The 72,089-nt window shown below is 36.5% G+C and overlaps 1 protein-coding gene and 1 long non-coding RNA gene across 3 annotated transcripts; one reads left to right on the top strand and one right to left on the bottom strand.

Moving 5' to 3' along the window:
- Positions 1-33,088: 33,088 nt before the first annotated feature.
- LOC129880598 (pollen receptor-like kinase 3) lies at positions 33,089-35,999 on the top strand. The gene is made up of 2 exons (XM_055954687.1): positions 33,089-34,608; positions 35,147-35,999. Exons 1-2 carry the CDS (start codon positions 33,333-33,335, stop codon positions 35,713-35,715), a joined length of 1,845 nt encoding a protein of 614 aa, XP_055810662.1. The 5' UTR covers positions 33,089-33,332; the 3' UTR covers positions 35,716-35,999.
- A 1,235-nt stretch (positions 36,000-37,234) lies between these two features.
- On the bottom strand, positions 37,235-60,691 carry LOC129880597 (uncharacterized). Of its 2 annotated transcripts, XR_008765445.1 has the most exons (4): positions 60,376-60,691; positions 58,149-60,297; positions 57,886-57,979; positions 37,235-38,720 (listed from the first exon to the last, which is right to left on the bottom strand). It is a non-coding gene; the product is annotated as an uncharacterized LOC129880597 (long non-coding RNA). The 2 variants fall into 2 exon arrangements; XR_008765444.1 differs by lacking the exon at positions 57,886-57,979.
- Between the last annotated feature and the right edge of the window lie 11,398 nt (positions 60,692-72,089).

Genomic DNA, 72,089 nt, shown 5'->3' with positions numbered 1-72,089 from the left:
CTTATCATAGATTAGAAAGCATACCATTTATTTTTCCATAGATAGGAAACATGTCAATTTTATTCACTGGTGACTAAGTCATAACAATAAAAGATAAAACATTTCCTATTTTGTAACTCCTTTTCTCATCTTCATTTTTTGAAAAAAAGTAGGTTCATTGGTTTTCTCAAATAATTATTTTCTCGGGATAATTAAAGTATTTTGGAAAGAAGATAATCCATTCCTATGCAACGACATATTAAAATTAACCATATACATACAATCAGTTTAGTCATGTTATCCCTTCTCTCAACTCAAACTTGAGAAGATTTGTATACATGTCCAGTAAATAATATTCCTACGAGAGTAGAAATCAATAAAAGTATTGTCCAATGTCTTAAGCATTCATAATTTTCAATTCTTGGACTTGTACTAAAATTCCAATAGAAAGGTTCCTAGGTTTTGGCCTTCCTGAACGAATGCTTGGTTGCTCACTTGTGACGCAACATATTTTCAAAAAAACTTTCTAGCAATATCAACTAACTCAAGGATTAAAGTCTTCGTAAGTGGGGTTGTGCAAGGGCTAATGGGATTTTCAACAACTCACTAAGCTTGAAATCCTTTGTTAGAAAGTAAGTAGGGAACATACCTAGCTTGATCAGAGAAATATAAGGTCGTCTATCGGCACAATATGCCATAAGAACAAATCACATAAACCCCTTATCAAGTTCTACACTTTCAACTGTCAAAAAAGAGAAGATAAGATCCAAAAATATTAGTGAATTTCCTCATATAATTGTGTTGACCCTGACAGCATTCTTAATAAAATGGTATCGTATTATGTATTGACCATGTCATCCTTATATAAAATTTCTAGCTCCATGAAGTTCACAATGGAATGTTCAAAAGATCATAATGCTTTTAGCATTTTCACCCAATAATATTTAACGATTCTCTTAAGCTATCAGATGTGAATTATGGTTGTTTCAACCATAGGACTCCTCAAGGATACATCCTTATTCTTGAAAATTTCAACGATAACACTCTTGTTTCTTGTACCAGTACTATTTCCACTAGTGGCTATGTTACATGCCTTCTAATGAGTGCAACTATCGTATAGTGAAACAATGGACCCTTCTATGGCCATCCGGTTACTTGTGAATTACCATTAGTTGGAAGAGACTATTATATGCCAAAGGCGACGTTTAATGTCCCCTGAACCTCTAACTTATTCCTGCTATCGCAACATGGGGTTTAAATCATATGGTAAGATGAACAAGTTAGATTTAGCTAATAGAATCATAATCGCTACACACGTATGGAGGAATAAGGAAGAAAGAAAGACACATCCTATCACATCCTCCCAGAATCATGATTATAGAAATGGCCGACAACATTACAATAATTGAGATTCTACTACTAACGTGTGCTCCATTAGTCATAGAAAATACCTAGGGCTATGATACCAACTCTTTCACGCCCCAATTTAAGACTGTGACCGGCGCTAAAGGGGAGAGTCCCAAAGCAAGCCTTACTAGAATTCTACAGAAAATAGGGCAGAGTTTCCTCTGTTTTTGGGTCTATCCAAAAAAAATTTGTCTCAGATATCAACAACACCACTAACAACATCTCTATATTAAGACAAAATATCCATCAACAATCTAACCACCACACAATAATATCAATACATCTCCAAATACGAAAACAAGTCTAAAACTAATCACATGGCTACAACACGAAAGAATACTCATGACCCTTATAAAGAAAATGACTATGGTGCAACTCTAAGAATTCAAAGAAAGGTCCAAGTAATAAATAACTTGTTTCCCGCTTGAACAAGTGCGGGGCTCACCATGGAATAAACTTGCTAGATCTAGCTAACGAAATCCATGTCAATATCACATGTATTCTCAGGAAAAAAATAGCGAGGAGTGAGACGCTAGCTCACTGAGTAATAAAACTTAACCACAACCATTTTAATGAGGGACAAGTCAGAAAATATGCTACTATGATAATAAAATTCAATAAAAAATACTCTTTTCAGGAAACAATAAACATAATCAATTTTTTTGTCTCATATACGCAATGTCAGCTTAACCATACAGAAATAAACTCAGTAAAACTACTTTTGTATCAAATCTTATACTATTCAGGGAGGTTTCCAAGGATGAATCATGTAATCAGTGCGGCTTTCTTCTTTAAATAATAGCACATAATAGTGGACCCCTCATAAAGGAGTCATATTCATATCAGTAGGTCCCTACTCGAGGGATATCAATAATGATATGCTAGTTCTACCTTCCCACCAGTAAGGGCTCTATTGGTAATCAGTAACATACAAGGTGCACCAGGTCTAACAAACCCGTCATTAGCTACGAGATCCATCAAGGTCTACTCCCATTATTACTTTTCTTTATAAATGGTAGAAGCATTTCCAAAATATTATAAGGCATCTAAGTTCTTATCAATTCATAGTATATAAGACTTTAACAGAAAACACATGTCAAAATACTATTTTTCAAGCAAATATTAAACCCTTTCCATAACGAAAATCATGTCTCAGTTTTCAATAAACATTTCTTATAATAGCAAGTTCATCTCAAATAACAATTTCAGTATCATATCAAGTAAAAGACTTGTCCCACAAGCAAATTCAAATATTTGGTAACACATTCGCTTTATATACCATGTATAAATCATGAAAGTTATAAAACACAAATTGTGGTAAGATTACTACTGACAGTACTCATGTTGAAAAGGACAATCAGCATCACCTCGAGCACTTTGTAGATTTCCTTCTAGCAATCTATAATCACATCATAATAATCTCATATCAGTTCCTTCGTTTATGCTAATTCATACTAAATTTAGATACTCAACCCTCGAGGTTTCATGATTGACTCTCCATTCATCATATCATATCTATTTATGCTACGAAGAAATTCAGTAAGTTCATATACTTAGCCATTTCAACCTACTTATTCAATTTAGTCCTCCAATTCTTTACCCAAAATCTTCTAAATTTGAGCCTACAACTAAAAAAAACTTATTGTCCAATGTCTTTCTTTAGTGTATATAGAAATATGAAAGTTTACAGTTCAATCATTAAATATGCTCACTCGGTTCATGGGAATTTAACAAATTCCTCTACCTCTTCTAACCCATGTTTCTCAAACTCCCAATACCCAATTTATAGACATAAAATATACGAATACAATCTTTAAACTATGTTAAGAAATTTACCTCCTTCTTCCACTCCTCTCTTAAATATTTATCACAGATTTAAAAAACCCTTTTTTTCCTTCGACTCCTTCGATGGAAGATGCGGTAGCAGCATGTGGTGTCTTTCAAAAACTTCAAAAGTGGTTGTAGGAGAATCTTTGTGCAAGGTAGCTATTTGAAGCCAACCCTTCTGTACGTGAAAATGGGCTAAAGCTCAATCCCTTTTGGTAAAAAAAACATTTTCCTTCTCTCTTTTTGAAAAAAATAATACTAAATGACATATATGCCCTAATATATGTATAGGATATTACAGGTAAATAATTATTTGATATTTTGCAATAAAAGCCCAAACTCGGCTTAGCGAAAATGCACCAAAATTTTCAGATCAGTACTATAATTCATGCTCAAAATTGCAGAAGTTTTGGAATAATTTTTTAATTTTTAAAACTAATAATGAACCTTTTAGTTGTCAGAATTTGCTGAAATAGCGTCAAAGCACCCCAAGAAGCTTAAAACTCACCAAAAACTCATCCGGAACTTTTCGAACACAAACCAAATATGCTTCTAGCTTGGAAATGACATTTCGGACTCAATGGAATCGCCGAAATTTGAATTCGAGGTACCCTTGACCCAAAATCCAATTAATCGCAACTAATCTAATCTTAAGCCTAAAAATACCAAATTGATCTCGGGACCTCTAAAAATTAGATCAAGACCATGTCTATGCCTAAAATCATCCTCCAAATGCAATGGAGTTTTTGAAATTTCATTTCGAGCATCGCAGGTCCAAATATTGACCAAAGTCAACTCTATGATAAAATAATTAAGAATTTCCAACTTAGGACCTTAAATCCACGTTATTACTCCAAATATAATTCCTACAACTCTCCTAAACAAAATTCCACATTTCGGAGTTGATGGAATTGACAAAATTCTATTTTGAGACTCGTAGTTCTGATAAGTACCAAAAACTACTTTTGAACACTTTAAGCCTTGAAAATCTCAAAACTTCCAAAAACTCAATTTTTCAAAGAATTTTCCAAAACCAATTTTGAGAACTGATCGATCATGACTTGGGAAAACTACGGAGAGAGGTAAATGGTCATTTTGCAAAAATTACCAAAAATGACCTTTAGGTCATTACAGTTCTATAACTTTCTAGGCTTGATAGGGTATTACCTTAAGTATGTGGAGCGATTTTGTTTTATCTTTGCACCATTGATGAAGCTAACAGATAAGGCTTACTACGATGCCTATCTTGACTCTTTCAAATGGAATCGAGGAACTATGTTGTTTATTATGATTCTTCTAGAATTAACCTAGGTTGTGTTCTTATGAAGCATGGCAAGGTTATCACATATGCCTCTAGACAACTATGAAAACATGAACAAAATTATCTTACTCACAATGTTGAGTTGGTTGCAATTGTCTTTACCTTAAAGATTTGGTGGCATTATTTATACAAGGTTCATATTTATGTTTTTACCGATCATTAGAGCCTTATGTATTTATTTAATCAGTGGGAGCTAAACCTACAACATAGGAGATAGCTAGAATTGCTAAATGGCTATATCGTTGACATTTATATCATCCCGACAAAGTTAATGTTGTTACTAATACGCTTAGATAGAAGTCCATACGCAGTCTAAGACATGTTGAAGCTGATAAGGTTGGAATGACCAAAGATATATGCAGCTAGGTATTTTATAAGTACAGTTGTTAGAGCAAAGGAGGGAGTGTTGTCGTTCATAATACAACATTATTTTTCTTTGTTACTAAAGTGAAAGAGCGATAACACGAGGATCCTAAGTTTATGAAATTTTGGGAAAGGATTCGACAATAGCAGCCTCTTTTATTTGAGTTGACTGGAGATGGAGTCCTTAGATACAAGGGTCACTTATATGTACCGATAATAGGAGAGCTCCATTTGAAGATTCTTTTGAAGGTTTATTATTCTATAGATTAAGCTACCCTTGTAGAGAAGAAGATGTACAAAAACCTTTAACAGATCTATCAATGAAATGACATGAAAAGATATATCATAGAGATGGTAGCCCCCAATTTCCCAATTGATAACAAGTTAAAGCAAAACATCAAAGGCCTGGAGGCCTAACTTAGTATATTGAGCTTTCATTATAGAGATGAGACATGATAAGTATGAACTTTGTCACTCCTTTTTCTAGCACAACATGGAGGTATGATTCGATTTGGGTAATTATTGGTAGGCTGATCAAATATGCTCATTTCTTTCCAGGATAACATATTCAGTCGAGGATTATGCCAGGCTTTATATTTGGGAAATTGTGTGCCTTCATGGAATTCCATTATCTATTATATCTTACCAAGGGCTCAATTTTACACATTTTTGGAGATTATTTCATAAGGCTTTAGGCACTCACATAAATCTTAGTGCTGCTTTTCATCCACAGAATAACGGAAAGACTGAGCATATTATTCATACCGTCGAGAATATGTTGCATGCCTACGTGCTTGATTTTAAATAAATTTGGGACAATCACCTATCCCTTATTGAGTTCATTTATCATAACTACTTCAAAGCTAATATTCAGATAGATCTTTATGAAGCATTAAAAGAGCAGAAGTGTAAGTCATTGATTAATTGATTTAAGGTTGGGGAAGCAGAGTTGCTAGGTCCTAATCTATTTTAGCAAGCGATAGAGAAGGTAAAGCTTATTAGGGTTGCATACAACACAAAGTCCGTGAAAGTCTTATATAGATGTTCAACAGCGAGTCTTAAAGTTTCTAGTATATGATTCGGTTTTCTTGAAAGTATCACCTATGAAGGTGTAACACCCCTCAAAATTTTTCCCTAAGATTCGGACCCTTCTTATATTTGGGTAGGGTCAAACTCGAGTATTATGGAGCATTTTCAGGAGTTAAGACGAGTCCTTGAGAAATTGAGAAGTGCTAGGGGTGATGTGGGGTCACGAAGGACCCCTAGGACCAAGCTAAGTCCAAAAGATTCGTCGTGGCTAAGTTTTAGGATGAGTTCATATGAGGGGTCGACTTCTAATGATCCTATATTTTGAAAGACGACAATCTGGGTGGTCCACGACCTATCAAATTAAAGGCCATCGAGTCTTCTTTCCAATGCCACCAAGAATGTAAATTTTAGAGTTCGGAGTCGAAAGATATGACGATCCTAAGATGAACTAGCACAGCAGGAATTTCAGGCCTGGGTTCAACTACTGGAAATCTAGGCTTGGCACCGCAGTGGCGCGATGCACCACTAACGTGCCAGGAATATACCTCTGTAGTTTTGTCCCTAGCGCGGCGCGCCACTGCGAGGTGTGCAGGGTTTTTCAAGCCAAAATTCCAGAACCCAGAACCTTTGGCCTTGGCGCTATAAGGGCGCGACGCGCCATTATCGCGCTAGAAACATGCCTCATTAGTTTGTTCCTTAGCGCGGTGCGCCACTAAAAGTTGTGCAGATTTTTAGGCGTAATTAGCCTTGGCGCTGTAAGGGCGCGATGCACCACTATCGCGCCAAAAGCGTTTTTGGCCTATTTTTCAAAATTTTGGAGGAGGGGTATTTTGGGAATTGTCCCAAATTATATATTCACAAGCCTTGAACATTTTTGGACCATTTCTTCAGCCCTCTCTCTCTCTCTAAAAAGACCTAGGAGTTCCTCTCTCTCTCTTCTTCTTTCTCTCCAAATCCTTCTCCAATAAGAAGAGTTCCAAGAGCTTCAAGGTTTGAGTTTTCCATTGAAGACCCAACCACAAGGTTTTCTTCAAGTATTCTCTAAGGTATGTAAGGCTATCCAAAACATGGGTTGAGTCCACCCATGTGCCCTACTCTTGCTTTGAGGTTAGATGTCCATGAAAATAGAGTTTCTTGGTATGGTTTATGGTTGAATGAGTTTTTTCCCCAATTTATTTGATTCTATATGTGTTGATGTTGTTGAGCTAGGAAGTTCCTAAAATGAGCCCTTATGTGAGTATGTGTTGATGAAATAAGTTGTTAAAATATGTTTTATTGATCTTCTTAACTATGTGGATTATGATAAAAGATGTTATTTTCGTAAGAAGTGTTGCCTATTTTAAAGTGTGATTTAAAGTCTTGAAGTTGTGATGAGTCTCAAGGATTTCTCAAATGGATAGAATAAATGATTGGTTATGTCTATATGTTGCTATAAATGTGCTTTTAAATTTCTTTTGAAAGATATGATTGAGATTGATCGGATAGTATGATTGAGAGAGATCTGAGCGTGATAGAGTTGATGAGTTGACAAGGTTGTAATGAGACTTGTCGATATGATTTGATTGAGTTGATTGGATGGAGTTTTATGAGAATTGAGTCTTGGGAGGAGTATCGAACACCGAATTAGGCAAGGGTATAGTCCATACACCAAACCCAATAACTATGTCGCCAAACGTAGGGGGGATTAAACCGTTAAAGTCGGATGCTTCCCCAAGATATTTGTCCTGACATTATAGGACTTGGTTGGATTGGATCCATGATTGGTTGATTCGTTCATACCCTGGCAAAGTATGAACGGACGCTGCAACAACGTCGGTTTTTTGTACTTTCACTGGCTCATAAGTGATGGTTGTCGGGTAAGAGAAACTCCCAAATAGGTCTTGATAGTACTCTGAGTTAGATTGAGTTGAATTGTATGTGATTGGTCCCGTTTAAATCATATCCTTATTTAGACTTAGGACATTTGATTGAGTTGTTATCCCTTTTGAGTTGAGATTCCGAGTTGATTGATTCTTCCTTGATGTTCGTTGCATTCGGCCATTTTACATACTCGTATATTCCATGTACGGATGCCATTTGGCCTGCATCGTTTCATGATGCAGAGACAGGTACTAGAGATCATCAACCAGCGCTCCGTTGAAGATCCACATACACTCCCAGCTAGTTGGTGAGTCCTCCTAGTTTCCGGAGGATGTTGAGCTTTCTTGTATAGTGTGTTGTCGTTTCCTTTATTTTAATTATTGGTAGCCATGGACTTGTCATTGACACCTCTTAGACTTTGATAGAGGCTTCATAGACTGGAGTGTGGGGAGGTTGAACTGTTATTTTGAGGAGTCTTATTATATTGTTTTGTTGGGTTGAAAATGCTTGGCCTTCGGTCCCCCCATATATATGAATAGTATTTCATTATTTGAGTTTTTTGCTAAGAGAATATGATTGAATAAATGTGTGATTAGACCAGGTGGTTAGCTTGGAGGTCAGAATTGGCCTTCGAGTGCCGGCCACGCCTAGGGTACCCTCCCGGGGCGTGACAAACATGGTATCAGAGCCCAGAGTTCAAGTGTCCTAGGGAGTCTATGAAGCCGTGTCTAGTAGAGTCTTGCTTATGGGAGTGTTGTGCACCACACTTATAAACAGGAGGCTATAGGACATTAGGAATTATTTCACTTCTTTCATACTCTGACTTCGTGCGATAGAGTTAAACTCCATAAAACTTCTTTCTAATTCGTGCATTTGTATGTTACAGATAATGCCTCCTAAACGTACGGCTAGCCAGAGAAATGTTGACAACGCCAAGATGCCCCAATCAGAGGTATGCCCAGCAAGGGCTAGAGGCCGACCTGCGAGGTATGCGGAGGCAACCCTAGTGCCTTCTACTCCACCTGCACCCACGTCAGAGGTAAAATTTAGAGGAGTGATTGCAATGCTCACACAATTAATGGCTGCCCGAAATGGTAACCAGAGTTCGCCGACTCTTAGCTCTAGTTCCCAAGAGCCATCTGCTGCCACCAGAATTAGTGACTTTCTGAGGATGAATCCGCCTGCATTCACGGGTTCTAAGGTTGATGAAGACCCCCAAAACTTTATTGATGAGATGTGGAAAATTCTGAAAGCTATGCATGCTATGGAAATTGATGGGGTTGAGTTGGTGTCTTATCAACTCAAAGATATGGAAAACATTTGGTTTAACCAATGGGAACAAGGTAGGGGTGAGGATGCTGAACCTGCTAGGTGGGATGAATTTGAAGGAGCCTTTCTTGACCACTTCTTTCCCCGAGAATTGAGGGAAGCGAAAGTGGAGGAATTTGTAAATCTGAAACAAAAAGGCATGACTGTTAAGGAGTACAGCTTGAAGTTCATCCAGTTATCCAGGTATGCTATAGAAATGATCCGAGATGTGAGGTCAAAGATGAGGAAGTTCGTCTCCGGATTAGGGAGGCATGTGAAGAAGGAGTGCAAAGCAGCATTGTTGATCTCGAACATGGATGTTTCCAGATTGATGGTGTATGCTCAACAGGTAGAGGATGAGAAGAGGAAAGATAGAGAGGAGTATCTGAGCAAAAAGGCAAGATCAGTTGGGCATGAGAATAAGCAGAGGCAAAATAAGGGCAACAGGTCTTTCTTCCAGAAGAGGCCTCCCAATTATGCCTCATCTAACGCCAGCGCACCTATGCCGCAGAACAGGTATGATCGGCAGGGACAAGGTCGCCAGAATCTCAGACCCCAGGGTTCTCAATACCAAACTAGCGTGGGTCAAGGTTCACAAGTGAAACCACAATGCGTCAAGTATGGTAAGCTTCACTTAGGAGAGTGTAGAGCGGTAAGGATGGGTTGTTATAAATGCGGCCAAATAGACCATTTTCAGAAGAAGTGTCCATCATGGGGGAACAAAGCCCAGTTCTCTACCACCGCACCACCAGCTAGGGGTAATTAGAGGGGCACTACTTCATGTATGAGTGGAGGTACAAACCGCCTATATGCCATGGGTAGTCGCCAAGATCAGGAGAACTCTCCAAACGTCGTGATGGGTATGATTCGAGTCTCTTCTCTTGACTGTTATGTATTGATGGATCTGGGTGCCATATTATCTTTTGTAACTCCTTACGTGGCTAGTAAATTCAATAAAATTCCTGAATGTCTTCATGAGCCTTTCTACGTAACTACCCTTATCGGTGATTCTGTTGTAGCTGAGAAAGTTTATAGAGATTGCACTGTGTCAATTCATCACAGAGATACCTTGGCTGACTTGGTTGAGTTAGACATGGTTGATTTTGATGTGATCCTTGGCATGGACTGGCTCTATGTCTGTTATGCCTCTATTAATTGTAGAACTCAGATTGTCATGTTCAAATTCTCGAATGAGGCTGTCATAGAGTGGAAGGGTAATCATGTTGCACCTAAGGGTAAGTTTATTTTATACCTTAGGTCCAGGAAGCTAATCTCCAAAGGGTGCATTTATCACCTTGTCCGAGTGAAAGATGACAATATTGAGTCTCCACCCCTTGAGTCAGTTCTGATTGTCAATGAGTTTCTGAATGTCTTTCCTGAAGATCTGCCTGGAGTCCCTCCTGATAGGGAGATTGACTTTAGGATTGATATTCTTCCTGATACCAAGTCTATCTCAATTCCTCCATATAGAATGGCCCCAGCTGAGTTGAAAGAGTTGAAGGAGAAATTGTAGGACTTATTAGATAAGGGATTTATTAGGCCAAGTGTCTCACCGTAGGGAGCTCTGGTCCTATTTGTTCGAAAGAAAGATGGGTCCCTTAGAATGTGTATTGACTACAGGCAGTTGAATAAGGTCACCATAAAGAACAAATACTCTCTCCCCAGAATAGATGACTTATTTGACCAACTTCAGGGTGCCACTTGTTTCTCAAAGATAGACTTGAGATCCGGCTACCATCAGTTGAAGGTGAGGGAGTGTGATATTCTGAAGACCATTTTTCGGACTCGTTATGGCCACTTTGAATTTTTGGTCATGTCCTTCGGGTTAACTAATGCCCCCGCAGCTTTTATGGATCTTATAAACAGAGTGTTTAAACCATATCTTGATATGTTTGTGATTGTATTCATAGATGATATTCAAGTCTACTCCAAGATTGAAGAGGAGCACGTCCATCATCTCAGAATTGTCTTACAAACTTTGAGAGAGCAGGTATTATATGCAAAGTTCTACAAATGTGAATTTTGGCTTGCATCGATGGCCTTTCTAGGTCACATTGTATATGGAGATGGTATTCAGGTTGATGCTCAAAAGATTAAAGCTGTGAAGAATTGTCCCAGACCATATCCCCGATAGAGATAAGGAGCTTCCTGGGTTTGGCTGGCTACTACCGAAGGTTTGTAGAGGGATTCTCATCCATATCATCACCATTGACCAAGCTGACTCAAAAGAGGGCTAAGTTCCAATGGTCTGATACTTGTGAGGAGGGTTTCTAGAAATTAAAGACCAAGCTAACCACTGCTCCTATTCTAACTTTGCCCGATGGGACATAGGGCTTTGTGGTCTACTGTGATGTATCCAGACTTGGTTTGGGTTGTGTGTTGATGCAAAGGGGGAAGGTGATAGCCTATGCTTTGAGACAGCTTAAGGTTCATGAGAGGAATTACCCAACTCATGACCTTGAGTTGGCAGCTGTGGTATTCACGCTTAAAATCTGGCGCCACTACTTGTATGGAGTGCATGTTGACGTATTCACTGAACATAAGAGCTTACAATATGTTTTCATCCAGAAGGAACTCAACCTGAGGCAAAGGATATGGCTCGAGCTACTCAAGAACTATGACATGAGCATTCTCTACCATCTAGGTAAAGCTAATATTGTTGCTGATGCTCTTAGCAGGTTGTCTATGGGTAGCACTTCCCACGTGGAGGAAGGAAAGAGAGAATTGGCAAAGGAGGTACACAGATTAGTCCGATTGGGAGTTTATCTGGAAAAGAACAATAAAGGCGGAGTTACTGTTCAGGATGGGTCTACATCCTCACTTGTGGTGGAGGTAAAGGAGAAACAAGATCAGGACCCCTTCCTCCTTCGATTGAAGGAATTTATCCACAAACAGAGGGTGATGGTTTTCACCAAAGGGGGAGATAGTATATTGAAATATCAAAACAGATTGTGTGTGCCAGATGTCGATGGTGTTCGAGGGAGAATTATGGCTGAAGCGCATAGTTCCAGATACTCTATCCATCCCGGCTCTATGAAAATGTATCATAACTTGAGGGAAATCTATTGGTGGAGTGGGATGAAGAAAGATATTGCGGAATTCATTTCCGAGTGCCCGAATTGTCAACAGGTAAAGGTTGAGCATCAAAGGCTATGTGGTTTAGCTCAAAATATAGAAATTCCGGAGTGGAAGTGGGAAATGATCAATATGGACTTTATTACAGGTCTACCGAGGTCTCAAAAGTAGTATGATTCGATTTGGGTGATTGTGGATATGATGACGAAATCCGCTCACTTCTCGGAGGTTAGGACTACTGACACCGCAGAGGATTATGCAAAGCTGTACATTCAAAAGATCGTCAGATTGCATGGGGTTCCCTTGTCTATCATCTCAGACAAAGGAGCTCAATTCACTTCCCAATTCTGGAGATCCTTTCATAGGGGACTGGGTTCGAAGGTGAACTTGAGTACGACCTTCCATCCCCAAACAGATGGCCAGGCCAAGTGCACCATCCAAACATTTGAAGATATATTGAGGGCATGCGTGCTTGACTTCAAAGGAAATTGGGATGATCACTTGACTCTCATAGAGTTTGCATATAATAATAGCTATCATGCAAGCATTCAAATGGCTTCTTATGAAGCCTTGTATGGGAGGAGGTGTAGATCGCCCATTGGGTGGTTTGAAGTTGGTGAAGCCGAATTGATTGGGCCTGACCTTGTTCACCAAGCCATGGAGAAAGTGAGATTTATTCAAGATAGGCTAAAGACAGCCCAAAGCCACCAAAAATCTTACACCAACGTGAGGAGGACAGACTTAGAGTTCGAGGTGGATGATTGGGTGTATTTGAAAGTGTCACCCATGAAGGGTTTCATGAGGTTTGGAAGGAAGGGGAAGCTTAGTCCTCGATATATTGGTCCTTACCAAATTTTGAGGCGGATTGGGAGTGTTGCTTATGAGTTGGAGTTACCCTCAGAGTTAGCTTCTATTCATCCGGTATTCCACATTTTGATGTTGAAGAAGTGCTTAGGCGATCCTTCGTTGGTAGTCCCCATTGATAGTATTGGAGTTAAGGGTAGCTTATCCTATGAAGAGGTTCCGGTCCAAATTCTTGATCGCCAAATTCACAAATTAAGGAACAAAGAGATCACCTCAATCAAAGTCCTGTGGAGAAACCAACTTGTTGAGGAAGCCACATGGGAAGTGGAGGAAGCCATGAAATCTAGATATCCACATCTATTCGTGCCTACCGACGAGAATGTTGAAGGTAATGCCCATTTCCTTGACTTGAATTCATTTGTGCATTTTGAGTCTTGATTGATAATTGTTTAAGAATATGATTGATTGAATGGCTGAATTCTTGATTGTGATTTATGCCCCGAGTCTATTCTTAGTTACTCGTCATTCGAGGACAAATGATCCAAAGGGGGAGATAATGTAACACCCCTCAAAAATTTTCCCTAAGATTCGGACCCTTCTTGTATTCGGGTAGGGTCGAACTCGAGTATTGTGGAGCATTTGCAGGAGTTAAGATGACTCCTTGAGAAATTGAGAAATGTTAGGGGTGATGTGGGGTCACGAAGGACCCCTAGGACCAAGCTAAGTCCAAAAGATTCATCGTGGCTAAGTTTTAGGATGAGTTCATATGAGGGGTCAACTTCTAACGATCCTATCTTTTGAAAGACACAATCTGGGTGGCCCACGACCCATCAAATTAAAGGTCGTTGAGTCTTCTTTCCAATGCCACCAAGAATGTAAATTTTGGAATTCGGAGTCGAAAGATATGACGATCCTAAGATGAACTAGCACATCAGTAATTTTAGGCCTGGGGTTCAACTACTGGAAATCTGGGCTTGGCGCCGCAGTGGCGCGACGCACCACTATCGCGCCAGGAACATGCCTCTGTAGTTTTGTCCCTGGCGCGGCGCGCCACTACGAGGTGTGCAGGGTTTTAGGAGTAATTGGCCTTAGCGTTGTAAGGGCGCGATGTGCCACTATCGCGCTAGAAACATGCCTCAATAGTTTGGTCCTTGGCGCGGTGCGCCACTAAAAGTTGTGCAGGTTTTTAGGAGTAATTGGCCTTAGCGTTGTAAGGGCGCGATGTGCCACTATCGCGCCAAAGGCGTTTTTGGCCTATTTTTCAGAATTTTGAGGAAGGGTAATTTGGGAATTGTCCCAAATTATATATTCACAAGCCTTGAACATTTTTGGACCATTTCTTCATCCCCCTCTCTCTCTCTAAAAAGCCCTAGGAGTTCCTCTCTCTCTCTTCTTCTTCCTCTCCAAATCCTTCTCCAATAAGAGGAGTTCCAAGAGCTTCAAGGTTTGAGTTTTCCATTGCAGACCCAACCACAAGGTTTTCTTCAAGTCTTTACTAAGGTATGTAAGGCTATCCAAAACATAGGTTGAGTCCACCCATGTCCCCTACTCTTGCTTTGAGGTTACATGTCCATGAAAATGGAGTTTCTTGGTATGGTTTATAGTTGAATGAGTTTTGTCCCCAATTTATTTGATTCTATATGTGTTGATGTTGTTGAGCTAGGAAGTTCCTAAAATGAGCCCTTATGTGAGTATGAGTTGATGGAAATGAGTTGTTAAAATATGTTTTATTGATATTCTTAACTATGTGGATTATGATAAAAGATGTTATTTTCTTAAGAAGTGTTGCCTATTTTAAAGTGTGATTTAAAGTCTTGAAGTTGTGATGAGTCTCAAGGATTTCTCAAATGGATGGAGTAAATGATTGGTTGTCTATATGTTGCTATAAAAATGCTTTTAAATTTCTTTTGAAAGATATGATTGAGATTGATCGGATAGTATAATTGAGAGAGATTTGAGCGTGATAGAGTTGATGAGTTGACAAGGTTGTAATGAGACTTGTCGATATGATTTGATTGAGTTGATTGGATGGAGTTTTATGAGAATTGAGTCTTGGAAGGAGTATCGAGCACCGAATTGGGCAAGGGTATAGTCCATACTTGAACCCAATAACTACGTCGCCAAACGTAAGGGGGATTGAACCGTTAAAGTCGGATGCTTCTCCGAGATATTTGTCCTGACATTATAGGACTTGGTTGGATTGGATCCATGATTGGTTGATTCGTTCATACCCTGGCAAAGTATGAATGGATGCTGCAACAACGTCGGTTTGTTGTACTTTCACTGGCTCATAAGTGATGGTTGTCGGGTAAGAGAAACTCCCAAATAGGTCTTGATAGTACTCTGTGTCAGATTGAGTTGAATTGTATGTGATTGGTCCCGTTTAAATTATATCCTTATTTAGACTTAGGACATTTGATTAAGTTGTTATCCCTTTTGAGTTGAGATTCCGAGTTGATTGATTCTTCCTTGATGTTCGTTGCATTCGGCCATTTTACATACTCGTATATTCCATGTACGGATGCCATTTGGCCTGCATCGTTTCATGATGCAGAGACAGGTACTAGAGATCATCAACCAGCGCTCCGTTGAAGATCCACATACACTACCAGCTAGTTGGTGAGTCCTTTTAGTTTCCGGAGGATGTTGAACTTTCTTGTATAGTGTGTTGTCGTTTCCTTTATTTTGATTATTGGTAGCCATGGACTTGTCATTGACACCTCTTAGACTTTGATAGAGGCTTCATAGACTGGAGTATGGGGAGGTTGAACTATTATTTTGAGGAGTCTTATTATATTGTTTTGTTGGGTTGAAAATGCTTGGCCTTCAGCCCCCATATATATATGAACAGTATTTCATTATTTGAGTTTTTTGCTAAGAGAATATGATTGAATAAATGTGTGACTAGACCAGGTGGTTAGCTCGGAGGTCAGAAATGGCCTTCGAGCGCCGGCCACGCCTAGGGTACCCTTCCGGGGCGTGACAGAAGGGTATCATGCGATTTGCAAAGAAAGAATAGCTCAGTCCTACGTATGTCAGACCATACAAGATTATTCGAAGGATTGGCATAGTGACATACAATCTTGATTTGCCTTTAGAATTGGAAGTGATCCATCATGTGCTTCATATATCTATATTGAGGAAGTTCATATGAGTTCCTTCATGTATTACATCCATTGATGGTATTCGCATCGCTGAAGTCTTGTCCTATGATGAGGTAACAGTGGCTATTTTAGATCGACTGGTAAGAAAGTTTTGAACTAAAAAGGTGGCTTTCGTGAAAGTGTTATGGAGGAATAACAACATCAAGGAAATGATTTGGGAAGTCGATAAGGAAGAATTATCCCCAGCTATTTAGGAGTTAAGTTGACTCGTATTTCAATAATTGACAATTATTTCTTTACGACAACTTACTTGGATTTTAGAACTTGAAAGTGCACTTTATATGTCTTATCGCGAGATGGCTATACGAAACCTTGTAGTTGAAATTTTCAAAATTGAATTAAGATTAGAAAATGTAACAAATATAGTGTCACGCCACGGGAGGGTACCTTAGGCGCGACCGGCACTCGAAAGCCACTTCTGGCCTTCAAGCGAACCACCTGATTCAGTCACACTATCATTTATTCATATTCACTCAGGGGAAGACCCAATCATAGACACACTATTCATAATATAAGGGCCGGGGGCAAATTACTATCAACTCATCAAAACGGTTATAATCAGACTTCTCAAAAAAAAAATAGTCTAAGTTTCCCACACTCTAGTCTAATAAAGCCTCTATCAAAGTCTAGAAGGTGCCAATGACAAGCCCATGGCTACCAACAATCAAAATGAAGGAAACAACAACAAAACTATACAAGAAAACTTAACATCCTCCGGAAACTAGGAGGACTCACCAATTGGCTGAAAGTGTATGTGGATCTTCAACGGAGCGCCGGTTGATGATCTCTAGTACCTGTCGCTGCATCATAAAATGATGCAGGCTAAATAGCGTCAGTACATAGAATGTACGAGTATGTAAAATAGCTGAATGAAACAAACATCAAGAAAACATCAATATCAACTCAGGATCTCAACTCATATATATACATAATAACTCACTCAAGGGTCCTAAGTCTAATAAGAAGTGTTTTAGACAGGACCAAATCTCATGCCACTCAACTCAACTGACTGGAGTACTAGCAAGACCTAAATGGGAGTTTCTCTTATCCGGCAACCATCACTTATGAGCCAGTGATAGTACAACAATCAGACGTTGTTGCCATGTTTGTCCATACCTTGCCAGGGCATGAACGTCTCCCTAATCATGGATTCCATCGATTAGTCAAGTCCTATCATTTCAGGATAATTAAATGGGAAACATCCGACTTTAATAGTTCGATCCCATGGGAAGCATCCGAGTTTAATAGTTCCATCCCTACCTACATTGGCGGCGTAGTTTCTGGGGTTCGAGTACGGACTATACTCTCGCCTGCCTCAGTGCTCGATACTCCTCCCATGACTCTATGCTCATAAGACTCCATCCAATCATCTCAAATAAGCTTTCACGGCTAGTTTCATTTAAAACCTTGCCAACTCATCAACTTTATTCTAATCTCAACTCAATCAAGTCATAATAGCAAGTCTCATTTAGGACCTTATCCACTCGTCAATTCTATCCTCCAATCAACTCAATCAAGCCTCATTTAGATAAGAAATTATAACCTCTCCTTAGGAATCATCTCAACTCTAAGGCTTTAACTCAAAAATTCAAGTAGAATAGAACATTCAAGAAAATTGACTTATGCAACACAATCATATGGTTAAAGAGATTAACAAAACATAATAACAAGTCATCTCCATCAACTCATACTAACATGAAGGTTTTAGAAACATCTTAGCGCAACCACATCAACACCAATAGATTCAAATTAATAGGAGACAAAACTCATTCAAACATAAACCATACTAAGAAACTCCATTCTCATGGACCTCTAACCTCAATGCAAGAGTAGGGCACATAGGTGGACTCAACCCATGTTTTGGATAGTCTTACATACCTTAGTGAAGACTTGAAGAAAACCTTGTGGTTGGGTCTTCAATGGAGAACTCGAATCTTGAAGCTCTTGGAACAATTCTTTGTTAAAGGGGGACTTGGAGAAGAAGAAGAAGATGATGATGAAGAAGAGAGAGTTTTCGAGGGCTTTTCTAGAGAGAGAGTGGGGGATGAAAAGATATGTCCCCAAATGCTCAAGGAGGATACATATATAATTTGGGACAAATTCCCAAATTTCCCCTTCTTAAAAGTTCTGAAAAAAATCGGCAAAAATGCTTCTGGCGCGATAGTGGCGCGTCGCGCCATTGCAGGGCCAGGCCGATTACGCCTAAAACCTGCACACCTCATAGTGGCGCACCACGCTAGAGACCAAACTACTGAGGCATATTTCTGGCGCGATAGTAGCGCGTCGCGCCCTTACAGTGCCAAGGCCATTGTTCCTGGGTTCTGGAAATTAGGCCTGAAAAACCCTGCAAAACTTTTAGTGGCGTGTCGCGCCAAGGACCAAACTACTGAGGCATGTTTCTGGTGCGATAGTGGCGCATCGCGCCCTTACAGCGCCAAGGCTATTTCCCCAGCAGTTGCAACCCAGGCCCAAAATGAAATTCCTGCCGTGCTAGTTAGTCTTAGGATCATCATATCTTTCGACTTTGAACTTCAAAATTTACATTCTTGGTGGCATTGGAAAGAAGACTCGATGACATTTAATTTGATAGGTCATGGGCCACCCAGATTGTTGTCTTTCAAAAGATAGGGTCGTTAGAAGTCGACCCCTTATACGAACTCATCCTAAAACTTAGCCACGACGAATCCTTTTGGACTTAGATTTGTCCTAGGGGTCCTTCATGACCCCACATCACCTCAAACGCTGCTCAATTTCTCAAAGACTCGTCTTAACTCATGCAAACGCTCTACAATACTCGAGTTTGACCCTATCTGAAAACAAGAAGGGTCCGAATCTTAGGAAAATTTTTGAAGGGTGTTACATATTGCCTTACAAATAACATATTAGCTGCAAAACAATACTGCAAGCAATTATTTTGATCTATTTATGGGTGAATATTCTTAAGGAAAGGAGAATATGGGACCCCGTATTTTTAGTACATAGTATACGTAGTGTGGCATGGCTGTATGAGGTGTATATGACTTGGTAAATCATGTCAGGATAATAATTTTACAAATGGATTGTAATATCAAAGAATTAAACTAAAGTTTTAGGTCAAATAAAGCTCTTAAACAATGGTTTGGGTTAAAGAAATATCTCGTGTAGCACCCCACCCGTTTGAAAGGTTTAAATTAATCTGTTACCTAGGGGTAAGACTAAGAGTGTCTAATATGCTAAGAATCATGTGTTAGGAGGTATTATAATTACACAATATTTGTATGGTAACTTCTCAAGTCAAGTAAGTTGTAAAATAAAAGTCGGCAAAAGTTGTCATAACTTTCTTTAATATATTTTCTGAAATTTGGGTCAAATCTCTCGGAGCTTTCTCCTAATTCTGTAAAGAGTGAAAGCCCCCCCCCCCCTTCGATCTATCAAATCTTAGTTCTATGAGTCTAGTTTTCAATGCACAAAACCACACGTTAAACCAACATTGCAACAAAGAGTTAAGACTTTTTTACTGCAAACTGTCTGGGCTGAAACAGGGTTGCGAACCTAGTTGGGTCAAAAATTGGTATAAAGTTGTATATTGACATTTAAAGTCATTAAAACAATTCTAAAACTGAGAGAAAACATAAGCGAGGGTCCCAAGAGGGATCTTGAGTGATCAAGGTGCATTTTTAGTAATTCTTATTGTTACAATTTGTTCTCGTGTCTACAAACATGATCTCTACACATGGCAATCATTTCCCCTTTGATTAGCCACTTTTGGAGCAAGTTTCAAATGATAGAACTTGTTAGTTATTGGTGGTTCTTCAATCTTTTTACTTAGTTTGCTAACGTTACCATCTCCAAGCTCTTTTATGATTGTTCTTAGAAAGTTTTACATACACTTCGTCAAGCTATGATCCTATAGTAAATCTGACAATTTAAACTTAATTATAAACTTTTTACAGATGTGTATAATTTGCATGTATATAATGTTTGTGAAGCTCAGTATGTAAGAAACAACTTATGTGAAGGAACTATAGGCATTCAAACAATGATTGGAAAGGTATGTTAAGGCAAAGTTGTGTCCTTCCTTTGAGCATGAATTTTAGAAAATTTTTAAATCGTCAAATGTTATGTTTTACCGTTCTATTGTTAGAAAGACCTTCGGTGAAAAGATTCTTGATTGCAACTCACATATTTTTGTGGATCTGTTATGTTATTCATTCGTTTGCTTATATAGGGTATTTGACCTTTATATGTCATTTTGACAACTTCTTTACTATATGTGCATATGTGGCATGCCCCGAGAGGGTACCCTAGGCGTGGTCGACACTCAAAAACCATCGCTGGCCTCCGAGAGAACCACTTTGTCTCATCACTCATTCGTTTATCAGTGGAAGAGTTAACTGAAAATAAGAATACTTATGTCGGCTCGCCATCATCAACATCAAATAAAATAAATAATCCTTAGAAGAAGTAGTTTTAAAGGAAAACTAGTCCAATTACATCATCAAACTCTGTCTATGAAGCCTCTAACACTATCAAATGGTGCCAATGACATGTTCATGGCTACCTCAAAAGAAACATAATACTTAACAATAATAAAAGGATAAAGAGTTCCTCCGAATATAAGGACTCACCAAATAGCTGGAAAGTAATGATCTTCAATGATGCGCCTGAAGTTTGATTCAATTAAACTCTTACCCAACTCGGTTCTCAATACTACTTCCAAAATAAGTTCTCATATTAACATCGTCATCTAGTCTTATTGGAAAAACATCAAACTGATCTTATTACTTCTTCATCAATTATTACATTTCAAAACATTATTTACATCTCATCAAAATATCTTGTTCAAAACATCATTTACTCAAATTCATTTAAACTCAATTCTTTTACTCTTTCAAAACTTAATAAAATACATATATAATATTAATTTGAATCACTCTTTTTGTCAATAAATATTAAAAGCCAACATCTTTACTCAAAATACGTGTAAAAATATTCATAAATATCAAATCAATTAGGATTCATGGAAAATTAGCCATTAACAATAATTCCAATAATATGAGAGATAAAAATAATAATAATCTCAATGCATAAATATATCTAACTCAATAGAAGAAGAATTAATTTATTTAGAATTCAAGATTTGGGTAAAACGCAACTATAACTCAATTACGATGAATTTAAATATTGGGCGCATGTACGAACTCAATCCAATGCAATAAATAGTCTTACATACCTGGAATTAGAAGCTTTACTCCGAATTGAAGAACTCAATGACCACTCTTGAACACCTAGCCTTTTCTCTTCGTCGGAGAGTTTTGTGTACTACCCGGAGTATAAGAATCACTGAAATAGTATTTCTACACTACTAAAAACTAAAACTATATTTGAGAATGAGTAAACAAGTGTATACAAAGAAGAGTTGCTTGAAAAAGCTTGATGAATATAATAAGGAAATAAGTTGGGTATTTATAAGTGTGGAGGAGGGACCTAATAATAAATAAAAATATTTACAAAGATGATCTTGAAAATTCAATAGAGGATTGTGATCTCATGGATGATGTCAAATGGAGGACTATTGATGTCATGGGTGATGTCAAATGGATCTAGATCTTTTCATGGTTGGTGAGATGAATCTTCTTTTAACGGAATACCCTTTTGTGGAGCTGCGTTTGAACAAGATTTCTTCCTAATTAGGATTTGGTATCTTCATATGAATTGTAGATCTAGAAGTATACATTCATGTTGTTCACGAATCAACCAATTTGAAGCTTTCTACCATGAGATATAATTTTTCTTCTTCAAATACTCTAATTCTTCACAACACCATGTCTTGCAAAAATCAATTTATTTAACATATGCTCCCAGTCTTAAGATATGGTCTCATGAAAGTTTTAGGTAATGCCGTTGGGGTTATTTATAAATTTGAATCACCTAATATGGACTATTCTATGAAAAGTTATGCCGAAATACAGAAGCAGTATCATTTTCATCCAGAATTGAAATACCACATACAACGTTTTAGGGGGTATTATAATATCTCCCCCTTGGGATCATTCGTCCTCGAATGAAGATGAAACTAGGAGACATGAATACCAAATATCATCAATACATCAATTTCTCAAAAACTCCGATACTCAAATGTTCAAACAACACATACTGAAATAGTCAATGACTCAAACTCAAGAATACACATCGACTCAAAGGTTGAGGTAAGGAATATTACCTTGAACATCATCCTCGGACGGCATGAATAAATGAGGATATTTAGCCTTCATATCTTCTTCAGCTTCCCATGTTGCCTCTTTAATAAATTGATTTCGCCATAGGACTTTGACAGATGTCACTTTCTTAGTTCTTAATTTGCGAACTTGATGATCAAGAATCTGGACTGAAATCTCTTCGTAACTCAAACTCTCTTTCACCCAATGCTCTCAATCGGGAAAACAAGTGAAGGATCTTCCAAACACTTCTTAAGCATAGAGATGTGAAACACGGGATGAATAGGTGCTAATTCTAGGGGCAACTCTAATTCATAGGCTACGTTACCAACCCTCTTCAAAATCTGATAAGGACCAATGTACAGGGGACTAAGCTTCCCTTTCTTTCCAAATCTCATCACACCCTTCATTGGTGAACTTTCAAGTATACCCAATCATACACTTCAAACTCCAAATCTCTCCTCCTTACATCAGTGTAGAATTTCTGGTGACTCTAAGTAGTCCTCAACCTCTCTTGGATGGTTTTCACCTTCTCCATAGCTTGGTGAACCAAGTCTAGTCCAATCAACTCAGCTTCACCAACTTCGAACCAACTAATTGGTGATCTACATCTCCTCCCATATAGATCTTCATAAGGAGCCATTTAAATACTCGAATGAAAGATATTATTGTATGCAAACTCAATAAGAGGTAAATGATCATCCCAATTATCTTTGAAGTCGATGAAACAAGATCTCAACATATCCTCCAAAGTCTATATCGTACGCTCTGTCTGGCCATCTGTCTACGGATGAAAAGCAGTACGAAGGTTCACTCTTAAACCCAAACCCTTCTGAAATGACTTCCAAAACTGAGAAGTGAATTAAGCTCCCCTATTTGAGATGATAGACAAAGGAACTCTATGCAGTCTAACAATCTCTCTAAGATACAGTTTTGCATAAACATCTATGGTGTCCGTAGTCATAACCGGCAAAAAATGAGCCGATTTGGTCATTCAATCCACAATCACTCAAATAGAGTTATGTTATTTGTAGGTTCGCGGTAAATCGATAATGAAGTCCATGTTTATCATCTCCCACTTCTATTCCAGGATTTCTATATTTTGAGTCACTCTACAAGGCCTTTGGTGCTCAACTTTAACTTGTTGGAAGTTCGGGCATTTGGACACAAACTTTGCTATATCTCTCTTTATTCCACTCCACCAGAATACTTTTCTCAAGTCGTGGTACATCTTTATCAAGCCTGGATGGATGGAATACCTAGAATTATAGGCTTCTGCCATGATTCTCTCTCGAATTCCATCAAAACTTGGAACACATAATCTTCCTTGATATCTCAACACTCCATCTCCCCCTTTGGAAAAAGACATTACCTTCTACTTATGAACCTTGTCTTTCAATTGAAGGAGAATGGGGTCCTGAGCTTGCTTTCCTTTTACCTCTGCAACTAGAGATGATTCAGCTCTATTCCAGACTATTGTACCGCCCTTGCTAGAGTCAATAAATTGAACTCCCAAATATGCAAGTCTATGCACTTCCTTTGCCAACTCCTTCTTTTCCTCTTCCATATAGGTTGTACCCCCATGGATAACCTTCTTAGAGCATCGGCAACTACGTTTGCTTTACCTGGGTGGTAGACAAGGCTTATGTAATAATCCTTGAGCAACTCTAGCCATCTCATCTGCCTCAAGTTCATCTCCTTCTGACTGAATACATATTGCAAGCTCTTGTAGTCCGTGAATATATCCACATGTACACCATAAAGATAGTGAATCCATATCTTAAGAGAAAATACCACAGTTGCCAACTCAAGGTCATGAGTGGGGTAGTTCCTCTCATGAGTCATAAGCTGTCTGGAGGCATAGGCAATGACTTTACCTTTCTGCATCAACACACATCCCAACCCAACTCTGGAAGCATCACAATAGATTACAAAACCATTTGTTCCCTCGAGTAGGGACAGTACTGAATCAGTAGTCAATCTAGCTTTCAACTCTTGAAATCTTTTCTCACAAGCATCAGACTATTGAAACTTAGCCTTTTTCTGAGTCATCTTAGTCAATAATAAGGATATGCATGAAAATCCCTCAACAAACCTCTTATAGTAACCAGCCAAACCTAAGAAACTCCTTATGTCGGTTGGAGAGGTGGGTCTAGGCTAGTTCTTAACTGCCTTAATCTTTTGAGTATCAACTTGAATTCCATCACTAAATATAATATGGCCTAGGAATGCTACAGACGCAAGAAAAAAATCACACTTCAAAAACTTAGCATACAAATCCCTCTCCTTAAGAGTTTGAAGGACAATTCTAAGATGGTTAGCATGCTCACTCTTACTTCTAGAGTAGACCAAAATATCATTGATGAAGACAATCAAAAACGTATCTAGGTATGGTTGAATACCCGATTCATGATGTCCATAAAAGTTGCAGGAGCATTTGTCAATCCAAAGGACATAAGAAACTCAAAATGACCATAGTGGGTTCAGAAAGTCATCTTTAGGATGTCACATTCTCTCACTTTCAACTGATGATAGCCTGATCTGAGGTCTATCTTAGAGAAGCATGTGGCACCTTGAATTTGGTCAAATAAATCATCTATCCTGGGGAGAAGAGACTTGTTCTTTATGGTGACCTTGTTCAATTGTTGGTAATCAATGCACATTCTAAGTGACCCGTCTTTCTTTCACACAAATAGGACAAAAGCGCCCCAAGGTGAGACACTTGGCCTAATAAATCCCTTAACTAGGAGGTCTTTCAGTTGTTCTTTCAACTCAACATGATCCATCCTATAAGGAGGAATGGAGATAAGTTGTGTATCAAGAAGGATATTAATACCAAAGTCTATCTCTCTATTAGGAGGGATTCGAGGTAGATTCTCAGGAAACACTTTAGGAAACTCACTCACAATGGGAACTAACTCAAGAGATGGAGCCTAATCATTAATATTTTTGACTCGGACTATCTAATATATCCATCCCTTAGAGATTAACTTTCTAGCTATAAGGTATGAAATAAATTTACCCCTAGGCACTACAGAACTCCCCTTCTACTCTAACATAGGCTCATTTGGAAATTGAAACTTGACAATTCGAGTCCTACAATCAACTGAGGATAACAAGCATAAAGCCAGTCCATGTCAAGAATCACATCAAAATCAACCATGTCCAACTCAACTAAGTCAACCATGGTTTCCCTATGATAGATTGACACAGTACAATTTCTATAAACCCTCTCAGCTAATATAGAATCACCAACAGGAGTAGACACGCTAAAAGGCTCAAGAAGACATTTAGGAAGAATCTCAAATTTACTAGCCAAGTAAGGAGTCACAAAAGATAATGTAGCACTCGGATCAAGTAATGCATACATATCAAAAGAAAGGACTCATAGCATACTAGTAACAACATCGCGTGCATTCTCTTGGTCTTGACGACTACCCATAGCATATAGACGATTTGTTCCCCCGCCTGCACTTGAAGCTGCACCTCTCTAATTACCTCTATTCTGCAGAGCTGCAGAAGAAACCTGAGCTCTACTACTTCTATCTCCATGTCTCATTGAAGGACACTCATTCTGGAAGTGACCTGTCTTTCCAAATCTGTAGCAAGCATTTGTGCCCACACAACACTCTCCCAAATAGAGCTTCCCACATCTAGCACATGGTGGCTTTCCTCTAGAACCTTAATCCACACTTAATTGGGAATGAGAACCCTGAGCTCGGAAGTTCTAGTGACTCAGCAACCTCTGATTAAGTGTAAAATCACTTGTTGAAGAAGGTGCATAATTAGAAGACCCCTTCTGAAAGAAGGACTTGTTACCATTCCCTTGCTTTTACTCATTCTCATGCCCAACAGACTTAGCCTTCTTGCTTAAGTGTTCCTTTCGGTCCTTTTTCTTTTCATCCTCAACCTGCTGAGCATACACCATCATTCTAGAAAAATCCATGTCAGAAATCATTAGCATTGGCTTACATTCTCTCTTTACATGTTTGTCTAGGCCAGAGACAAACTTCCTCATCTTGGACCTTATATAAGGAATCATTTCTGGGGCATATTTGGACAACTAATAAAATTTAAACTACACTCCTTTATAGTCATGTTCTCCCGTTTAAGGTTCAAAAACTCCTTTTGCTTCCCGTAGCTCTTAGGGAAAGAAGTGCTCAAGGAAAGCTCTTTCAAACTCATCCTAAACTACAGGTCTAGCATCCTTGCCGCGACTTTGATCCCACTAGTCATACCACACATTTGCCACATTCTTGAGCTGGTAGGTAACCAACTCAACACCCTCAACCTCGATAGTATGCATCACTTTCAAGACCTTCCACATCTCATTAATAAAATTTTGAGGATCCTCCTCAACCTTAGACCCTATGAAGACTGGCAGGTTCATCCTTAAAAAAATTCTAATCCTTGTGGTGGAAGACAACTCTTGAGAGCTAGAGCTAAGAGTTGGTGAACTACGGTTACCCATTTGGGTAGCTACCAAGTGAGTGAGAATGATAATAGCTCCTTTGAATTCTAACTCCAAAGTAAGAGTGGTATGAATAGTAGGTATTTGGGGTACCTCAGTAGAACTTGCAGGTCGGCCCCAAGTTCTCGATAGAGGCAATATCTGACTGTGGAACCTCAGTACTAGCAGAGTTTCTTTGACTAGCTGTATATTTAGGAGGCATAGTGTGCAACGTATAAACACACGAACTAGAAAGGAAGTTTTATAGAGTTAAACTCTATTGCACGAACTCAGATTATGAAAAAAGTGAAACAATTCCTAATGTCCTATAGCCTCCTAAATATAAGTGTAGTGCACGACACATCCATAAGCAAGACTCTACTAGACACGGCTTCATGGACACCCTAGGACTCTGGAACTTTGTGCTTTGATACAAGATTTGTCACTATCTAAAAGGGTACCCTAGGCATGGCCGACACTTAGAAATCATCATTGGCCTCTGAGAGATCCACTTGGTCTCATCACTCATTCATTCATCAGTAGAAGACTTAAGTCAAAATAAGAATACTTATGTTGGCTCACCATCATCAACATCAAATGAAAGAAATAATCCTTAGAAAAAGTAGTTTCAAAGGAGAACTACTCCAATTATATCATCAAACTCTGTCTATGAAGCCTCTAACACTATCAGATGGTGCCAATGGTATATCTATGGCTAACTCAAAAGAAACATAATATTCAATAATAATAAAAGGATAAAGAGTTCCTCCGAATATAAGAAGGACTCACCAAATAGCTGGAAAGTAATGATCTTCAACGATGCGCCTGTTGAGGATCTCTAACACCTGTATCTGCATCATAAAATGATGAATGACATCAGTACATGGAATGTACGAGTATATAAAATGGCACGAAAGTAAGGACAGATATCAAGAAACTCCTCTTAGAAAGACTTGGCTCAAAACTCAACATTATATCAATATTAATATGTAATGCAAGTTTAAAAATAATAATATTAATAATAAGCAATGCTTACTTATTTAGGTGTTTCTCTAACCGAAAACCATCACTTATGAGCTAGTGATGATACAACGAAGCGATGTCATTGCCACATCCATCCAATACCTTGCCAGGGTAAAGGACATCACCATCTTGGATCCAATCATCAAAATCCTCTTTTTGGGACTTAAAAGGTATAGCCTCCATCCTACGCTGGCTACGTAGTTGTGAGGTTTGAGTCAATTAAGCTCTTACCCAACTCGGTGCTTAATACTATTCCTAAAATAAGTGCTCATATTAACATCATTATCTAGTCTTATTGGAAAAATATCAAACTTATCTTATTACCTCTTCATCAATCATTACACTTCAAAACATTATTTACATCTCATCAAAACATCTTGTTCAAAACATCATTTACTCAAATTCATTTAAACTCAATTCTTTTGCTCTTTCAAAACTCAATAAAATACATATATAATATTAATTTGAATCACTCTTTTTATCAATAAATATTAAAAGCCAACATCTTTACTCAAAATACGTGTAAAAATATTTATGAACATCAAATTAATTAGGGTTCATGGAAAATTAGCCATTAACAATAATTCCAATAATATGAGAGATAAAAATAATAATAATCTCAATGCATAAATATATCTAACTCAATAGAAGAAGAATTAATTTATTTAGAATTCAAGATTTGGGTAAAACGCAACTATAACTCAATTACGATGAATTTAAATATTGGGCGCATGTACGAACTCAATCCAATGCAATAAATAGTCTTACATACCTGGAATTAGAAGCTTTACTCCGAATTGAAGAACTCAATGACCACTCTTGAACACCTAGCCTTTTCTCTTCGTCGGAGAGTTTTGTGTACTACCCGGAGTATAAGAATCACTGAAATAGTATTTCTACACTACTAAAAACTAAAACTATATTTGAGAATGAGTAAACAAGTGTATACAGAGAAGAGTTGCTTGAAAAAGCTTGATGAATATAATAAGAAAATAAAATGGGTATTTATAAGTGTGGAGGAGGGACCTAACAATAAATAAAAATATTTACAAAGATGATCTTGAAAATTCAATAGAGAATTGTGATCTCATGGATGATGTCAAATGGAGAACTATTAATATCATGGGTAATGTTAAATGGATCTAGATCTTTCTATGGTTGATGGGATTAACCTTCTTTTAACGGAATACCCTTTTTGGAGCTACGTTTGAACAAGATAACTTCCTAATTAAGATTTGGTGTCTTCATATGAATTATAGATCTAGAAGTATTCACGTTTTTCAAGAATTAACTGATTTGGAGCATCTTATCGTGAGATATAATTTTTCTTCTCCAAACACTCCATTTCGTCACAGCATCATATCTTGCAAAAATTCATTTATTTGACCTACGTATCTCTATATCTTAAGATATGGTCTAATGAAAGTTGTAGGTAATACCGTTGGAGTTATTCAAAAATTTGAATCAGCTAATTTGGACTACTCTATGAATGGTTATGCCCAAAATACAGAAACGGTATTATTTTCGTCGAGAATTGAAATACCACATACAATATTTTAGGGGGTGTTACAATATCTATGAATTCTTTTTCTTCTCTACATGGTATGACTTAAAAATATTATTTAAGGAATATGAAGAATTCGCAACCAGTTCTCCTTCCCCACTAGAGTGTATTTTAGAAAAAATTTAAAATAATACATTGATTTTCAAAATTCTCAAATATAACTTAAATGTTTTAACTACTAAAGGACGTGGTTTTGAAATACTTTATTTCACAAAATACTAAGGAAACATGTATAGAAACTAAGTGAAGCACTTTAAGCTCTTTACGAACCTACACAAATTTAAGCTACCTTTCTAAAGTCGAATTAAGTGATTAAGTTTATTCTTAAAGCATATGTGGTCCTACGAGGCATTTACATGTTATACGAAAGTGATTACAAAATTATTAAAATAAGAGTACCAATGGATTATGATTGAAAACAGATTATGATGACATATATGCATTATGAATCCATGACATGACATGCTATACATTGTACTCTCGAGCTATGATCAGGAGATATGAGGCCTATTGCCTATATTTATATGTATGAGACACAGATGAACATAAGTTGACAAATATGATATTGGTTAGCTATTGGAAGACACTATCATTTCTAGCATTTAATTGGATGTGACATGCATTTGCATCTATATATATGTATATGTATTCACAATATACGATTACACGAGCATACCATGCATATGTACTAACTATGAGGTCAGATGTCGATTATGAAGGCTAGAAGAATTTCAAATTCAGGTGGTATCTCTATTATCCTTTTTACAAAAAGTACATATGATTCTACTTTTCACCTTACATATCAGTATATTTTTGTTCATACTGATGTATCATTGCCTAGAGACATTGTATTTTTGTTTCGTGCAAGTTGGTTCAGATAGGGATTCTTATAGACCCCTCTGCTAGGATTGGAAGTTCAGTTGTGAGTTCATAAGCTCCACCATTTCCTGGGCTATCAGAGGATGTTTACTTTTGTTGTACAATTTGGGTATAGTCAGAACCTTGTTCCAGTCAGTGCATATAATTCTTAGAGGCTATTGTGGACACAATATTGTAGGTTTCTTTCTACAACTTCCAATCTCCAGCCCCATAGGCTTGGCATATACTGTAATGCCCCACAACTTCTAAGAAAAGATCTGAACCATCTTCCGTATGCATATAGGCTTGAATACGATGACTTCTAAGTTGTACATATATGTTAAGGTCCTTTTCTATGTATTAGAAGTGTATTGGATGTGGTTTAGGGTCCTAAGGAACCTTAAACGCCAAGCCAAGTTCAAAGCATTTCTATCGGCTAAGTTTTCACATGAATTCATATAAGGGTCAACTTCAAATAGTCATATCTCTCATCATATAAAGATTTAGATAGCACATAACCTATCAAATTAAAGATCTATGAGTCTTCTTTTCAAAGACGTAAGTTTGCATCATTTGGGTTTGGAGTAGAAAGTTATGATTGTTTTATTGGAGCATGTCCGTACTAGACAATTCGGCGAGCTCACCTACCAATTTGGCTTCGGTGACTCACCGAATTACATCGTCAAATTGTCCCAAAACCTTCAAACTCTGAATATTTTGGTGATCTAAAGAGCCCTTTTGGTGGCTCGCTGAATAGTTTGACGAGGAGACCTCCAGAATTCCAGTTTGTCCGAAGGGATTCATTAAAAGATCATTTTCTTTGATATTTTTGGTCTTTTTACGTTTTTGGAAGGGTATTCTTGATCTTTTACCCTCAATTAACTTCTCTAAGTCTATATTATAGTTTAATAACCTCCCAATTCATGCCTAACCCTCAGATAAATCAAATTTGCATTTTCTAAGTTCTCTTAAGGAAAAGATAGGGTTCTTCACCTTCAAGCCTCAGTTCAAGGTTTCAAGTCAATGTTTTCCTTCCAAGTATGTAAGGCTTCAATGAGAGTATCCTTTCACTCTCATGCCTAAAGTAATTTAATTTTCAAGAATTATACAAGATTATTAAGAGCAAAAGTTAGGGCTTTTTTATGAAATTATGGTCTATCTTCATAAATCCCTATTTTTATTGTTTCACATTGGTTTTAAAAACCTTATTGAACCGATTTAGCATGATTTTTAAGGTCTCTTATGTTTTTATGATTTTTAAGCATGAAAGCAAGCATGATATAATTTACAACCTAAATACGAGTTATTTTAAGGCATGACTTTTGAGCTTAGTCTCACTTATGATTCAAGATATGATTTGTGAGCTTAGTATTATGATTCAAGATATGACTTTTGAGCATAGTCTCACATATGATTCAGATATATGGACAGTTTTATACCTCTGAGCATTAATATGTATTTATGTATTTTGGGAGGACTATTTAGCACCGAGTGGACTTCAGGGATGAAGGTTCCCGTTTAGCATCCGTGGAACTTTAGTTGCAACCCCTAAGTCCCATAACTACGTCCCACCGTAGGAATTGAGTGTATGACTTGGTCGAATAAGCTATCGAGTGTCAGTCGCGCCTCTCCTGTTTTGTAGCGTGACATTGATACATTATGATTCATTTTTATTGATTTCTTTGAAGGAAATAACAATTAAAGTATCTTTTTGTAAAGTATGTGATTACTATGTGGTTGCCTCTTTGATAGAAAAATATCTAGGTATTAATAGTGAATCTCCCTGAAGGAGGTGTTTAAAAATACTAATATTTAAAACTTAATATTTATTTTTCGTCATTTGTAAATGTAAAATTATCTTTAACTGTCCATGTATTTACTATTTATTCCATGACATTAGCAGTGTCTAACTAAATTTTCTTTCATGCTACTAGCAATATGCAACTAGTACAAAATTAATAATTAAGTGCTTCAAAAAAAGCTAATTGTTTATCTACAAGTATCATAACACTATCAGTGTCCAAATAATATTTAATTGTCGTAAATAAATTGAAGTCATTCAAAGAGCTTATACACGATAACACAATTTATGCTAAGATCGTAATTTAAAAAATTGTTACTATCAAAATTCATGTAGTAAATATGAAGTTTACTAGCAATAAAACTGATTATCATATTGAGACTGCAAATAGAAATGGTTACTAGCAATAAAATGCTCAGCTAATTTGTGAGTTGTACCATGCCTTTTTAGATCATTGTGTGTTATGCTACCATTCCTTATAAGATGAAGTGACACACAGTATTAGGGATCATTGGGTATAACTGGTTAGAATTATACAGATATTAATAATATAGGAATTAGTTATGAGTAAATTTATATATGATTTTATGTAGGTATTAGTTAAGTAGTTATTAGTTATTCATGTATTAGTTATTCCACCTTCTATTATGTATAAACTAATGCATAGATTCCCTCATAACTTATAAATGTATTAGTTATATGAATTTCTAAATTGTCAATCAAACATCGCATTAATTTTATACAGAATAACTTATTTGCTATCTAACTAGCAAACGTTGTTGGAATAATAATTCAAAGTTGGAGTAGATATCTTATGTTGTTTAGGATTTGCTATTTGCTATTTATTTAATTTATGTCTAGTTAGATTTTGTTTGTCATAGTTTATATAGAAATAAATTTTTTAATATTAATTTAATTTAATTTTTTACTATTATAAATAAGAATGTTGTATATAAAATATTTTTCTTCAAACATATTATAAGTTATATAAAAATTAATGTATGAATAACTTTTTTCTTATCCAACCACCAAATCCAAAATAGGGTATAAATGTCAATTTTTTCCCATTCAGCTAGAAAGCCTCTTCTCCGTTGACAAGGTCAATGCAAGGTCCACCTCTCTTTCAATCCAACATTCTGAATCTGTTTTCAGACAACATTCTGTCCGGCAGAAATCTTTGTCAAATTACACCATCCACCTTAATCCCAACAAAAAACACATGAACATGACACACCTCCCAAGAAAAGAATCAGAGAAATTCTCTCTTTCTCTGGAGAGCGGCTCGTTGTTTCTCCACAAAAAATGGCCGCTGTCCTCTTCCCCCACCACCTTATTTCCTTATTTGTTTTCTTACTTTTTCTATCCCATCCAATTCCTTGTGTTTCCATCGGAGATGATGAAGTCCTTCTTGAATTTAAAGAATTGTTATTAAATACCTCATCTCTTGATTCCTCATGGAAAAAAGGAACAAATCCTTGTGATAATAATAAGAAATGGTTTGGTGTTCAATGTGATAGTAAAAATGTTATCCAAGGCCTAATTCTTGGTGGGGTTGGCCTGTCAGGGAATCTTGATGTTGATGTACTAGTTAGCCTTCAAGGCCTTAGAGTTATAAATCTTGCAAACAACTCTTTCTCAGGATCAATTCCTGAATTCTTTAGGCTTGGTGCTCTCAAGTCTCTATTCATTGATGGAAACCAGTTTACTGGAGAGATCCCAGGAGATTTCTTCTCCAAAATGGGATCTCTCAGGAAAATATGGTTTTCGCGGAACAAGTTTTCAGGGAAAATTCCAGATTCTTTAGTCAGTTTGAAATATCTTTTAGAACTCCACCTGGAGAATAATGAATTTACAGGACCTGTTCCATCTTTGTCACAGGGTAATCTGGCATCGATAAGCTTCTCAAACAATAAATTACAAGGTTTAATCCCGGAAAGTTTGTCAAAGTTTGGTTCGGAACCTTTTCAAGGAAATCCAGATCTATGTGGAAATCAAATAGGGAGGGAGTGCAAGGCTGCAGCCTCTGGTGAAATGTCTGAAGGTTCTGGCAGTAGAAAATGGATAATTATAGGCTTAGTGGTTGTTTTGTTATTGGTGGCTATATTATTTAAGGCAAAGCGCAGGGATGATCAATTTGAAAAGCTTGAAAAAGAGAACCTTGATGAGGCTGTGAAGGTGCACCTTAACAAGAGAAGCTTGAGCACGCGTACCTCTATGCCTTCATCAAGGAAGGGACGCGCAAGAAGTGGCAGCGATATGGGTGATCTGGTGGTGGTAAATGAAAAAAAAGGTATATTTGGGATGCCTGATTTGATGAAGGCAGCAGCTGAAGTCCTTGGGAATGGAGGATTGGGGTCAGCTTACAAGGCAGTATTGGGAAATGGAGTGTCCGTCGTGGTGAAGAGGTTGAGGGAAACAAATAAATTTAATAAGGAAAGTTTTGACGCAGAGATCAGACGACTTGCCAGGTTAAGGCACAGGAACATATTGCAACCATTAGCGTACCATTACAGGAAAGAGGAGAAGCTGGTGGTGTCTGAATACATTCCCAAAGGCAGCCTGTTGTACCTATTACATGGTATGGACATTTCTTCTTTGACTCTGTCTAATCTTTAATGGTAAAGGAGTCCATTAAAACAGACCATTTATTATTGTGTAAAACTTAATGCCAGTTTCTTTTTTCATGTGCATAAGTAGAGATTATTTCTTGATAAGACATCATTTACATTTATCAGATAGTCTGCTAATCATTCCCTTGAAATTGCTCTTTTTAATATCTCGGGATTACATAATTCATAAAAATGCTCTTAGATAGCCCGAAAACATTTCCATTTTTGTCATTGATCCCCACCCCCGTAAAAGAAAATTAAAAAGATAGAAAGAGTGAAAGTTTACATGTATGAACAATTTATGAAAGAGGGCGACTTTAGCTGTTTGAATAATTGCAGCTGTTTATGAAGTTCCATAACTTTGTTGAATTGGTGATCTCTAATATGCCTGGAGGTACTATTCACATTATATATTAAACATGCCACTTTGGGAGCTGCTTCTGTCAATATTATAAACTCTTCATGGGGTTTATTTTTATCTTTTGAGATGTTATCCAAAATTTCCAGGTGATCGGGGGATAGCACATGCTCAGCTAAATTGGCCTACTCGCATTAAAATCATCCAAGGAGTTGCCAGTGGAATGAAATTTCTTCATTCAGAGTTTTCATCATATGATGTACCTCATGGGAACCTTAAGTCTAGCAACATTCTTCTTTCTGCAAATTATGAACCTCTTCTCACAGATTATGCCTTTTATCCACTACTCAACAATTCGCAAGCTGTCCAATCTCTTTTTGCTTATAAATCCCCAGAAGCCATACTAAACCAACAAATCACTCCAAAAAGTGATGTATATTGTCTTGGAATTGTAATTCTTGAAATTCTTACTGGGAAATTCCCATCACAATATCTCAGCAACCAAAAGTGTGGAACCGACGTTGCAGAATGGGTGCGGTCAGCAATTGAAGAGAATAGAGTATCAGAATTGATTGATCCAGAGATAGCAACAGCAAAGGATTACCTTGAAATGATGGAAAAGTTCCTTCATATAGGAGCTGCATGCACTGAGAGCGACCATGATAAGAGAATCGACATGAAGGAAACCATAAGGAGGATAGAAGAGCTACAAATTTAACATAGTGATTGGTTAGACGACCATGAGGTTCAATTTATGGTAGGGAGAAGGAAAAATAAGTACAGAAAGCTGTTTTAGCTCTCCAACTAATGATCAACGCACGAGCTCTACAGTAGAGTCTTAAAAAGGGCATGTTACGAAAGAATGTGGGCATTTTCCGTTCCCTGAGATGAATGCTGTCTACAGTTCGTTTGTTGGCCAAAAGGATTTTCTGTAAAAGTATAAAATTAAGACTGCTAGATATTCAAAACTCAGATATAGGAGCATGAATGGATCTTTCATTATGCGTTTTATACGTTACATGGACCCTTCATTTGATTTGACTTGCTTGTATCGATCTGGTGTGACATGGGCACGGATACTCTGTGAGGATTCTTCAAAATGCACTAAATGTTAGTAGAAAAATGTAAGTACCCATATGAAAAATTACGCAAACTCCTATCGGATATCATTCGTGAGACCATGTAACATAATGCATTTTCAAATTTTCTCTCTATAGTTCATTGTTTTCAGATTACCAAGCAAATACTCTCTATGTACAACTTCTGTCTTATGCTTCCATGTAATGTATCTCTATAAATTGAATAGTGTGAAATTAATTCTACCTATAGTCATGTTGTCTAATGCAAAGAATATATATTAAATACGTTACAGAGGAGATGAACATACATATCCATTCTCTGTTAATTGTAATGTAATGGCCTTTAATGTCATTACATTCACAATCCGTTTCTCAAAATTAACTCTCCTCTTCACAAATCCTCCTCTTGCAAATCCTATATAAAGAAGTGTTTTTGGTGAACATATGACACACCAAAAAGAAGAAAACATATTCCTCCTTTCTTCTTTTTCAATTATTTTCTGGGCAATTGATTTTGGGCAACCTCCAAACTTTCAGCCACGAGCGTATGTGTTTAAAAGTAACTGCGGAACCTTGGGGAGCGACCGGCTACAACGATTTTCATCTCTATTGGACCGAAATCGCTTTTAACGCAGTGGCTAATCACGACACAGTGTTTGTAATAAGTTATTTACTATTTTATAATTATTGTCCGGTATCAATGTTGCAGTATTTTTCCAACAAATAGAACATGGACGGAAGGACTGTTAAAATAACAAAAGTGACTAGACCAAGGGTATATGTAAAGACTACCATCTCTGCTGCATCAAAAGAAGCTCATCCTTTATAAGATCTGCTAAAATATCCAATTTTAAAAGTACAACTTTATTTTTCTCTCCTCGTGGAATCTGCATGAAGTGTGCCAAGTCCCACAAAAATACAATCATTGGAAAAGCACAAGCCATGGAAAAAATTCCAGTCCCATCAGAACAGGAGCTGTGAATGGAAGTTTATTCTTGTCAACTATTTCCTATCGCGCAGTGGAAAATTATTCACCTCTACTGTTAGGATCAAGAACACAGGTAGTGCAGAATTTATCCAAATGATGTTATAATTACAATAGCAAAAACAATAGTAAATTGATAATAACAAAAGTAAAACAAATAAAGAAGACACAAATTCAACGCGGTTCGGTCGATTTGACCTAGTCCACACGCGGAGAGGAGGATTTTACTATATCAATAAGAGTACAAAAGAGAGTACAAAATTAGAGTAATATTCTAATTAATCCCAAATACCCCCAAGAGAATAACCTCACAAGATCACTCCAAAGAAAGGGTTCACACAAGTGTTTTCCAATACCAACTCTCTTACAAAATTACTCTAATGGAAAGAAAGCAATGAAATGTTTTCATATGCTTCAAGGTATGTTTCAACTAATGGCCAACTTCCCTATTTATAGGATAAAAATGGGTTGCTTGATGTCATGGATGATATCATTGGAAGATACAAAAATTCAGCATTTTAATGTGAATATATCAAGTATTGTGGCTACCAAATCTTTGACATTTATGATTTCCAAATATGAACCTTATCAAGTATTATAGCTACCAAACCATTGACAAATATGGTTGCCAAATTTCAATATTTGTGATTTCCAAATCTTTGACAAACAAAGGCCACATTACAAATCTCCACCTTGGCCTGTTTGGCGAATATAGTAAATTTGCTCCATCCTCTTCGAAAAAGCCCATATGAGCTAAATTATCCTTGATAAATGCCAATCAAGTTCAAGCTCTTCTTGAACTTGGTGACTGAAAGAGGCCCTGTGAACATGTCAGCAGGGTTGTCTCTAGTGTTAATCTTTTGAACAGAGACCTTTCCTTCATTAATGATTTTTCGGATGAAGTGATACTTGATATCAATATGCTTTGTCTTTGCATGATACATTTGATCCTTAGTCAAGTGAATGGAACTTTGACTATCATAAAAAATAATAATATCACCTTGGTGTAAGCTGAGTTCAGCAAATAGACCCTTCAACCATAAGGCTTCTTTGATAGCCTCGATCACTGCCATATATTCTGCTTCGCTAGTAGATAAAGCTACTATATGTTGTAATGTAGCTTTCCAGCTGATAGCACAACCATTAATACAAAAAACATAGCCTGTTAGTGTTCTTCTTTTGTCAAGATCACCTGCATAATAAGAGTCTACAAAACCAACCAATGTGTTAGCATTTCTCCCAAACTCCAGATATGCGTTCGAAGTGCCTTGCAATTATCCGAGGATCCATTTCACAGCCCGCAAATGTGCTTTACCAGGGCAAGCCATATATGGCTTACCATACTTACTGCTTGTGAAATATCTAGACGTATACACACCATTGCATACATAATATTGCCAACTACACTAGATTATGGTACATGCGCCATATACCTCTTTTCTTCCTCTGTCTGTGGTGATTCAGCAGCTGATAACTTAAAATGAGCTGCAAGAGTATTACTAGTTGTTTAGTGTCTTTCATGCCAAACCGCTCCAAGACCTTCTCCAAGTACTTCTTATGGGTCAGGAATAGCCTGTTAGATCCTCGATCTTTTTTGATCTCCATGGCAAGGATTTTCTTAGCTTCTCCCAAATCTTTAATTTCAAATTCACTTTTCAGCTGACATTTCAAAATATGAATTTTTGTCAAATCTTTAACAACAATGAGCATGTCATCAACATATAACAGTAAGTAAAAAAAAGAACCATCATTTGACTTCTGAAAGTAAATAAAACTATCATACATACTCCTCGAATAACCATGGCCCAGCATAAAGGAATCAAAGCTCATATACCATTGTCTTGGAGAATGCTTTAATCCATACAAGGATTTCTTCAACAAACAAACATGATCTTCTTTTCCTTCAATTTAAAATCCTTCTGGTTGATGCATGTATATTTGTTCCTCAAGTTCTCCATGGAAGAAATTTGTCTTAACATCATGTTGTTCTAATTCCAAATCATACATGACAACTAAGGCAAGAAAGATACAAAAAAATCTATGTTTAACAATGGGTGAGAAAATATCATTAAAATCAATCCCTTGTACCTAACTATAGCCCTTTACAACTAATTGTGCCTTATACTTTGCATCTTCAACCCTGGAATTCTGTCTTTTTTCTTGAAGACCCATTTGTAACCAATAATTATCTTTCCTAATGATGGCTTCACAAGATACCAAGTACTATTCTTGTGGAGTGATTCAATTTCTTCATTCATTGCAATCAACCACTTGGCTGAATCAACATTAGAAACTACTTTTGAATAATTTGATGGTTCTCCAATTTCTTCAGTTTCCTATGCAACTAAAAAAGCTAATGCAACAATCTCCATACCTTTCTGGTTTTTGATTTTGTCTCCTTGGTTTGTGTGTGGCTATAGAATACTAATTTAGTTCAACTTCAGAAGTCACAACTTCTGGCTCAACTTTTGGAGCTTCAAAATCAAGAGTTTCAACTGTATTTTGATCTAAGGTTGATGGGTTTGGCTTAGAAGGAATGCAAAGTTCAACCTCAACCTTCTCATGTATACCCTACTCCTTATTCGTGTTACAAGAACTTGAAGACTCTTTTCTAGGATGTAACATAGAGGATTTATCAAAGGTTACATCTCTACTAATTATAAATTTTGGTGACTTCAGGATACCACAGTCAGTATCCTTTAATCCCATATGGATATCTAAGAAAAATACAAATTTTAGCCCTTGGCTCTAGTTTTCCATCATTCACATGCATGTACGTAGAACAACCAAAAATTTTAAAATCAGAATAATTAGCAGGAGTACCTAATCACACTTTTTCTAAAGTGTTAAATTTCAAAGGTGAAGAAGAAGCAGGTTGACAATATAACAAGTTGTGGAGACAGCCTCTGCCCAAAAAGCATTTGTCAACCCAACATTTGAAATCATGCAACGAGCTCTTTTAAAAAGAGTTCTATTCATCCTTTCTGCAACACCATTTTGGCGAGGGGTCATCCTCACAGTGCGATGTCAAACAATTCCTTTATTTTTGCAAAATTTATTAAACTCATTATGTAACACCTCATGTTATTCTAACCTAGATGGAGTCTGAAAATCATGAGAAGAGTTGATGAGATGAATTGACCCAGTGGACCACTAGTGTCCTCTACGATCCATATAAAGTTCTACGAGTCGTAGGGATGACTCATAGACCTGCTGAACACTTAGAGAAATGTTTGAACTTGAGATCCATTCCTATGATTGACCTTATGATTCGTAAGGGTTTCCACGAGTTGTAGAGATGACTCGTAGAACCCCTTAATACTTGGACAAAATTCAGAACTTAATGTCACTTCTACAAGTTGAGTCGATGACTCATCAAAGATTCTACTAGTAGAGTTGATGACTCATTAAAAATAGGAGAGGATTGAACCATTAAGTTAGATATTTCCTAATTAATTATCCTGACATGATAGGACTCAATTGGTTTTCGATCCATGGTTGGTTGATTCTTTCTTACCTTGGCAAGGTATTAAATGCCAATAATGTCGGCTTGTTGTAATATCACTATCTCATAAGTGATGGTTGTCGGATAAGAGAAACTCCCATATAGGTCTTGATAGTACTCTAATTAGATTGGATTACATATGATTATTCTCTGGCTAAATCTTATTTTAATTTAGACTTAGGACATCTTGATTTAGTTGTTCACTTTCCCGATTTGAGATTTATAAACTAATTTGATTCTACCTTGATGTGAGTTTCATTCTGCTATATTACATACTCATACATTTCATGTACTGACGTCCATTTAGACCTACATCATGAAAGCGCATCATTGAAGATTTGTTTGCTTTCCAGCTGATTGGTGAGTCCTCCCCTCAATTTGGAGGATCCATATGTTTTATTATTGCTTTGAGACTAGTCCTTCTATTTTGATTTGAGGTAACCATGAACTTATCATTGGCACCTTCTTGATAGTGATAGAGGCTTCCTAGACAGTTAGTGAACGTGTTGATTAAACATTTGGGTTTTCAAAACCCTTATTTGATTTGGAGTTAAGATCTGTTTTTACCTGAATATCTTTCAAATTCATATTGATTCTTCTATTGAATAAATGAATGTGTCATTAGACCAAGTGGTTGGCTTGGGTACCAGCAATGGTCTTCGAGTGCTGGCGACGCCTAGGGTAACCTTTTGGAGTGTGAGAAACTTGGTATCAGAGAACAGAGTTTAAGAGTCCTAGGGAGTCTATGAAGCCATGTCTAGTAGAGTCTTGCTTATGAGTGTGTTGTAAACCACACTTCTAATCAAGAGGCTATAGGACATTACAATTTTTTTCACTTTTTCACACTCTGAGTTCGTGCTAAAGAGTTTAACTATAAAAGTTCCTTCCTAATTTGTACGTTACACATTATAGATAATACCTCCTAAACACACTACTAGCCAAAGGAACGCCGCCAATACCGAGGTCCCACTGACTGAGATGCCCCTACTATTTAAAGTGAGAACTAGGGGCCTACAAGGTCTACTGAGGCACCTTAAGAGCCTACTACTAAGCCAGCTCCTACTTTGAAAGTTGAATTCAGAGGTGTTATCACCATGTTCACTCATTTAGTAGCTGGCTAGAGAGGCAACCAAAGTACACCGGCTTTAAGATCTAGTCCCAAGAGCCGTTAGCTTCGATGAGGATCCGAGACTTCTTGAGGATGAACCCCCAAATTTCATGGGTTCTAAGGCTGAGGAGGATCCCTGCAAATTTATTAATGAGATATGGAAGATATTGAAGGTAATGCATTCTACTGAAGTTGAGGGGGTTGAGTTAGTTTCCTATCAACTCAAAGATATTGCGAAAGTGTGGTATAACTAATAGGAAGAAGGAAGAGGTGAGGATGTACAGCCTTCTATTTGGGACGAGTTTGAGGGAGCAATCCTAGATAACTTCTTTCCCCACGAGTTAAGGGAAGCAAAGGTGGAAGAATTTGTGAATCTGAAGTAAGAAGGTCTGACTGTGAAAGAGTACAACCTTAAGTTTATCCAGCTGTCTAGATATGCTCTGATGATGGTCCCAAATATGCAGTCAAAGATGAAGAAATTTGTCTCCGGATTGGCAAGACATGTGAAAAAGGAGTGCAAAGAATCATTGCTGATCTCTGACATGGATATTTCAAGGTTGATAGTGTATGCTCAGCAGGTAGGGGATAATAAGAGCAAAGATAAGGAAGAACACATGAGCAAGAAGGTGAAATCATCTAGGAATGAGAATGAGTAGAGGTAGAGTAAAAGAAACAGGTCCATCAGCGGCAAGTGCACTTGCGCCGCATAACCAGTATGATCAGTAGGTGCAGAGTCACCAAAATTCTAGAGCCCAGGGTTCTCAATCCCAAGCTAGTATGGCTTACGGTTCGAAGGGAAATCCACCTTGTGGCAAGTGCGGTAAGCTTCATTTGAAAAAGTGCAAAGAGGGAAGGAATGGTTGTTACAATATGGCCAAGTGGGCCATTTTCAAAGAGAGTGTCCCACATGGGGCAACAGAGCTCAGTCTTCTACCACGACACCACCAGCTAAAGGTAATCAGAGAGGTACCACTTCAGGTATGGGCGTAGGTTCAAACCGTCTATATGCCATGTGTAGCAGCCAAGATTAGGAGAACTCCCCAAACGTTGTGATGGGTATGATTCTATTCTTTACTCTTGATTGTTATGTTTTGATGGATCCAAGTGCCACATTATCATTTGTATCTCTTTATGTGGCTAGTAGATTTGATAGTACTCATGAATGTCTTCTTGAGCCTTTCAGTGTCTCTACTCCTGATGGTGAGTCTATCTTAACTAAGAGGGTCTATAGAGATTATAATATGTCTATCTATCACAAGGATACCATGAATGACTTAGTTGAGTTGGACATGGTTGACTTTGATGTGATTCTTGTCATGGACTAGCTTTATGCTTGTTATGCCTCTATTGATTGTAGGACTCAGATTGTTAAGTTTAGTTTCTCGAATGAACCCGTCTTAGAATAGAAGGATAGTCTTGTTGTGCCTAAGGGTAAATAGTCTTGTTGTGCACAGCATTCCATCCTCAAACGGATGGGCAAGCCAAAAGGACGATTCAAACACTAGAGGATATGTTAAGGGCTTGTGTGTTGGAGTTTAAAGGGAATTGGGATGATCATCTACCTCTCATCGAGTTTGCCTATAATAATAGTTACCACTCAAGTATTGAGATGGCGCCGTTTGAGGCTTTGTATGGTAGACGATGTAGATCACCAGTTGGTTGGTTTGAATTAGGCGAGATGACCTTGTTGGGCCCTGATTTGGTACTTGATGCTTTAGAGAAGGTGAAGATCATTAGAGAAAGGTTGAAAACGGCTCAAAGTCATCAAAAGTCCTATTCTGACACTAGAAGAAGGGATCTTGAGTTTAATATGGATGATTGGGTGTATCTGAAGGTTTCACCCATGAAAAGTGTGGTTCGATTTGGCAAGAAAGGGAAATTGAGCCCTAGATATGTAGGGCCTTATAGAATCGTGAGACGTGTTGGTAAGGTTGCATATGAGTTGGAATTATCATTGGAAATGGCCATGGTTCATCCGGTGTTTCACGTGTCTATGTTGAAAAAACGTGTGGGTGATCCTAGTTCCATTCTACCTATGGGAGTAGTGAATATTGAAGAAAACTTGACCTATGAAGAAGTTCCTATAGAAATTTTGGACCGGCAAGTTAAGAGATTGAGGAACAAAGAAGTTGCATCTGTTAAAGTCCTTTGGAGGAATCAACAAATAGAAAGTGCAACATGGGAAGCGGAAGCGGATATGATTAAGAGATACCCTCATTTTTTCCCCTCTACCCAAACCTAAGGTATTAAGTTGCCCTTGCTCAATTACTTGAAATCTTTACATCTCAACTTTTTTTGTCATATGCTTGCAAAATTATGAAATATGTTTTAAACGATATTTTAAATTACACTATTGCATTAATGATAGGTTGTTTGTTAACAATCTACTCTACTCAAGCTAAGTCTTTTCTCATTCGAGGACGAATGTTCCCAAGGGGGAGATAATGTAACATCCCCTAAAAACGTTGTATACGATGTTTCAATTTTTGCCTAAACATGATACAACCTATGTATTTTTGGCATAACTTTCCATAGAAATATCCAAATTGAGTGATTCAAATATTTGAGTAACCACAAGATCATTACCTACAACTTTTATGAAGACTATATTTTAATATTCGGAGTTTAAGTAGGTCAAATAAATTACTTTTTGTAAGGTAGGATGCTGTGACGGAAATGAGTATTTATAGAAGAAAATTCATATCTCACTGTAGGTTTATCCAAATTGGTTGATTCTTGAACGATATGAAACTAGACTTCCATATATACAATTCTTATGAAGACACTAAATCCTAATAAGGAATTTATCTTATTCAAACGCAACTCCCAAAAAGAATATTCTGTCAAAAATAACTCATTTCACCTACCATAGAAAGATCTAAATACATTTGACATCACTCATAACATAAATTGTCCTCCATTTAACATCATCCATGACATCAATATATTCCACTAAATTTTTAGATTTTTTTATAATTATTTTATTTATTGTTAGGTCCCTCTTTCCCACTTATAAATACCCACCTTATTTCCTCATTTTATTCATCAAGCTTTCTCAAGCAAATCTTCTCTCTATACACTTCTTTACACATTCTCAAATATAATTTTAGTTCTTAGTAGTGAAGAAATACTATTCCGGTGATTCATATACTCCGGGTAGTACACAAAACATTCCGGCAAGGAGAGAAGCTAGGACTCAAGAGTGTTCATTAAGTCTTTCGATACCAACTAAAGCTTCAGTTTTCAGGTATGTAAGGCTTCAATGAGAGTATTCCTTCCACTATCATGTCTAAATTATTTTGATTATATGATAAATTATATTTATTTTCTTTAAGCTCTACTCTAAGTTATGTGTGTGTTTATCCATGGGTTCTTCCACCCATGTAGTCCAAAAACTCTTTCAATTAAGTCTCTTGATTTCAAGTAATATTTTCTTATGGTAATTCTTAATTTTACTTAATATTATGAATCATGGTTAAACTAATGATTATTGTTCTATTTTGATGTAACATAATTTCATATGTATGAATTGATGGTTTACAAGTAATTCCTCTATTTATCTATTTAAAGATTCTTGAAACTCATGGTGGGTTGTTTAAAACATGATTTTTAATTAATGAATTTCAAAGTATTTATGTATATTTATTTACATACATATTTGCAAGTTGAAGTAATTTGAATCCACCTATTTTTACTATATTTTTAATAAAGTTTGACTTGAAAGCTTTGACTCCAAATAAATGTTTATGAAAACAATATTTATGATCAAAAAGGGAGTCTTATGAAATAAAAGAATGATGAAATGATATGAATGATGGATTCTTTATGCAATAAGGACAATTCTTGCATATTTGAATCATCAAATGTTTTAATGAGCTATTCTACCGAATATGATGTTTGAATTCTCAAGTTATATGCTATGAATATTTTGAAGTATTAAATTATTCCGTGGGATTGACTTAGCACCGAATGAGGCATTGAGGTGAGATTCGGTAAGGGAATCCTAGTAGCAACCCCTTGTCTCATTAACTATGTGCCAACATAGGAGCCCTTGTAGGCTTAGGCTAATAGATCCATAAATAGCCCTTAAAGTTAAAGTTAAAGAAATGAATGAAGTTGATGGAGTTCTACCTGGCAAGTAGTCTCCCCGGCCAACGTAGGGGGTTATGTTGGATTCCATATAATAGCTCGCATGGTCTTAAATGTCGGTTATGGTTATTTTACCACAAAATGAATGTTTTAAAGGATATCCATATGATTTATTATGCATGTATTACATTATGTTCCATATTACATAAATGTTATAATATTTCCTCAATGTTCATGCATCCTTACATACTTAGTACATTCAAAGTACTAACGCATATTATTTTGCCTACATGATATCACCATGTAGGGATCGGTGCTCCTCCTCGTTCTCCTTCATGTGGCTAGTTGATATTCCATTAAAGACTACTTTTGGTGAGTTCCCATGTTCCGGGAACAATACTCTTTTATCTTTCTAGCTTATGATATGTTAAGATATTTTATTATGGCATTTCTTCTATTATGATTGAGGGTGAGCTAGGAACTTGTCTTCGCCCCATTAAATCTAATAGTTAGAGGTATTGTTGGACATATGTAACTTGAAGATTTATTATTATGATTTTCGCTTGTCTATTTATCATCATTACCTATAAAAGGCTAAAAGAATGCTAAGAGGCTTGTTTGAGGTACTTTCGGGTTCCTCATTCGCCATGTCACGTCTAGGCCCTAGGCTTGGTTCGTGACAAACTTGGTATCAGAGCCCGAGGTTTTGAATGATCCTTGGAGTCCAACATACTACGTCGAATAGGGTCTTGTTCATGGTTGTGAAGCGCGCCACAATTATGAATAAGAGACTATGAGGCGTTTAGGAAAATTTTTACTTCTTTCAAATTCATGTCGTGCCTTAGAGCATCCTAAGATTTCCTTTAACTAACGACCCATTTTGTTGGACTCCGAGCACTTTTCAAAACCTCAAGATCTGATACAAAGTTTTTCACGATCCAAGCCTAGGGCCTAGACATGACACGGCGAATGAGAAACTTGAAAATGCCTCAAACAAACCTCTTAGCATTCGTTTAGCCTTTCCTAGGTAATGACAATAAATAAACAAGAAGAAATTATAATAGTAAATCTTCAACTTACATATATTCAACAATACCTCTAACTTTTAGATTTAATGGGACTAAGACAAGTAACTAGCTCACTCTTAATAATAATAGAAAGAAATGCCATAGTAAGTTTCCAACAATCTCAAAATTATTATAAGCTAGAAAGATAAAGGAGTATTATTCCCGGAATATGGGAACTCACCAAAAGTAGCCTTCAAACGAAATTTCAACAAGCCACGTGAAGGAGATCGAGGAGGAACACTGATCCCACTTGGTGATATCATGTAGGCAAAAGAGTATGCGTTAGTACTTTAAATATACTAAGTATACCAGCATACATTACAAGTAAAACATTTAGGACATTTATAAGGTAAAGTACATAAATGAATACATGCAGAAGAAATCAAGTAGATAGCATTTAAATCATACATATATGAATATATACATGCATGACCAATAACGTAAATAGCATTTGAAACATTCGTTTATGGGGAGTTGACTATAACCAACATTAAGACCATGTGAGCTATTGCATGGAGTCCAATATAACCTCTTACATTGGCCGAGGAGTCTACTTTCCTAGGGTAGAACTCTACCAAATTTACATTCATTATTTAACATTAACTTTAAGGGCTTTGATGGATCTATTAGCCTAAGCCAACAAAGACCCCTATGTTGGCACATAGTTAATGAGACAGGGGGTTGCTACTAGGATTCCCTTACCGAATACCACCTCAATGTCCCATTCGGTACTAAGTCAATCCAACAGAATAGTTTAATACTTCAAAATAGTCATAGCATATATCTTGAGAATTCAAAACATCGCATTCGGTGGAATAGCTCATTAAAACCTTTAGTGATTCAAATATGCAAGAATTGTCCTTATAGCATAAAAATCCATCATTCATAGCATTTCATCATTCTTTTATTTTTAAGACTAACTTTTGATCATATATATTGCTTTCGTCAATATTTATTTGGAGTCAAAGATTTCAAGTAAAACTTTTTTGAAAATATAATAAAACTAGTGTGTTTAAATTACTTCAACTTTAAAATATATATGTAAATAAAATTATGCATTATTACTTTGAAACCCATTAATTAAAAATCAAGCTTTAAACAATCCATCATGAATTTCAAGAAACTTTAAAGAGATAAATAGAAAAATTACGTGTAAACCATCAATTCATACATATGAAATTATTTTGCATCAAAATAGACAATAATCATTAGTTTAACCATGATTCAAGATATTAAGTAGAAATAAGAATTAACCAGAAGAAAATATTACTTGAAATCAAGAGATTTAGTTGAAAGGAATTTGGACTACAAGTGTGGAAGAATCCATGGATAAACACTCATATACTTTAGAATAAAGCTTGAAAAGAATTGGGTAAATAAACATAATTTATCATATAATCAAAATAATTTAGGCATGAGAGTGGAAGGAATACTCTTATTGAAGTCTTACGTACCTGAAATCTGAAGCTTTACTCAGAATTGAAGGACTTAATGAACACTCTTGAATCCTAAGCTTTTCTCCTCATCAAAGAATTTTGTGTACTACCCGGAGTATATGAATCACCAGAATAGTATTTCTTACACTACTAAGAGCTAAAACTATATTTTGAGAATGAGTAAATAAATGTATATAGAGAAGAGTTGCTTGAGAAAGTTTGATGAATAAAATGTTAAAATAAAGTGGGTATTTATAGGTGTGAAGAAGGGACCTAACATTAATTAAAGTAATTATAAAGAAAAATATTAAAATTTAATGGAGGATTGTGATTTAATGGGTGATGTCAAATGGAGGACTATTGATGTCATGGGTGATGTCAAATGGATCTAGATCTTCAATGGATTGTGAGATAAATCTTCTTTTTTCGAAATACCCTTTTTCGGAGCTACGTTTGAATAATATAACTTCCTAATTAGGATTTGGTGTGTTCATATGAATTGTATCTCTAAAGGTCTCCTTTAATTTCGTTCAAGAATAAATTAAATGGGATCATCCTACATGGAAATAAGATTTTTCTTCTACAAACACTCAATTTCGTCACAACACCAGATCTTAGAAAGATTAATTTATTTGTCCTAGCTAGCCTCCAAATATTAAGCTATGGTCCTCACAAAAGTTAGGTAATGATATTGGAGTTATGGAAAAATTTGAGTCACCTAATTTAGACCATCGTATAGAACTTTATGCCAAAAATATAGAAGTAGTATCATTTCTTTGAGAATTGAAAAACCATATACAATATTTTTAAGGGTGCTACAAATACACATCATATACTCAAATTTGGAATGAACTTCAACTCAAATATAGGAAAAGGAATATTACCATCAACATCATCATTAGAAGGCGTAAATAGATGAGGGTATTTAGCCTTCTTATCCTCTTCAACTTCCCATGCAGCCTCTTCTATAAACTGGTTTCGCTAAAGAGCTTTAACTGAAGTGACCTCTTTGTTTCTCAACTTAGAAACCTAACTATCAAGATTGTGAACAAGAACCTCCTCATAAGACAAGCTATCTTTCACCCTTAATATTTTTTGTAGGAACAATGAGTGCAGGATCTCCCAAGAACGTCTTACATATGGCGATATGAAATATTGGATGAACATCTAGCTTTGGTGGGAGCTCTAACTCATTGGCAATATTTCCAATCCTCTTCAAAATCTGGTACTGATCAATTTAACACAAAAACAACTTTCCTTTCCTACCAAACCTCACAACTCCCTTCATGGGTAAAACTTTCAAATACACCCAATCAGTTACCTCAAATTCCAAGTCTCTTCTCCTAACATCAGTATAGGACTTCTATCGACTTTGCACAGTCTTCAGCCTTTATTGAATAGTATTTAGCTTCTTTATAGCTTGATGCACAAAGTTTGTCCCTAACAACTCAGCTTCACCAACCTCGAACCAACTATTTAGCGACCTATATCTCCTCCAAAAAAGAGACTCATATGAAGCCATATGAATACTCGAATTGAAACTGTTGTTATATGCAAACTCAATAAGTGGAAAATGGTCATCCCAATTCCCCTTGAAATCAATAAGGTAAGACCTTAACATATCTTGAAGAGTATGGATGGTACACTCTGCTTGACTATCTTTGTAGGGGTGGAAAACGGTGATAAGATTTACCTTTGAATCCATACCTTTCTGGAATGACTTCTAAAACTATATAGTGATTAGATACCTTTTTCTGAGATGATGGAAAAGGAATCCTCATAAAATTTGACTATCTCTTTAATATACGACCATGTATGAACCTCTAATGAGTCTGTAGTCTTAACGGGCAAGAAGTGAGTTGATTTTATCATCCTATCCACAATCACCCAAATCTAATCATATTGTCTGCGAGATTATGGTAAACCTGTGATAAAGTCCATGCTGATCATCTCCCACATCCATTCTAGAATCTTAATGTTCTGTGCCATACCATAAGGCCTTTGATGCTCAACTTTGACTTCTTGGCAGTTCGTACATTTAGACATAAACTATGTTATATTTCTGTTCATTCTATTCCTACCAATATTCTTTTCTCAAGTCTTGGTATGCCTTTGTAGAGCCTAGATGGATTGAATATCTGGAGTTGTGTGCCTTTGTCATAATCCTATCTTAAAGGACATCTATAATAGAAAAGCATAGTCTACATTGGTACCTCAACACTCCATTTTCCCCTTTGAAAAAATCCATGACCTTCTACTTACAAACATAATCTTTAAGTTGAAGTAAGATAGGATATTGATCTTGGTTTTCCTTCACCTCAGAAACTAGATATGATTCATCCCCATTCTAAACAATAGCACCACCTTCACTAGATTCAATTAGTTGAACTCCCAAATATGCAAGTCGATGCACCTCTGTAGCAAACTCTCTCTTTCTTTCCTCCACATGGGTAGTGCTCTCTATATATAACCTGTTATGAGAATTAGCAACCATATTAGCTTTACTTGGGCTGTAGAGAATACTCATATCATAATCCTTGAGTAACTAAAAGCTATCTCATCTACCTCAGGTTTAACTCTTTCTTGCTAAACAATTATGGCAAGCTTTTTTGATCTGTAAACACATCAACATGGATGCCATAAGACATTGATGCCAAATCTTGAGAGAAAATACTATGAATGATAACTCAAGGTCGTGAGTCGGATAGGTTCTCTCATGAATCTTAACTTGTATGGAATCCCTTCTGGATCAATAAACAACTGAATACATCTATGGACATATCAAAATAGATAATAAAACAATCTACTCTCTCGGGTAGTGACAAAACTAGAGCACTAGTCAACCACATTTTCAGCTCTTGAAAGATTTTCTAACAAGCGTATGACCATGGGAACTTAGCCTTCTTCTGAGTCAACTTAGGTCATGGAGATGATATAGATAAAATCCCCTCAACAAACTTGCGGTAGTAGCCATCCAAACCCAAGAAACTCTTCATGTCAGTTAGAGATGTGAGCCTGAGCCATTTCTTTACTGCATCAATCTTCTGCGAATCAACTCGAAAACTTTCACTAGATATAACATGGTCTAAGAAATCCACATAAGAAAACCAAAATTCACACTTCAAAAACTTGGCATAAAACTCCCTATCCTTGAGAGTTTAAAGAACAACTTTAAGAATATTGGCATGCTCCTCCTTATTTTTGGAGTAGATCAGTATATTATTAATAAACACAATCAGCGATGTATCCACATACAGTTTGAAAACTCAATTCATCAGGTCCATAAATTCTGCAGGAGCGTTAGTCTAACCAAAGGACATAACAAGAGACTTGAAGTCACTATAGCGGGTTTGAAAAATGGTGTTTAGGATGTCACACTATCTCACTTTCAACTGATGATAACTTGATCTGAGGTCTATCTTGGAGAAAAAATGGCACCCTGAAGTTGGTCAAATAAGTCATCTATTCTGGGAAGAGGATACTTATTCTTAATGGTAACCTTGTTCAACTGACGATAGCCAATACACATTCTACGGGAACCATCTTTCGTTCGTACGAATAGGACAGGAGTACCCCAAGGTGAGACACTCAGCCTAACGAATCCCTTATTTGAGAGATCCTTCAACTACTCTTTCAATTCAGCAGAAGTCATTCTACATGGTGGAATAGATATAGGTTGCGTATCAAGAAGAATATGAATCCTAAAGTTGATCTCCCTATAAGAAGGGACTCTGGGCAGATCATCAAGAAACACTTCGAGTAACTCATTAACAATGGAAACAAACTCAAGGGATAGAGTCTCCATATTATCATCCCTAACTCGAACTATGTGGTAGACACAAACCTTGGAGATTACCTTTTTGTCCCTAAGGTATGAACTGAATTTAGGGACGTCTGGACTACCCTTCCACTATATGACAGGATTAAGAAATTGAAACTTGACAACTCGAGTTCTATAATCAACTAAGGCATAACAAGCATATAGCTAGTTCATGCTAAGAATAACATCAAAATCAACCATGTCCACCTCAACTAAGACAACCATGGTATCTTTTTAATAGATGGACATAGGACAATCTTTATAGACCATCTCAACTAGAATAGACTCACCAATAGGAGTAAAAACATTGAAGGTTTCAATAATATGCTAAGGAATAATCTCAAACTTATTAGCCACATATAGGATACTACTATAACCTTGCCTTTGCTCCGATGTTGACTTTCCTAGAAGGTTATGATGGGTTTGTTGTGTATTGTGATTCTTTACGAGTTGGTCTTAGTTGTGTTCTAATGTAAAATGGTAAAGTGATAGCTTATGGTTCAAGAAAACTCAAATTACATGAGAAGAACTACCTAAACTATGACGTGGAGTTGGCGGGTGGTATTTGCTTTGAATTTATGGAGACACTATATTTATGATATCTGTTAGATTGGTTGATTCCATGGATGGGGTGTTATTATACAAAATGGTTCTGAATCATCTATTATGGAGGAGGTAAAGGCAATAAAAGATAATGATCTCGGCTTGGTTGAATTTAAGAAAATGGTTGCCGAAAAAGACATTGAGGCTTTCTCTCAAGGGGGAGATGGTATTTTGAGATATCAAGGCTGATTTTTGTGCCGAACGTAGATGTCTTGAAAGATATAATATTGTTTGAAGCTTATAGTTCGCGATAATCTATTCATCCTGGTTCCACAAAGATGTATCAATATTTGAGAGAAGTCTATTAGTGGAATGACATGAAAAGAGGTATTACAGAATTTTTAGTTAAGTGTCCCAATTGTCAACAAGTGAAAGTTGAGCATCAAAACGTGGGAGGTTTAGTTCAAGACATTGAGATTACTACTTGGAAGTGGAAAGTCTTGAATATGGACTTCATCACAAGTTTGCCTCTTACTCGTAGGCAACACAATTTTATTTGGGTGATTGTGGACTGAATGACTAAGTCAGCTCATTTTCTCCCATTTAAGACTACATATTCAGCTGAGGACTAAGCTAGATTGTATATTCGAGAGTTGGTAAAGCTTCATGGTATTCCATTGTCTATCATTTATGATAGAGGTACTCAGTTTACATCTCAATTTTGGTGCTTTTTCCAAAAGGTTCTTGGTACCCAAGTGAAGGTTAGTAAAAGTTTTCACCCACAAACTGATGATCCGATCGAGTGCACCATTCAGACATTAGAGGATATGTTGATATCATGTGTTATTGATTTTAAATGAAATTAGGATGATTATTTTCCATTAATAGAGTTTGCCTATAATAATATTTATCTCTCTATTATTGAGATGGATCCATTTGAAGCTTTGTATGATAGGCGATTTAGATCCCCTATTGGTTGGTTTGAGGTAGGTGAAGCTACCTTGATAGGACCCGAGTTGGTATTTGAGGCCATGGAGAAGGTTAGACTTAATAGAGAAAGATTGAAAATGGCCCCAAGCCGTCCAAAGTCCTATTCGGATGTGAGGAGAAAGGAACTTGAATTTGAAGTTAATAATTCAATTCACTTAAAAATTTCACCCATGAAGAGTGTGATAAGTTTTATTATGAAAGGGAAGCTAAATCCCCGCTATGTTGGCCCATATCAGATTTTGAGGTGAATTGGTAAGGTAACTTATAAGTTGGATGTGCCTTCAGATTTGGCATTGGTGTATCTGGTGTTCTATGTGTCATCATTGAGAAAGTTTGTTGGTAATCCTAGCTCCATTGTGCCATTGAACAGCATTGAGGTCAAAAAGAGTCATTCTTATGAAGAGGTTCTGATTGAGATTTTGGACCGACAAGTTTGAAAGTTGAGAAACAAAGAAATAGCTTTAGTTAAAGTGTTATGGAGGAATCAAGAGGTTGAGGGTGCTACATGAGAGGCCGAAGGGTGAGTATGATATCCTCATCTCTTTCCTTTCATGCCTAGTTGAGGTATTTAGTTCCTTCATGATCCAACCAACCCAAATCATATGTTTTAGTTGTTCTCATGTTTACATATGTATTCATGTTCATGAAATGAGTTTTAAAGTCATGCTTTTTCTTAAGATTGAAGATTTCATGTTTTATGCATTATCGACATGTTTTACATTCATGATGGATTGCTATATTTCTTTTGTATTCTATTTATGCTAACTTGAGTCCCCTTCGAGGACAAATGTTTCCAAGGAAGAAATATTGTAAGACCCTAAAATTTAAAAAGTTGAAAACTGAGGATCAAAAAATGAAAATTCTAAAACCTAAAATATTTGGAACTAGGTGATGACCCTGGAAGGCCATCAGGAGCCATGGTATGCACTACGTCTCGTGGTGAGTGACTGTGGTAGTGATTCTGGAACTTAATCCTGCAGGGTGAGGTCCACGGTAAGGGACCATAGGTTGTGGTGAGAACCATGGGCCGTGAAGCCCTCCGTGGTGACCCCTCTCCTAAGACCTCAGAAAATGATTCCAAGGATAGGACCATAGCTCACCACCATAGACCGTATAGCTCTTTACAGACTGTGGTATATTCTGTGGTGGTCACTCCTACAGATCATCCTATAGGTCCTGCACCATGGCCATGGTCCATCGACCGTTATGCATTCCACGGACTGTGAAGGATTCCATGGAGGAAGTTCTGAAACTCTTCTCTGCAACTCCCAAGATTTTAATTTTAAGTCTGACTTCATGGACACCACCACGGGCTTTGATGAGCATTGTCCTCCGTGGTGATTCCTAGTTCCAATTTGTGAGGGGTAATCTGGTCATTTTCCTATTCTATCATTAATATATATGAACATTTTTTGGACTAGATTCATTACGAAATGTCCACAATACTCTTAAACCTATTCCTTTCCAATATCATTTTCCAAACAACTTAAAGACTTCTCTCTCAATATTCATTAAAGGGTCCATCTTCTTCATCAAGTTTGGCTAGGGATTCTTCAAGAACAGGTCTCTTTTTTCAATCCCAAGGTCAAATTCATTTAAGGTATGTAGGGGTTGATCCATGGGTCTCTTTCACCTATGGCGTCCTAAAGTTTTCATTCAAAATCTCATAAATTTTAATTGGATTTGTAACCCTAATTAGATGAATTGTATTGGGGTGTTTCAAAAATGTTTTTAATTATTATAGATGACCATTATAATTATGTTTCTACATGAATTTCATGATTTTAAGTTGAATTATGAATGCCCATGCATGAAGCTATTTTCAATGATGATATTTTGAAGTATGATTATGAATTCAATGATTTCAAAATATTATCATGATTTTCATTTAAATTGACTATGTACATGAGCTTTACTTCAAATTCAAGTATAAATTATGATCATGAATTACAAGTATGTTCAAGATATCAATTTTATGCAAGTTATGAAGAAATGTGACTTAGGGCCCTATGTGGTGACCTAGGACCTAATGATATGAATTCTTCAAGTATAATTTGTAATGATGGAAGGTCAATACTCACATTACAATTATATTATGAAATGAGATATTCTATGAATTATAAAGTTTCTGAACAAGTTATAATATATCCTAAGTATGATTACTATATTATGTATTCCGTGAATTTTGACTTACCACCGAATGGACTTTGAGGTGAGGGCACTATCAAAAGCCTTAGTAGCAGCCTCAAGTCCCTTAAACTACATGCCACCATAGGATTTCCTTCATGGCTTGACTAGTGGATCCACATATAGTGTATGTACATGACCCACCTAGTGGGGTAGAGTCTACCTTTGCAAGTAGATTCCCATTTCTTCTGTTGTATGGGGAGACATCGAGAAATCATGTTATAGCTCGCATGGTCTTATTGTCGGTTATGATTTTATCCCACATATGCATAGTCTCTTATGTTCTTTCACGATTTCAAGTATGCTCTTTTAATGCTTAATCATTAAGGTTTTCTCATGACTTTACTTATCCTCTTTATCATATTTTCAAGATTGATTATTGCATCTTATGATTTATATTGCATGACATGCCCTCATACTTTGTACATTCAAATATACTAACACATATTGTTCCTACATTATCTCATTTAATGTAGGGATTGCGGATCACTCTCATATCACACGTGGCTAGTAGAGTATACCATCGGGCGAAGTCTTTTGGTTAGTCCTCATCTATCGGGGACTAGTTACGAGTTATTTCTTCTTTCAAAGACATTTATTCCTTTACATTTTGTTGAGAGTGAGCTAGGGACATGTCTTAGTTCCCATCCTTCTTATGTAGTAGAGATATTTGTTGGACATATGTTTAGGATCTATGTTGTAAAATTCTTATACTCTTTATGATTCATGATTTAGACTCCTTTTATGTTATTTCCATATTTACCTTACATTATGTATGCTTTATAATATGTCAAGAGGATTGGTTAGAGTCTTTCATGGGTTTCGATCATCGTGTTATGACTAGGCCCTAGGTAGGATTATGACAAAACTAGTTGGTGAGTCATCATGTTTCGAGGGAGTAACCATGATGGTTTCTTTATGTCTTTTATTATTACTCTTGTCTTCTTATGGTTTGGGTGAGCTAGGGCTTCTCGTAATCACCCTTCCCCCCATCTAGACTGGTAGAGGCTTGTCATACCACCATGAGTATGTAGTTCCCATTTATTCGTAGATTATGTTTTGATTCTCTTTTATTGAGACATCTATACTTTGAGATTTAACTTTCACATTTACGATTTTATTTCGATATTTCTTACTTACCATATGCATGATATACTAAGAGGTTTATTTGGGGTCTCATGGGATCTTAAGCATCATATCATGTACAGGACCTAGCTTGGATCGTGACATGACTCAATCCTTTATTTAATTGAAACTACTTTTAAATTTGTCTCATTGCACAACTTGCTTCTTAAAAATGGTGTTGCTGGGTTTAATTGAGTTTGTATATAATTCTCCCACCGAAGGGTTAGTGTGGGTGCCACTCATGGTAGGTCAGGTTTGTGACATGTCCTTCCATGGTTTCTACATATGGGTCAGCTAATGAAAACCTAGATTCATCATAATCCCCCACACTACTACCTCTTTCAACAATTTCTTCACTTGACATTAACTCTGAGAAAAATTGGAAAAAAATATAGCAAAAGATCATGTTTACTTGATATATAAAATTAAATATAAATGCACAACAGTAGGAATGTTTTGCAACTATTTGTAATATTGATAATTCCATTCAACATGAGTAATACATTAACTTTTCTTTTTTAAATCTATCCATCACCTCCAGGAGAAGCCAAAATAAGTAGTTTGGAAGACGAAATTCATAATAAAATTCCTACAAGTTAATGTATATTATCGATATCATTAACAGAGAATAACCAAAAAATTATTGTGCAAGAAATGAGAAACAAAGAGTCAATAATCAAAATTACACCTAAAGTATTCAGTATTTGTGCTTCTTCCCTTAACTAGAACTATCACCAACTATTTGTATAAATACACCTCAACCATCAATAGTTCACTTCTCCTACGTGAACCAATAGTGATATTTCATGTACTATCCTCACACTAGTTTAGGTAAGTTTTTCAGCCTTCACTCCAAAAATAAAAAAATAAAAGTGGTGAATGTTTCGAAGCAACAAATATCACTTCCATGTTTTGACATACCAAAAACAAACATTTACTTTCTCAAATACTTACAAGGTTTTCATTTCTATCCAACATTCTTGCGGGGTTGGTTGTGGAAATCAACAAATTCACCCATTTGAACATTATCTCTTATAGACGCATTGAACTGACAGAGAGTTGTCGCATCAGAAATGGTTGATTATGTTCAATTTATTTTGACAAATTCAATTGTAAATATCATGAAGTAAACTATTAAAGATCTCCTCTCCATAGTTATAAGAACAACAAAAGTGGTCAATGCCAAAAGATAAGCACTTCAACAATAAAATAAGTACCTTAGCTGGTGCAGGTTCAGCAGGAGCATCTTGGCTTCAAAATCTCACACCTACAGCTTCACCAGGAAAACTAAACACCAATTTTCATTATTTATCACAAAAACAACAAAAACACTGAAGATTATAACTTTAAAAGCAAAAAAGATTGAAAATTAAAGAACAGTATAAATAGCAACATTAAAAAGAGTAATCTAAGAAAAGTTGAGGCTTCCAACTCTCACACCCACGGCTCATCCAGATAAACTAAGCTCTGAAATTCATCATCAATCACCAAAACGACAAAAAATGAACTAAAGATTCTAACTTTCCAAGTAGAAACACATGAAAACCTGAAAGAATAAAATAAATAGTAGCACTAAAAAGTATAATAAGAAAAGTTGTCATTGCCATCTCTAACACTCACAACTTTCCCAAGAAAAATAAACCCCAAGATTCATTATCAATCACAAACACAACAAAAAATCCAGTAAGAATTCAAACTTTCAAAGCAAAAACACTTGGAAAGCTCAAAGAATAAAGTAAACAGTAGCTCTAAAAAGTTTAATCAAAGAAAAGTTTTTAATACCAACTCTAATACCCCCACAGCTTTCCCAGAAAAAATAAACTCCAAGATTCATCATTAATCAGAAACACAATAAATATCCAACTAAAGATTCTAACTTCCAAAGAAAAAAAATTGAAAATCAAAAGAACAATAAAATAACATGGGCATAGACAGATAAGCTAAGTGTTCACCCAAACCACTTTCAATAAAAAAGTATACTTAATACATAATAAAAAAGAGTTATGTATATATGGTAGGTGTTGAACATTTTTTGGTTTCTCTATGGCTTTACTTCTTCGTGTTTTAAAGCTCTTAGTGAAGATTTTAGCTCCGCCACAATCAACCATTAGCATTATAAAGAAAACTCAACTACAACTCTCACACCCACAACTTTCACATAATAATTGAGCTCCAAATTCAATATTAATCACAAATTAGACTAAAGAATTTTTTTTATAAAAAATAGTCCATGAACAGCATAAAAAGACAAAATACACCTTAAAAAGTATTGAAAAACTAATTTGGCGGAATGACCTGGGAGACCCTTATACTTGGCTCCATTTGTAAGTTGGACCCTTATACTTACGAGTTTACCAACTGAACCCCTCAACTCACCAAAACACAATATTTTAAACTCCTCTGGCCATTTACCAAACTTACGTGGCATTGATGTTGCTGAGTTGGAAAGATGGGTCATTACATGCGTTTTAAAGCGAGTGAGGTTAAATATTTTACATTAAAGAATTATTAAGAATTAAAAAAAATCTGTAATTAAAAAAAATTAAAAGAAGGAAGAACCTCCTTTTCCCAGCCCCTCGTCCCCCGGCCACCCCCCATACACACACCTACACTCACCCTACTTTCTTCTTCCCAACCCACTTTTTCTTCCCATCATACCCACCCCATTCTTATTCTTCTTTTTCTTAACATCACCCCTCCTCCCCCTACTAAACTTTTTATCCCTATATCTCAATGCTCTGTCAAATTTTATTTTATTTTTCTACAAATCAATACCTTCCTTGGCCATTTTTTGTTCCACCACATTTTCATCCTCAAATGTTTAAATTTTGTGAGTATATTTTGAATATTGTTTGTATTATGTGAAGGGTGATATTGGGTATTGAAAAATTAAAACTCTCCATTATTATGCTTGAGGAAGCTTGAAGAACAATAAATGGTTTTTGTTAATTTATGAAATTAATTCAAAATTGTGATGAGAATTTGTTGGGTTTGTATTTGTGAACTTGTAATGTAAAATTCAAGTCAAATACATAAGAATTTGATCTATTTAGCATGAATTTGCCTCTCAATTTGGGAGAAAATATTATGAACATAATGTTCTACATTTCAGAAATTTAGAAATACACTTACACACATCGGATGAGAAAGGGGTTTAAAATATTGTGTTTGAGTGGGTTTAAGGGTTCAGTTGGCAAAGAAGTAAGTATAAGGGTCTAACTTACAAACAAAGTCAAGTATAAGGATCTCCCAAGTCATTCTACCATATAATATTGTACCATTTGTTAGCATCGTGGTAAAGATCTAAACTAGGTTACTTCAAAATTGCCCCATAAATCTTAATATAATCCTTAGCAAAGTTGATCTCTGCAAACAACCCATTAAGAAGATCAGAACAAAAAAATCAAGAATATAACACAGCTTGTGAATTTGAAAAAAACTTACCCCAAAAATTTATATATTTTCCAAAATGATGTTCATTAACAAACTTGAGACCAGATTCTTTGTGGAGATTGAGAAGGTTACAACCTTGTTGAAGAGCTAAAAAGGAAATTGAGATTGAGACTGCAAGCTTTTGGTCTTTTTTCTCTAATAAAATAGAGCATGCTATGAGTAACACACTCATAGATGAATCAAGAATTAGAAGAAAACTTATTTACTTGTAATCTCAAATATCTCTAGAAGTTGAAAGAAATGTATATAATGGTTTAAATTTTTCTATGAAAAAAATGATTTTCTTCAAAGAAACAAAGAGGATACCCAAGAATATCTAGCAGATACAGAGTGAGAAAGGTGAGGCATAGAGGGTAACATGAAAGAAGTTAATGAAAGCTTGGAAATATGGACATGGTTACGACACGTGTTTAGTGTGGAGAAGAATAGATGACAGTATGTGGGCCAATCCATATTACAATTTACATTGAACACAGTATAATTAGTTATGGGTCAATTTTAAATTTGTACAATAAAGTAATTAGTTTACAATAAATATAATCATATTTTATTAGCATAAAAAAATAATCAAAAGTCATGGAAAATATACAATAATTATACAATATAGCTTGCCAAAAGTCGTAGAATGTATACACCGATTATACAATATTGTAATGAACTTGAAGATCATTTTTGAATTTTTTTATAAAATGACCATTTTACCCCTCATGATAGTTACCCCGAGTCATGTTTGATCGGTATTCGATGTTGGTGATGTGAAATCTTAAGTTGCCTAATAGTGATTTTTGGTGTTATTTAGAGTTTTGGGTCTTAGAATGAAATTCCATCAATTTCATAACCTCTGGAACGTGGAATGTGGTCTATGAAAATTGACGGAATCAATTTTAGAGTGATATCGTAGATTTGAGGTCCTACATTGGAATTTGTGGAGTTTATGACCTTGGAGTTATCTTTGGTCAATGTTCAAATTTCCGATGCTCAAAATGGAATACTAATAACTATTAGATTTAGGGGATTCTTTTATGCCTAGAAAGATATTCAGTGTATTTTTTGGAAGCTCTGAGGGCGTTTTGGTCTTTTAAAGTCCTAAACTAGTTTTATTGTGACTGAATAGATTTTTTGTCAAGAAAATCTTAAATTCAAATTTCAACGGTTCTATTGAGTCTAGAACATCAAATTTTTTCGGGTAGAATATATGGTTTGTGCGCACGGGGTTATAAACTAATCCCAAGGGACCATTCGATAGTTTGATAAGTGGAAGGAATTTTCTTGTTGTGATCTGGTGCAAGGCTTCATGGACCTTGTGCGTTACCCATAGGTTTCGATCTGAGTAACAATAGATGTGTATCATTAGGACAGACATCCTTCACTTTACTTGACATCACATTGCATTGTATCATGTCTTAGCTTTCATCGTGAAGTTGTGTATATACCCCTTGTTATATCTGTGATTGACATGCTTGATACTAATGTGACTTTTTCGGTGATGCTGATGAACTATTATTGATCTATATGCCATATAAATTGTGTACTCTAGATTATGTTGATTTCTATAAAGGTTTGTAGTTGAGGAGGTTCGGTTGGGATGAAGGGAGTTCTATTGTTCTATTATATTTGCTTTATTTTTTAGTTGGCTTGCTGAGTACTATGTTGTTTGGTACTTACTCGTTGATATCTACACTTGAGTAGGTTTCGAGCTTGGGCCATGATTCTATATTTCATTTCCTTATCAGAGGCTTTGAGGAGACTTGAGAAGTAGTTGATTTATGCCGGTGATCTCCCATGTTCCTCTTACCATGCTTTATTTTATTTGAGAAACAAAGACATTGAGACTTGTACTTATTTTTCATTTACATTTTATTTAGAGACTTGTACACGTGATAACTAGTCTTTGGAGGTTATTATAGTTGATTAAGTCTTTCGCTGTTTTATATCTAATATATTTAAATTGCTTTCGTACTGATTTATATAGTTTATTGTGTTTAGGCTGACTTGTTTTGATGGGATTGGACAAGTGACATCACACTCAAATTCTGATTGTGACAAAATGGTATCAGAATCTCAGTTTATTAGCTCTCATGTGCATACAAGCCAAGTCTAAATAGAGTCTTAAGCGTTGGTACGGAGATGTCTGTAATTATATTTGGGAGGCTATGAAGACTTTAGGAAAAATCATTATTTTTTGATTCTCTATCGTTTGTCCCTGATTCAATCTAATTCCTATCACTTTATTTTGTTCTCTCACTTATAGTGATGACTTATGCCCGCTTTTGCGTGCGTGCAGTTGAGATGTCATTGCATAGTTTTGGTGTTAAATCTAGTTTTGAGGCGGAAGTGATAGAATTATGAAAAGCATGTGGGGTCACTTTTATTCAAAAAGAGTTAATAAGGTTATGTTTCAATAATGTACTTTGAGGATATGGTATGGAAAGAGGAGCAATGGCTTTGAAGATCGTATGAATGTCTTATCTTTCGGGTTAGTGGTTCAACATCAAGAATGGTGCTTGTATGGCCTATCTAGTGTTTGAAGTGGTTTGACCAATGAGAATTGTATAGTGAATGACTATGTTGTGAGCACTGTGAGTTTGGAGACTACAGTCTATGGAGTTCGTCATAAAAGAATTAGTTGTGTAGTGTATGATGAGGATGATGTTGCACTAGTTGAGATCTAAATTTCTACTGTGATTTTATAGAATAGGTGTGTTACACCCCACACTCTTGAGCTCAGAATTTCTCTTAAGTTCTTCAGACATTATCATGTGAGCCGGATAAGCTACGCTACTATCAAATGACTATAAGAAAAGAAGAATGTGTTACCCCATAGTAGAGAAGGTTGGAAATAGAGTCATAAGAATCCAAAAGGAATTGGAGGCCAAATAATGAGTCGTAGGACTCGATTTACCTACGTAAGCTACCAACATAGACGTCTTACATACTTGAGCTACTTGAGGACATACCAAGCTTACATAGCATGGATTACGTAGGCTTCTAAAATAAGACGAGATTACGAACCCACGAGGAAGGGAAAAAGATAACACGTGATAGCACCTCAAGCAAGCAGGTGACCCACCTACTTAGGGTCAAGTAGGTGACCCACCTACTTGGGAGGTGGGCCTCACAAGGACATGTGGCAGCCATAGGGTAAGGCATGGATCCATGGCCCAATAGGGGATGGACATGTGTCACCCTATGGGGATGACACCTGTCACCTCCTAAGACCACATATATATGTATATAGGGACTTATACTTCAGTTCTATCCAAAAATCTGCAGCAAAAGCAAAGGTAAAGAAACCCTAAAAGCTAAAGGAAAAGGGTGACGGCTTAAGGAGAAAAAAAGAGGTACATCCCGATTTCGCTCCATAAATTAATTAGATAAGATATTCTTATATCAAGTGGAGGTGGTTAATAATGTAACTTACCTATTTGGAGCAGCAAAAATGAGTAACAAGCAGCCAGAACATTTCAGCCGCGTCAAGGAGGTTCCGAAGTTAATTTTCAGCAAGTTTGGGAAGCCATATGATAAGCTATGGCTTGATTCTATTCTCCCACGTTTTGTTAAGGATTTGGAAATGTTATGAGGGTGTGAATAATGTGAATTTAGGGTTTGGAGAAGCACCAAACAGACAGCAAACAGTCCACTCCATTTCAGCACATCAAGAGGCTTTCGAGGTGGGTTTTGGCGAGTTTTGACCAATTTCGGAAAAGGTAAGGTGTCCCCTTCTAATTTGAAGTTCATGGGGTTGTTATGTAGTGTGTTATATACCTTGTATACTGCTGGAAGTATAAAAAAAGTCATGGAAATGATCGACAATAGAAACAGTCCACTCTGTTTCATCACATGAAGAGGTTTTCAAGGCGGGTTTCGGCGTGTTTTGGCCAATTTCGGGAAAGGTAAGGTCTCCCCTTATAATTTTAATTTTATGAGGGTTGTTATGTAGTGTTTTATATACCTTTTATACTTCTTAAAGTATAAAAAAGGTCGTTGAAATGCTCGACAATAGAAACAATCGAAAGTGAAGTCATCGTAGTTAAATTGTAGTCGAAATGGGGTGTTGTGCGTGTGGGGTGATGCTGAAGGTGTGTGGTGATGTGTTTCAGGGACTAAATGTATTTTAAAATGGTTTTGTGTGCTTCTGGTTTCATCCACACGACTCCTTATTTCATATAATTATAGGTTTTGCGAAATAAAGACTAGAAACCCTATTTTGGTATCGTAATTTTTAGCAAGTTGTTCGGAGCTGATATTGTGTAATGTTGCCATGTTTTAGTTGTATATGAGATGCAGGTTGTTTTTGTTGGTTGGCTGTAGTTATTAGGGATCTAATTGGAAATTCGTATAAGGCATGTTATAGGGGAGGTGCTGCCCGATTTTCGTTAACTCTTTAACTAGTCAAGGAACTAGTCGAGAAAGCGAGCGAAGGGTTGAGTTCCATGAATACTTATGTGTAGACTAGGGTGATGAAAAGCCAAGGGTTGTTAATACTCGTATTGATTTTATGTTACTTAGGTTTAAAGGACGACAAGACAAACGGGATAAGAAGTAACCCGTAACAGGTATGTAAAGCTAATGTTTCCTTCTTTTGGCATGTTTTGGCATACGTATGTAAGAATTATGCTTTATTTTAGAATGTCCTTGGCATAAGTATGTAAATCTTATTCCTTCTTTTAGCATGATTTGACATAAGTATATAAAGCTAATCTTCCTTTTTGGCATGATTTTTATGAAACAAGTATATGACTTTCATATGATTCCAAAGAAGTTCCTATTCTTAAAGCCATTAGGATGGCCAATTTCTCGACTTCCAAAAGATATTTTGTTATGCCTTGATACGTGTATATGGTTCCCAATAATTCTATTTTGATATAGTCCATAGTGACTTTTAAAAGATACTTGATATGACTCTTGTCTCAATTTTGAACGAAAGCTCATTTTGATTATTTCGTCGAGTCTCCAAAATTATTTAAATTGCATATAGTTTCTCACTACTCCATCTATGTATGCCTCAATGCTTCCTTCACCGAGCCCGGGCCGGGTTTTGTTATCATGCCTACTTATCTACATTATTCACCGTGCCCCAATGTGAGGGGGGCAGGTACAACCTGTACATGGGTTTGATTTGTGGAGTTATGATGTGCTATCTACACTATGATATAATATGATATGATATGACTATCTGACATGATATAATTTGTTATAGAGATATTCCCTACTCTGGAGTTATGATGTGCTGTGGCGCTAGTGAAGGGGTGGCGACCACGTTTTGTATTTGTTCACCAAGTCCCATAATGGGGCCGGATATGGCATATGTTTCTCTACATATATTATTTAAGGTTATGAAAAGCATTTTGATATTCTGGATATTTAGCTCACTTTTGCACCTTTTGTTCTGGTAATGGCTTTACTTGTTACAGTACGTGTTTTATATACTCAGTACATATATCGTACTGACCCCTCTTTCTTTGGGGGGGCTGCGTTTCATACCCGTAGGTACAAATATTCATATTAGGGATCCACTAGCTTAGGGTTTCTACTTAGCAATGTTGGGAGCGCTCCACCATTTCAGAGCCTAACTTTTGATACTAGTCACAGAATATGTATATATTTGTATATTCAAGGGAACGACGCAGGCCCTGTCCCACCATATATTGTTGTTACTATTCTTAGAGGTCTGTAGATATATATATGTGGGTTGTTTATGAGTTTGTTTTGACTGTGCCTATACAACATATTGTAAATGTTTTTATGTTATGGCAGCCTCATCGGCTCGCGTGCCCTTTTATGATATGATACAAATAAAAGAGGCTACATGTACATGAAAAAAGTTTTAAACTATTAAGGTTTTTGTGTATAGTATCACATCACACACGGTTCAACTTAAGTGTAGCTGAAAGATACACATAAAGAGGTCCAGGTCGGACCTCAGTCGCGGGCCACGGGATTGGGTCATGACAGAAGTGTATAATAGGATGGGTTATTATAGGTCTACTATTGCGGTACCAAAGTTTACTTAATTAGTTTTATGGGTTATGTTTCTTTTTGTATCGAAATGGCTTACAAAAGGGTGTATATCAGTTTTGGTTGGAGATTGAAATACTTTGGTAATGTATGGCATTTATGTGATGGGTAGGAAGGTGTAGACTATTTGGATATGATCTTTCTTGTGGGTATGATGTCTTCTAGTTGTGGATCTATCGGGCTTTCACAATATAGTAATAGTGATACATGGAAAAGGAGACGTTTGTTATTGACTGTGATGCACAATTACTTGAAGGAAACTATTAGCTATTTTACCTACTCAGCTAATGAGGTTGATGTGAATTCACATTTGAGAAACCAACTGGATGTTACTATATATATTTAAGTTAGACACTGTTTATAAAGAACATTATAGTGGTGGATCTCAGTATAATATTTGTGTGTTTATGTATGAAGTGTATTCCAAGGATCTACTTAGGGACTGACAAATTACTTATAAACTAAAAGAAGAGGACTAATATAGAAAGGATAAGCTTATGGGTAAAAACAGTTCCAATAAGCATACATGTATGAAGCAAGGGAGTGTACTAGCAAAAAAATATACATGGAAATTGGTTAATTCATGGAATCAGACTATATAGTGAGGTTGGGATATCACATCAATGATAAGGTTAACTTCATGATGATGTCAAGGGTTGTTGAGAATGGAAATAAGAGTTTGGGATGGACTATGATTAGGGTGCAACTGTGTGGTAATGCTTTTTGAATAAAGGTATCCAATATGGTAATGCCAACTTGCAAGCATTTAAGGTTGCGGTTGCTACTACTTGAGGAGTAGCGTAGTGATATGTAAAGTCGTATGATGTGTTGGAAACCATTCAAGTAGAATTGAAACATATCATGAGAGAATCAGTGAGATGTAATTTGGCCTACAGAATTAGGCAAGAGTAAGAATACTTACTTTGATTGCAAAGTTCAAGGATTTAGCTTCAGAAATGTTGGAGAGTTGGGTTTAGAAATACGTTACTTCATCCATTTTGTTGTGGTTATAATAATAATATCCGATGTTCATCAGTTGGGTGGAGTATACTTCAAGAGTATATTTCAAGGATATTCGGCTATAGTGTTGTTGCAAATTCTATAATGGTTTCAAATTTGGTGACAAACTCGATTTGGGTTCCTAAAAAAGGACATGGTAAAATTGATAGATAGGCGTTTGATGATAAGGTTAGGTATGTGATTTCATAAAATCTTCAAGATATGGGCTAATATCGATTGATAAGGTGATTGATTTACATATTTTGAATGGAAATTCAGGTTTTTCATTGTAAGTTTACATTGGTTTACTTTTGGTTGTGAAAGGTAGTATTATGTGGGTTCTTGGCCAAGAAATAATAATGATGAATGAGTTAAGGGAATGAAGAAAAGTTTGGTACATCAAAGAGTTTAAACAATTTGGATTGGGTCATGAGTATGAGTTACAAATTTGAATGTCCTAGCAGTATTGCATGAAGGATACAAGCTAAGAAATGTGAAGCGATAAGATATCATGTGTAGATGCTTAGTTCAAAGTTGGGGATTATATGGATTTTTTCCTTTAAGTTTAGATATAACAATGCAAGGTGGACTAGTTTGGCACAAATTTACGAAGGACTATCAACTACTTTTATGAAGGTATAGAATTAGTTTGGGTGATGCATGATGATGTATGAGAAAGTTTTGCATGTTTATGTTGCATTGAATTGTTCAAATTATGTTAGGCGACTTATGGATGTGTTACAAGAAGGGCTTATAGTTCTACATGGTTATTGAAGATTTTAAATTGGGATAATCACTTTGTTAATGGGTTTACGTAGATTGTTGTAATGTGTTACATATACAATTTATGCTAAATAGAGGTTACGTGTCTAGAGTATGGAGAATTATTGGTGTGACACACAATTTTTCTAAGTTTTGGCATAGGGTACATGATGATTTGAATAGTAGTTGAAGCTGGGTAGGTAAAAGATTACGTGGAGTTGATATTGGGTGTGATTCAAGAGTTTTATCTCGATGGAAAATAACTATAAGATTTGATATTTGGATTATCAACATTGGGTGGGACCCGTACCTATCATTTGATGCTTAAATAGAAGGTTAGAGGGCAATAATTCAAAATTTTGGAGATAACAATGTGTTGCTAAGAGAATCTTGATACTAGTGACAGTTTGAGAATAAGGTAAAAGGATGATGTGGTTATAATGTTCTATTAATATTAAGAGTTTCGTCTTCAACAGAGTACAGTGAGGAGTATGTGGGATTTTATAAAATGTGTATCTTTGCTATTATAATGGAAATGTTAAATATGGGCACTATGAAAGAAGTATCTTGTGGTATTCGCCCTTGGTTTTGTACATTCACATTTCATAGTCTACTTCATTTTAGACATGGTTGGAGTATTCTTCACTATATGTGGTCACGCATGTTTCCACTTTCGTGGATGGATTCCTAGTGGTGTATTGGGTGTACTGATCCTACAATGTCCTCTTGGTAGGGTAGGATGCTTGTGCAGACTTAGTCAGTTCAGATATGATGGATTTTGTATTGCCTTGGGGCAGTTGAAGTTTACAAGTGGTTCTAAAGTGTCACCTTGCTGATGAGAATATATAGAGGAGTTACCATGGACATTTAAAGTGACCAGGAGTCTTATTACACACCTCCTCATCGAGTTCATGTTCTAGCTATGTATAATTGAATGTGGGGGCCATTAGGTCTAGTGCTACCACTCTTAAGGGTTGTTTACAATCACAGTTACTGAGCTACCATTTTGGATAGCATTGTTAGAAGTTTTGTATGCTTGGGTGCATCGCTCGCTAAGAGGTTATTCAATCATTTCCTTCTTTGGGTTAGATAAATCATACTCTCCAATGATGAGTACCCAATGTCTAAGGATCAGATTTACATATCTTAAGCTAGTGGGAAGATTTGGTTTTGAGAATAGAATCTTGACAAGGTCTATGATAGTTTTTGTATTATGAGTGTGGTGGTTGGTTTAGGTTCATTTCTGGTTGTAGACGGTATTGATTCAGAACTCTCTCGTGTATATACGATGAAAGATGTTCCTGATGGTTATGTCGTGGTTTAGAGTATTTTGGTTTAGGTTTGTTCCATGGGTTAGTCTGTGCCATGAAAATTATTCCTGATTTGTAGAAATCGATCTTAGGACAACACCATCAGGATCCACTACTAAGAATGAGTTCATTTGGAGAGGCAATTACTGATATTGAAAACTATGCCTTCGACTTTTAATAGCGTCGATTGTGCTTCTTTCTTTTACTTTATGTTCTAGGACGAACATGGTTTTTTGTGGTGGATAATGTAATGACCCTGAAAGCCATTTTTGGAATATTTTTTTAAAATCTATTTAACCCCTCTCGATAGATTTCCCTAGTCATGTTTGATTGGTATTCGATGTCCATTCTATGAAATTTCTTCCTTGAAAAGTTAAGATTTTTGGAAAGTTTTGAGTTTTGAAGGCTTAAGTTTCCAAATAATGGTGTTCGGTGTTATTCGGAGTTTTCGAGTCTTGAATGGGATTCTATTAATTTCATCATCTTCGAAATATTGAATTTGGTCTAGAAGAGTTGACAGAATCAAATTAGGAGTGGTATCGTGGATTTGAGGTCCTGAGTTATAATTTGTGGAGTTTATGATCCTATAGTTGACTTTGGTCATAATTAAAAGTTTGGATGATTGGAATGGAATTATGAAAACTCCTTTAGATTTGGGGAATGCTTTTAGGCATGGAAAGAGTTTCAACGTAGTTTTTGCAATCTTTGAGGCATTTTGGTCTTTTTGAGTCATAAACTAGTTTATTTGTGACTAAACGGATTTCGGGTTGAAACGACCTCAAATTCAAATTTTGACGGTTCTATTGAGTTCGAAATGCCAAATTTAGTAGGGTAGCATATATGGTTTGTGTGCACGAAGTTCCGAACGAATTGTTAGGGACTATTTGGAAGTATTAGAAGTGCAAGGAATTTTCATATTGTAATATGGTGCAAGGCTTCGCTTTTATGAGGGAAGGGTCGGGAAAGCAACCTCCGCTTTAGCAAAGGCATGTTGCTTTAGCGACAGGGGCCACTTGGCGAATTTCTCTTTGTCACGACCTTATTTCTCAGGTCATGATGGCGCCTACTATCACCACCAGTAGGCAAGCCGGTCCATATACCGGAACTGCAAGTAATGGGATATTAGGGTAGAAGACCAACACTCTAATCTAAAATAGTAAGGAAAATAACAGGAGCATACATGAACGGGTGGAACAAAACAAATATATACAAACCAAAAAGAATCCCTCCCAGAACCTGGAAGTCACCTGCACAGAGCTGCTAGTAAAAGAGTACAAGTCCCAAAAGTGGAACATGAAAACAAAGATGTCCAAAAAAGTAAAAGACAGACAAAATGTATATACAGAAGGAGACGGGTAAATCCAGGACGCTATGAGCTTACCCTTACCTCTAATCACGATCGCAGCTTCCTCGAATCAATATTGGTAGCTAGTACTTGGACCTGCATTAGAAAGCAGATCCAGAGTGTATTATGAATACCAAAACAATAGGTACCCAGTAGGCATCATAGGCCGACCGCGCAAGATAAACAAAAGTAAACTGAAATACGAGTAAGTAATCACAACCAAAGACTGGACAAAAAATAAAGGTGAGTATAGACACGACCGTACTAGCAAATGATGAGAAAGAATCTAACTAACTCTGCCGGGCTCCCATAAACCCAACGGGTATATTCGTGTACAAATAAAGAGTAGCCACTTGTACGGACTCCCATAAGCCCGACAGATACAAGAATAACTGAAAGAAATTGAACGGAACCACAAGGACTTCCATAGTATCACCATTTCTTGGACTTAAACCAAACCATTTCCAAACTCTAATACCTCAACCCACTACTAAGAGTAGATCAAGACTTAACCAAAGATTCATTAGAGAATCAAGAGTTTAACCACGTACAAGCTGGACCACAGATTGGAATCGGGTAATTATAGCAAATAAGTCAATATGAGTGTGCCAGACTTTAGACTTTAACCGGTTGACAATAGCCAAAGGTCGAGCATAGGTAAGCTAGACCACTGACTTTAACCGGGTATCTGTAGATAGGAAGCCTAGACACTAGTAAGCTAGACCACGGACTTTAATCGGGTAATTATAGGTAAGGAGCCGAAAACAACTAATTTAGACCACAGACTTTGACCAAGTATCTGTAGATAAGGGATGGGTTCTAATTAGAATCAACGACCAACCGTGCGTCATGAGGAATACACCCAACCCTAGTGTCATCAATACACTACTCTAGTTGAACCAAATATAACCCGAATCATGAGAAAATTTTAGAAAATCAAGAATCGAGTTATACTGGACCGATAGGGGAATAAGGCATTATTGAGGTAAGGTTACAAAATGCATTACCGCCTAGCTTAGGATCAGACTATCAGACTCAAGTGTGCTATATCAGTTTACAGGGAGCTAACCGTCTGAAACAATGTCAGAAAAAGCTCTGAGGCCCAACGGTACCAAAACCACACAAGTCTAAGGCAACACTAGTCTAAGCCTAGACTAAGGCCAAACATGCTTCCAAACACACAAACATAGGGACAACAATTATCGCAGGATAGAAACAACCAACAACCACTGTAGTCATCCTTCACAGTCCAACAATTACCCGAAATAAGT

The sequence above is a fragment of the Solanum dulcamara genome, chromosome 2 (assembly GCF_947179165.1).
Source record: "Solanum dulcamara chromosome 2, daSolDulc1.2, whole genome shotgun sequence".
Taxonomy (NCBI): Eukaryota; Viridiplantae; Streptophyta; class Magnoliopsida; order Solanales; family Solanaceae; genus Solanum; species Solanum dulcamara.
Note: the sequence above shows the minus strand (reverse complement) of the source record. Positions and strands in the feature narration are given on the sequence as shown.

Excerpts from the sequence above, each read along its gene's own strand:
- LOC129880598 (XM_055954687.1), top strand. The coding sequence starts at position 33,333 with ATGGCCGCTGTCCTCTTCCCCCACCACCTTATTTCCTTATTTGTTTTC. Across the intron at positions 34,609-35,146 it reads CCTGTTGTACCTATTACATG|GTGATCGGGGGATAGCACAT; the intron begins GTATGGACATTT and ends CAAAATTTCCAG.